Source organism: Rhinopithecus roxellana, chromosome 2 (assembly GCF_007565055.1).
Source record: "Rhinopithecus roxellana isolate Shanxi Qingling chromosome 2, ASM756505v1, whole genome shotgun sequence".
NCBI lineage: Eukaryota > Metazoa > Chordata > Mammalia > Primates > Cercopithecidae > Rhinopithecus > Rhinopithecus roxellana.
Window position 1 is genome coordinate 169,597,970 of NC_044550.1, and position 72,089 is coordinate 169,670,058.

At 43.8% G+C, this 72,089-nt stretch overlaps 1 long non-coding RNA gene across 1 annotated transcript; it reads left to right on the plus strand.

The window, feature by feature from the left end:
• The first annotated feature begins 9,040 nt into the window (after window positions 1–9,040).
• LOC115892524 lies at window positions 9,041–47,559 on the plus strand. The gene is made up of 4 exons (XR_004052401.1): window positions 9,041–9,287; window positions 22,626–22,715; window positions 43,667–43,760; window positions 47,419–47,559. It is a non-coding gene; the product is annotated as an uncharacterized LOC115892524 (long non-coding RNA).
• Window positions 47,560–72,089: the final 24,530 nt, after the last annotated feature.

A 72,089-nucleotide genomic window follows, 5' to 3' on the forward strand; every position in this document is an offset into this window, starting at 1 on the left:
ATTGCAGAATGAGCACTGAATTTGGAGGACAGCCCTCAGCTATATACTCCAAATTCCAAGTCAGCCTCACTCCCACCCTAATTTGACCTCATGCAAGTGCCCTAACCTAAGTTGTTGTTGTTTTTATTTTGTTTTTTTTGTGTTTTTGGAGACAGATTCTCCTCGATCTGTCACCTAAGCTAAGTGTGGTGGCGCATTCTCAGCTTACTGTAACCTCTGCCTCCTGGGTCCAAGCGATTCTCCTGCCTCAGTCTCCTGAGTAGCTGAGACTGCAGGTGTGCACCACCACCCTAGCTAATTTTTGTACTTTTGGTAGAGATAGGGTTTCGTCATGTTTGCCAGGCTGGTCTCGAACTCCTGGCCTCATGTGATCCACCCACCTCAGCCTCCTAAAGTGTTGTTATTACAGGAATGAGCCACTGCGCCTGGCCACAGATTCATGTTCTTAACTTAAAACACGGTTCATAGAATTGTAAGGTGGGAAAGATATTTAAATATTTACTGAAAGCACAATGTTGCACACCTGTAGTCCCAACTACTTAGGATTTGAAGCTGGAGGATCACTTGAACACAGGAGTTCGAGGCCAGCTTGGGCAGGCAACATAGTGAGACCCTGTCTCTAAAAAATAAAACAAAATATTTCCTGAGCACCAGGCCCTGTTTTAGGCAATGGGGACATACAGTAAACAAAACAAAGGTCTGCCTTCATGGAGCTTATAACTGAGATGGCAAAATGAACACTAAACACACACAGAAGTCAATGCAGAGTGTATCAGATGGCGTTAAGAAGGGAGTGGGGAGAGTCTGGGAGGCTGCTGTTTTATTTAGGGCGATCTGGGGAGGCTCATGTTAAGAAGACTTGAGGCAGGGCTGGGCGCAGTGGCTCACACCTGTAATTCCAGCAGTTTGGGAGGTGGATCACGAGGTCAAGAAATCCAAACCATCCTGGCCAACATGGTAAAACCCCATCTCTACTAAAAATACAAAAATTAGCTGGGCATGGAGGCGCGGGCCTGTAGTCCCAGCTACTCAGGAGACTGAGGCAAGAGAATCGCTTGAACCCAGGAGGTGGAGGTTGCAGTGAGCCGAGATCGCACCACTCCACTCCAGCCTGGCAACACGGTGAGACTCCGTCTCAAAAAAGAAAAAAAAAGGCCGAACGTGGTGGCTCATGCCTGTAGTCCCAGCACTTTGGGAGGCCAAGGCAGACAGAACTCCTGAGATCAGGAGTTCGAGCCCAGCCTGGCCTGCATGGTAAAACCCTGTCTGTAGTAAAAAATACAAAAAATAAAAAATAAAAAAGACATGAGGCAGTCATGTAAATATCTGGGGAAAAAGGATTCCTGGCAGAAGGAACAGCAAAGGCAGATACCCTGAGGCAGGGACTTTTTGTGGAGTTCATGTAACGAGGAGACCAGTGTGGCAAGCAGGGGTGAAGAGGTGTTCAAATAGGAGGATGCAGGAAATACCTGGTTTTCACCCGGAGTGAGCTGGAAAGCCATGGAAAGTTGGCTACTATTTGAAAGGTTTGCTTAGTCTGCTGTGAGAAAGAGAGGTTGGAAGGATCAAGGACCTGAAAAGAGAGACCAATTAGAGGCTACTGAAATAGTCCAGGCAGGAGATGATGGCTGTTTCAAAGTGACAATGGGGGTAGGAGGACTGAGATGTGAATGGGAAAGGGGTACGTTTTGAAGGTAGGTCTAGCAGGATTTGTTGGAGTCTTAGCTGTGGGTATGAGAGAAAAGAGTCATTGATAACTCTAGTGTATTTGGCCTGAGCACCTAGAAGAATGGAGCTGCCACTGACTGAAATGAGCAAAACCACAGGAAGACTAGGTTGGCAGAGAAGAAAACAAGAGTTCAGTTTGGGCTAAGTTTGAGAAGTCTGTTGGATATATTGGTCTATTGGTTTGGATGTGCTCACCCAGGGACTAGGTACAGAGGGAGAAGAGAAGAGTTCAAGAACTCTGGGTTTAGACATCAAGGAGATGAGGAGAAGCAAAGAAGACCAGAAGGAGTGGTCAGTGGGGTAGGAGAAAACACCAGGTCCCCAGTGAGTCTGTGCCACGGGTTGGCAAGTTGGCCCATAAAGGGCCACATAGTAAATATTTTTGGCTTTGTGGACCATGTGGTCTCTGTTGCCACCTCTCAACGCTGCCGTTGTAGTGCAAAAGCAGTCATAGACAATATGGAAGTGAATGGATATGATTGTTCCAGTAAAGCTTTACTGGATTTGGGCTGCAGGCTGTGGTTTGTCAAACCTTGGTGAACCCACGTAGCGCCCATGAGTTGTGCAATGAGGAGAAAGAACGGCAGCCACGGTGCTCTGGAAGCCAGTAGGACAAAGTGTCGCAAAGGGGAGCGATCAGTGGTATCAAAAGTGGCTGACAGTTTGAGTCAGATGAAGAAAGAGAAGCAGCCATTGACTACGGGAACACAGAGATCACGATGGCCTCAGCGGGAGCTCTTTGCCTGGAGTGGTAAGAGCAAAAGCCTGGTGAGAGTGAGCTCTAAATTGCAAGCATGGGCATGAGCAGAAACAACTCTTTCGAAGGGTTTTTTTAGGACTCATTCACTGGTGGAAACTGAGCATTTTTCCGTTGTTTCAAGTAACTTGTGCTCTTTGGAATTGCAAGAAAAACAGCCTTAAGATCTAGAGTTAAGTCAGAAGCCATCAAAATACGGTTAAGAGGCTAGGCGCGGTGGTTCACGCCTGTAATCCCAGCACTTTGGGAGGCCAAGGCAGGCGGATCTCACTTGAGGTCAGCAGCTCAAGACCAGCCTGGTCAACATGGTAAAATCCCTGTCTCTACCAAAATTACAAAAATTAGCTGGGCATGGTGGCGGGTGCCCATAATCTCAGCTACTTGGGAGGCTGAGACAGGAGAATCTTTTGAACCTGGGAGGCGGAGGTTGCAGTGAGCCGAGATCGTACCACTGCACTCCAGCCTGGGTGACAGAGTGAGATTCCTTCTCTTTTTGTTTTTTAACTTTTTTTTTTTTTTCCAGACAGAGTCTTGCTCTGTTGCGTAGGCTGGTGTGCAGTAGCATGATCTTGGCTTACTGCAGCCTCGAGATTCCTTCTCTAAAACAATAAAATAAAATAAATATAAGGTTAAGATTTGATGGTGTGGTCCCAGGCATTATTTATTTTATTGCACACTTTATTGCAAATCCCAAACACCCAGTGCTTATTTATCTGTATGTTGCCCTGTGATAAAAAGTCTTTTTTTTTTTTTTTTTTTTTTTTTTTGAGACAAGATCTCAGTCTGTCACCCAGACTGGAGTACAGTGGCACGATCTTGACTTACTGCAACCTCTGCCTCCCAGGTTCAAATGATCCTGCTGCCTCAGCCTCCCAAATAGCTGGGATTTGCAGGCACGCACCACGCCTGGCTAATTTTTGTATTTTTAATAATTTTTTGTAATTTTGTAATTTTGTACTTTAAAGATGGGTTTTCACCATGTTGTCCAGGCTGGTCTCCAACTCCTGACCTCAAGGTGATCTGCCTGCCTTGGCCTCCCCAGTTGCTGGGATTATAGGCGTGAACCACTGCACCCGGCCCGAGAAAGTCTTGAGACAACTGTCCACATCTTGGTTAGAGGAAGTCCATGCCTGACCAAAATATTCCATTCTGAACTCAGACAGCAGCCTACACATTCCTGCTGTCTATACAGCCAGGCAAGTTTTTCATCAACTGGGGTGAGTTGTTGGCATGAGGATCCATCCAGTGAAAAAGCCAAAATTTATGCCATACTTTGTTTCCCAGAGAGCCCAAACTATTTCATATAAATTACCTCATTGATCTCCAAAGCCCTTGTGTGAGATTTAGAATTATTCCTTTTTTTTCATCTTGACACCCAGTCTGTAGGGGGGCAATAAATATTACATTCTGCTGTCCATGATGCAGGACTGAGGACCAAGCCAGTGAACTTCGAATTGTGGCTTTCACCTCTGAGCAGAGCCCTGGTGCGGGGAGCTGAGTAGCAGAGGACTGGTCTCACAGACTGCCCTGGGCATGTGTCCTGGGCACACTCAACCTCAGATCTTGCTTGCTTGCGGGACCACATGTGGCATCCTATGATCTTGCTTTCTTCTGTACACCCCTTGCCAACCACAAATGGATTGGTAATGGAGCCCATCCCCAGTAGCCCGTGTCTATGTCTGGCATAGCATGATGAGCTGGGGCCAATCCTCTGCTTCTCTCGGGAAAGAGTTCCCCATCAGACACAAGGAGATGAGAGGAGCAGACACCCAGAGAGCCCCCATCATATTGATGGTGCAACTCTAAGGTGAAAATCCATGAATTTCTGGATACAAGAGGTCCCTGGTGCTAGCTTGGATGCAGACGGCCTACAGCTATGCTTTCAGGAAGTCTGCGTCCTCTTGTACTTCCTGCTGCTAGCTTTCCATTAGATTCTGTCCTTATGATCGCCACACACACAGTTCTGGGACGAGCATTCTTTCTTTTTGAGGGAATTCCAGGAGAACTTTATTACTTGTAACCAAGCACTTAGCTCCAACTCTGATGAAGCTGACCCACATCCACCAAGGTTTGGGAGAACCAAATAGCAAACTATTCAAGCAGCCTCTTGCTCCTGAAGTTCTGTCTGCTTAAAAACTGACAGTAGTTGGAAGGGGTGAAAGAGTGCCACAGCAAGGTGGGTATTTTGGTGAGCAGGCACACAGGGGCCTTCCTCTCTGGTTTTCCTTTTCTTTCTTTCTTTCTTTCTTTCTTTCTTTCTTTCTTTCTTTCTTTCTTTCTTTCTTTTTTTTTTTTTTTTTTTTTTTGAGAAAGGGCTGGCAGGTGCTGTGGCTCACACCTATAATCCCAATACTTTGGGAGGCCAACGTAGGAGGATTGCTTGAGCTCAGGAGTTCGAGGGTGAGCATGGGTGGCTTATGCCTGTAATCCCAGCACTTTGGGAGTTTGAGGTGGGAGGATCACTTGAGGTCAGGAGTTTGAGACCAGCCTGGCCAACAACGTGGTGAAACCCCATCTCTACTAAAAAAAAATATATGTATACATATATATATACACACACACACACACACAAATTAGCTGAGCGTGGTATTGGGCACCTGTAATCCCAGCTATTTGTGAGGCTGAGGCAGGAGAATCACTTGAACGTGGGAGGCGGAAGTTGCGGTAAGCCAAGATCCCACCACTACACTCCAACCTGGGCAACAGAAGGAGATTCCATCTTAAAAACAAACAAACAAGGGCCGAATGTAGTGGCTCACGCCTGTAATCCCAGCACTTCGGGAGGCTGAAGCAGGTGGATCACCTGAGGTCAGGAGTTTGAGACTAGCCTGGCCAACATGGCAAAAACCCGTCTCTACTAAAAACACACAAAAAATTAGCCAGGCATGGTGGAGGGCACCTGTAATCTCAGCTCCTTGGGAGTCTGAGGCAGGAAAATCTCTTGAACCTGGGAGGCAGAGGTTGCAGGGAGCCGAGATTGTGACATTGTACTCCAGCCTGGGCGACAAGAGCAAAACTCCGTCTCAGAAAAACAAAAACAAACAAACCAAAAAAACCTCTGATTAAAGGAGTTTGAGGCCAGCCTGGGCAACATAGTGAGACCCCACCTCTACAAAAAAATAAAATTAGCTGGATGTGCGGTGCATGCCTGTAGGCCCAGTTACTCCAGAGGCTGAGGTGGGAGGATCATTTGAGCCCAGGAGGTTGAGGCTGCAGTGAGAAACGGTGGTGCCACTATGCTCCAGCCTGCATGGCAAAGCGCAATGTTGTCGAGGCTGGAGTGCAGTGGTACCGTCATGGCTCACTGTAGCCTCAAACTCCTGGGCTTAAGCAATCCTCACACCTCCGCCTCTCAAGTAACTGGGACCACAGGCACATGCCACCACGCCTTGCTCCTGGCTTGTTTTCCTTCTTCCAAAAGTTCTGTATTATTCTAGATCATCTCTATTGTGTAGACTCAAAGACCCACCCTGCCCTAGATCTCAATTTGTTAATTTATTCAACATTCACTGGACACCTTCTATCAGCCCAACACCCTAGGCACTGAGGCTACGGGAGTGAATAAATCAGACCCAATCTCTGCCCTTCAGGGCTACAGTCTAAAGAGAAACAGACAATTAAACAAGCAAGTGCATTATGATGTCCTGTGGCCTAAGAGAGGAAACGGGGTAGAGGAAACCCCAGAGCAGGCAAAGCAACTTCTTGTCATAAGGAAGTCATGGGGGCTTCCCGGAGAAAGTGGCCCCTAAGTCGAGGCTTGACAGGGAGTTGGGATTACTCAAGGAGGAGGCAGAAGGGCGTTGGAGGCAATGGAAGCTACACAACTGAGCAAAGGCCAGACCAGGTCAAGGTCCCTGGAGCAATCGCATTAAAATGAGACACAATTCAGAGTCCAAAAACGCCCCAGTGGGAGACGGGACAGCACACGTTCCCAAGTCCCTGTCTTACTCATAAAATGTTTTATTTTAAATGAAGCTTAGAATCCAGTCAGTACACCTCAGAGCAGACCTACATTTCCATCCTGAGCCCAGAGAATCTTCTGGCTGGAAACCAAAGCAAATTGAGAGCGGCCCATTCATGGGACCCCAGTCGACCACATCCACAGCAGAGAAAAGGGGCTTGCGGCCCATAGACTCGGGGCTATGCCTGCTGGCAGCACAGGAGAAAACACACCAGGGGCTGGAGACCCCAGGGGTCCCCCAGAAGAGGGGTGACAGTGTATTTCCCGAAGAGTTTTTTCTCCACCGAGTTTCCTGGATGTATCTCTGGGGTTGATTCCACACATCTCGCCAGTCCAAAATGGGGAGACGCAAGATCTAGCCTTTATGTGTCAAAGGATCTATGTAGCAATGGGGTTCAGCTTCTGCTATGCATGGCTTTAGGGATTGCCAGCACATGCTCCCCTTTTTCCTCCCATCACGGTCAGCTGCGATTATGTTTGGTGCAAGCCAAAAAAAATTGTATTGCAGCCTGGGCAACAGAGTGAGACCCTGTCTTCAAAACAAACAACCAACCAAAAAATAGAGGGAGAGAGGGTCTTACTATGCTGGCCAGGCTGGTCTGGAAGTCTTAAGCTCATGCCTTGGCCTCCCGAAGTGTTGGGATTACAGGCGTGAGCCACTATGCCTGGCCCCGTCTCTGTTAAAACAACAAAAAAAGAAGAGTGAAGCAGGCTGGGTCTGCATTAGAAACGTCTGAAGTTCATACCATAGGTTAGTGAGGGGAAGACAGACCAGGTTCCATCCTAGGCTATAGGCCACAGAACTCAACTTACGTCCGATAAATGATCACTGTGTGCCAGGTAGTTACTATCATTATTATCCCCTTTTACAGATGAGGAAACAAAGGCCCAGAGAGGTCTAGTGACCTGCCCAAAGTCTCACAGCTAGGAAATATACAAGCTGAGATACGGATTCTGGTAATCTGCTACTAGAAGTCAAGGGTTAGAGGTCAGAACTGCAGCTGTTTAAGTCCAGCTGGGAAATCTGATACACACACCTGGTAAATGGGTTTTAAGGATGACATGCATCTTAAATAGTGCTTCATGGCTGAGCTGAGGCAGCTGAGGTTCTGAAGAAAACTTAACAGCTGGAATTGTAAATGTTTGTTGAATGAATTAATGACTGAACCAGGGTTATTTGGGGCCTCATCTTCCTTTCCACATTCTTCCCTTGGCTTCTCTCTTCAAGGATTTTGTCCTCCAATACACTTCTTACATCACTTGTCCACTTCGATAGCCAGTTCTTTCCCTCTCTGACTTCTCCTGTAATTCCCAGCCTCACTGGGACTCTGGGTTAAAAAGTTGTGGCTCTGCCACTCACTAGTTCTGTGACTTGGTGCAGTTTCTTTCTTTTTTTTTTTTTTTTTTTTTGAGATGGAGTTTTGGTTTTGTTGACCAGGCTAGAGTGCAACGGCACGATCTCGGCTCACTGCAACCTCTGCCCCCCAGCTACAAGCAATTCTCCTGGCTCAGGCTCCCAAGTAGCTGGTATTACAGGTGTGTGCCACAATGCCTGGCTACTTTTTCTTTTTTTTGAGACGGAGTCTTGCTCTGTTGCCCTGTTGCCCAGGCTGGAGTACAATGGTGCGACCTCGGCTCACTGCAACCTCTGCCTCCTGGGTTCAAGTGATTCTCCTGCCGCGGCCTCCTGAGCAGCTGGGATTACAGGTGCCCACCACCACGCCCAGCTAATTTTTGTATTTGTAGTAGAGACAGGGTTTCACCATGTTTATCAGGATGGTCTCGAACTCTTGACCTCAGGTGATCCACCTGCCTTGGCCTCCCAAAATGCTGGGATTATAGGCATGAGCCACCATGCCCAGCCAGAGTTGGTGCAGTTTCTTAACTCCTCTGAGTCTCTACTTTCTGAACTGCTAAAAAGAAGTCAATGACCCTACCCTCTTAGACCAGTGGATCAAATAGAATAACGCAGAGCATCACTTGACAGCATGCCTGTGCCCAGCTCATAGGAGGTATTTGCTCCCCTCCTCTTTAGCTTTCAAGCATAATAAACCTTTGGACTTTCCCTCTATCACTCCACCCATTCAAAGATAATTTCTTGTTTCAATATATCCTGAAGGCACATGTTTCTTTGGTCTCAGCTGAGAACCAATTTTTTTTCCTTTTTTTGAGACAGAGTCTCACTCTGTCGCCCAGGCTGGAGTGTAGTGACATGATCTTGGCTCACTGCAACCTCTGCCTCCTGCATTCAAGCAATTCTCCTGCCTCAGCCTCTTGAGTAGCTGGGATTACAGGCAAGTGCCACCATATCCAGCTAATTTTTGTATTTTTAGTAGAGACGGGGTTTCATCATGTTGGCCAGGCTGGTCTTGAACTCCTGACTTCATGATCCACCCGCCTCGGCCTCCCAAAGTGCTGGGATTACAGGCATGAGCCACCACTCCCGGCCTGGCTGAGAACCAATTGTAAGCCACCACACAGAGTTGCAAAACCATAAAACAATTAGCAATAACTCTGCTATCAAACAATTAATTACCAGGGTGTGTAAATATGTCCCCAAGGCTCCAACTTACAGATTAGTAAGAGTTTTGAAGCTTGCCATTTTTCAAAGGCTTATACAGAATAGTTTCCTGCAAACTCAAGTGGCTGGGAAGCCCAACTGAAGGTTACTTCTACCCGAAGGCCACGTCAGCAGAAAGTGGCCAATAGGTCTTAGGCCTGAAAAAGCTCAGACTGAATTTCAGGAATGACATCTGAAACTGCTGGTTTCTCACAAGGAATAAAAGCTATCTGGGAAGCTGGAGAAGCAGCTTACTGTCTGGGGCAGGGACTTGCAAATGGGTAAGTAGATATCTGGGGAGATTAAGAGCCCAGTGCCGGCCGGGCACGGTGGCTCACTCCTGTAATCCCAGCACTTTGGGAGGCAGAGGTAGCAGATCACTTGAGGTCAGGAGTTTGAGACCAGCCTGGCTAACCTGGTGAAACCCTGTCCCTAGTAAAAACACAAAAAGATTAGCTGGGCATGGTGGCATGTGACTATAATTCCAGCTTTACGAGAGGCTGAGGCAGGAGAATTGCTTGAACCCAGAAGGGGGATGCAATGAGCCGAGCCTGTGTCACTACACTCTAGCCTGGACAACAGAGTGATACTGTGTCTCAAAAAAAAAAAAAAAAAAAAAAAAGAGTGAGTACAATATTGATTGGGATGGTCTTCAGGCATGGAGCTCAGGTGTTCTGTTTTTCAGACTTTGGCCCAACACATGACCACAGTAGAAGTCAACAAGTCTGAGCTCTTGGAACTGTCTGAAGTTGCTTACTGGTTGGATTGCAGGGCCTTCAGTTCTTTCTTCATTTCTCTGCCAGCTAAGATTTTCCAGATCAGCAGTAGGAATATCAGAAGGTCCCTCTTTCCTGTTTTGACTGAGATAACTCACCAAGGAATCTTTGGATTTCCCCAACATGAAACATTTCAATCAAACCTGAAGAGAAATTGAGATGTTTGAGAGATTAAAAGAGGACTTAAGATGTCTTGGTTCCGTTCAATTTCTCTTAAGGGTCAACTCTTAATCATAAAGCAAATATGTTAGTATTTTGTAATATATTAGTATTACGTCATTTCTCCACACTTACAACCTTTAAGAAGAAGGACTGAAGATAAGTTAAATGGTTTCTATTTACTCTAACTCAATAATACAGAGTCTGACTAGAAAGTAATCAAAGTGACTTTTAGAATAAACACTCCAGGCAGGTCGCAGTGGCTCACGCCTATAATCCCAGCACTTTGGGAGGCTGAGGCAGGCAGATCACCTGAGGTCAGGAGTTTGAGACCAGCCTGGCCAACATGGTGAAACCCTGTCTCTATTAAAAATACAAAAATTAGCCAAGTGTGGTGGCACATGCCTGTAATCCCAGCTACTCGGGAGGCTGAGGCAGGAGAATCACTTGAACCCAGGAGGCAGAGGTTGCAGTGAGCCGAGATGGTGCCGTTGCACTCCAACCTGGGTGACAGAGTGAGACTCCATCTCCAAAAAAAAAAAAAAAAGAGAATAAACACTCCCAAACTCTCATAATAGAGCAAGTAATGGCTTTGGAGTGGATGCCTTCAGAGCACATGTACCAATCTGGAAAGTTGTTTTAGCTCAAAACACATTCTGCAGCCCCCTCCGTCAAGATCGCCTTCAAGGCTAATTTACAACACACAAGTGAAAATCTACTTTTGATTCCACATAGAGTTATATGGCTTGTCTACTCCATATTAATCCCTAGATTTGGCCACAGGTGGTTTGTGTCTGTTTCTGAAAATCAAATCTACCTCCAAAGGACGAAAATTTATCATTCCCCCAAAGACATATGGAAATTTAAAAATGCAATGCAGGCTCTGAAGGTAATTCTCAAGCACCGCTGCTAAAGTGTGAACAATAGAAGCATTGTTTGAAAGTCAAGGTTTCCCAGGTGGTGACTTTGAAGACCACACACTTCATGTGTATGCACTGGGTCACAAAATGCCAGACCTAGAAGAGGCCTTGAAGACAGGAGCAGGGACTAGGTGGACAGGATCCTTAGACTTTATGTCCCAGGTCCCTCACTCTCCTCATCCTCATCCCAGCCTTGCATCAACATTTTCTAGCGCACATTTAAGCCGCCTCCCTCCACCCCATCCCATTCATGGCTTTGTTAAGAGCATCAATCATGTTATTTTATATCACATCTCATGAATGTGGTTCTAAACAATGATAATAGGAGTTGAAAGAGAAAACCAGCTTGCAGGTTTATGTTGGATTTAGTGCCTTCCACAGCCTAGTAAGATGCTCAATAATGTTGACAAAATGAACTTGAGATGTGATACTAAGAAATATATTTTAGCTATGGAATATATCATCACTGTTATCAGTGCCAGTGCTCACCACTGCATTGCAGACTGTGGTGGGAATTACAAATGCCATGCTATTAAACCACCTCAGATAGATGTCTGGTGAATTTTTTTAAAGCTTCAACTATTTCTGGTATTGATTTTCCCGAATAAGGGGCTATTACCAAGAACTGTAAAGTACTCTGCTCAGTAGATAACCATTAAAATCTAATCCCTGCCAAGTCACAGAGAGAAGAGATGGGAAAATGTGCTTTGTCAGAGGCTGGTGGAAGTCAGCTGCAGGAATAATTTGGGGGCAAACCTTAGGAAGAGTTCGAGTTACCAAAAGCAAAATCATCAGCCGCATGCAACAGTGAATTGGCCATCCTAGAAGTATTCCAATAGAGGTCAGATGACCCCTTTTTGGGAGATAGTGTCTATAGAGGGGCTTCTACAATAAGCTACAGAGCTCCTTGGTCCCCCTCAGAGGCTGAGTTTTTAGGATTCTATAACATGGATTACAAGATAAGGATCTATATGATACAGACATCAACACATTCCTTGACTAAATCATTATCCTCTTTTATTCTGTTTTGATAGAACAATTTTTCTTTAGCTTCTTTCTTTCCTTCCTTCCTTCCTTTTTTTTTGAGACAGGGTCTTGCTCTGTTGTCCAGGCTGGCATGCAGTGGTACAATCTTGGTTCACTGCAACCTCTGCCTCCCAGGTTCAAGCAATTCTCATGCCTCAGTCTCCCAAGTAGCTAAGACTGCAGACACGCACCACCATGCCTGGCTAATTTTTGAATATTTTGTAGAGATTGGGTTTCACTAATTGGCCAGGCTGGTCTTGAACTCCTGACCTCAGGTAATCTGCCTGCCTTGGCCTCCCAGAGTGTTGGAATTACAGGTGTGAGCCACTGCACCCAGCAGCTTTTTTTTTTTTCAATCAAAGCTCTAATCCCGTTCACTAAAAGGAGTCCTTCTGATTAACCAAGTGAGGTATTGACTTCATACCCACTTCCCAACTCAATCAGAACAGTCTTTGCCTTTTCTTCAGGATTTCTAAACAGCAATAGACATTCACAGGGAAGGAAATGAGCATCTTGTTAAATCTTCACAAATACTCCGATAAGCAAAAATTCAAGTCCATGTTATGCAAACAAGGAAACTGTGGATGAAGGAGGTCTCAAGATCTCATAGCTAGCAAAAGCTAGAGTGGGCACTCCTATGCAGGCCAGCATGGTTTCCAAGTACCTGCTCTTTCCATTATACCAGGATGTCCCCTGTGTCCACTGTGTGTATAAACACTGCACTGAGTCATCCAATCCACATATTGTTATTTCAGTTTTTATCGATGCATAGACACTCTTCACAATATGATTCTTTTGTATTTTTTATTTTTCTGAGACAGAATTTCGCCCCTGTTGCCCAGGCTGGAGTGCAATGGCGTGATCTCAGCTCACTGCAACCTCCTCTTCTCAGGTTCAAGCGATTCTCCTGCCTCAGCCTCCTGAGTAGCTGGGATTACAGGCATGCGCCACCACGCCCAGTTAATTTTTGTACTTTTAGTAGAGACGGGGTTTCACCTTGTTGGTCAGGGTGGTCTGAAACTGCTGACCCCATGTGACCCACCCATCTCAGTCTCCCAAAGTGGTGGGATTACAGGCATGAGCCACTGCGCCCGGCACACAATACAATTCTATGCTAGCCATGAAAGGTCATCTAGTGGTAGCATTATGCCGAGCAAGGCTCTGGGAGCTTACTTTAACAAACTCGTGGTTCACTAGCAGTAAGTACTGTTGTCATCTCCATTTCTAAAATACGAAAAATTAGCCAGGCGTGCCAGCATGCACCTGTAATCCCAGCTGCTTGGAGGCTGAGACAGGAGAATCGCTTGAACCTGGGAGGCAGACATTGCTGTGAGCCGAGATCGTGCCATTGCACTCCAGCCTGGGCGACAGAGCAAGATTCCATCTAAAAAAACAAAAACAACAACAACAAAAAACTGAGGCTTAGGGAGTTTAGGTGACTTGCACAAGTCACATGGCTAGTGAGTAGTAAAAAGAGGGTTTGAGCCAGGTGTAATGGCTCACACCTGTAATCCCAACACCTTGGGAGACCAAGGCGGGAGAGTGCTTGAGCCCAGGCTGTGTTAGTGCCACTGCACTCCAGGCTGGGTGACAGAGCAAGAGCCTGTCTCAAACAAAACAAAACAAAACAAAACAAAAACAAAAAGAGGGTTTGAACCCAGACGTTCTGTCATCCGTATCCTTCTCTGCCTTAACCACTAAACGATACTGCCTCTACCCTACTTGAGGAGGAAGAGTCACTTTGCATTTTAATAAAGCATCCACATTATTAACATAGTGTCATATTCATAACAGAAAATTAATAAATATGCTATGAATTGTTAACGGGGGGAGACGATCATGGAAAGGAGGAAATAACTAATTACTAGGTGGGCAGGTAGTCAGAATGGTCTGGTGGACTGTCAGAGATCAAAGATGTTTGGCTGGGCAAAGTGGCTCACACCTGTAATCCCAGCACTTTGGGAGGCTGAGGCAGGCAGATCACCTGAGGTCAGGAGTTCAAGACCAGCCTGGCCAACATAGTGAAACCCTGTACTACTAAAAACACAAAAATTAACCGGGTGTGGTAGCACACACCTGTAATCCAAGCTACTGGGGAGGCTGAAGCAAAAGAATTGCTTGAACCTGGGAAGCCAAGGTTGCAGTGAGCTGATATCACGCCCTTGTACTCCAGCCTGGGTGATAAGAGCCAAATGCCGTTTCAAAACAAACAAACAAACAGACAAACAAAAAACCAACTGCAGAGTCAAAAGCCTTTGAGAGAAAGCTGTGGTTATCCAAATGCAGTGTTGCCTTCTTGTTCCAGAAAACTGAACTGAGGGGCTGGAAAGAGGGAAGAACTCCTGGGCACCCTCTCAGATCTGAAAAACTGGCCCTGCCTGTTTGATCTAACGCCTTTGACAGGTTAAATCAGCTCCTTTGGCTCTCCAAGCATTCATTCAACAACAATTAAAAAAAAGATTTTGAGACAAGTTCCAGCTCTGACTCTCAGGCTGGAGTTTAGTGGCACCGTCATGGCTCACTGCAGCCTCAACCGACTGGGCTCAAATGATCCTCCCACCTCAGCCTCCCAAAGTGCTAGAATTACAGGCATGCGCCACCACGTCCGGACATTCAACAAATATTTGCTGAGAGATAACTCCATGCCAGGCACTGGGAACAAGCAAAGGCCCAAATACAGCCCCTGCCTCATGGAGCTTACATCAGAGGAGTCATGAGTAGAATATGATACCTCAGGTGAGGCTAATTGCTATGAAGGTAAACAAAGCCATACTGAGAGTAACAGGAGAGGAGTGCGTTTTAAATAGAGTACTCAGGTCAGGTGCAGTGGCTCGTGCTTGTAATCCCAGCACCTTGGGAGGCCGAGGCGTGCAGATCACTTGAGGTCAAAAGTTCGAGACCGGCCTGGACAACATGGCAAAATCACGGTGGCACGTGCCTGTAGTTCCAGCTACTAAAGAGGCTGAGGTGAGACAATCGCTTGAGGCCAGGCACAGTGGCTAACGCCTGCAATCCCAGCACTTTCGGAGGCTGAGGCAGGCGAATCACGAGGTCAGGAGTTTGAGACCAGCCTGGCCAACATGGTGAAACCCCGTCTCTACTAAAAATACAAAAATTAGCCGGGTGTGATGGTGCATGCCTGTAATCCCAGCTATTCAGGACACTGAGGCAGGAGAATCACTTGAACCCGGGAGGCGGAGGTTACAGTGAGCCAAGATCGCGCCATTGCACTCCAGCCCAGCTGACAGAGTGAGACTCTGTCTCAAAAAAAAAAAAAAAAAAAAAGAGAGAGAGAGAAACACATCATTAGGCAATTTCGTCATTGTGTGATCATCCTAGAGTGTACTTTCACAAACCTAGATGGCGTAGCCTGCTACACACCTAGGATATATGGTACAGCTACAAACCCATACAGCACGTGACTGTACTGAATACTGTAGGCAACTGTAACACAATCAGAAGTATTTATGTATCTAAACAAAGGCAGTCGTAACACAATGGGAAGTATTTGTGTATCTAAACATAGAAAAGGTACTGTGAAAATACAGTATTATAATCTTATGGGACCACAATCATATATGCAGTCCATTGTTGACATGACTATATATATTTCACTTACTTGGAAAATTGTAATATATATATTTTTTCACTGAACTTAAAAAATATATATTTTATTAAAATACATATTTTATATATACTTTCATATGAAAAAAGGTGTATATTTCACTTACTTGAAAAGACATCAAACGAAGCAATTAAGAATTTTTTTTAATTTAATTTTTATTTTATTTATTTATTTATTTATTTTTTTTGAGACGGAGTCTCGCTCTGTTGCCCGGGCTGGAGTGCAGTGGCGCGATCTCAGTTCACTGCAAGCTCCGCCTCCCAGGTTCCCGCCATTCTCCTGCCTCAGCCTCCCGAGTAGCTGGGACTACAGGCGCCCGCCACCTTGCCCGGCTAGTTTTTTATGTTTTTAGTAGAGACGGGGTTTCACTGTGTTAGCCAGGATGGTCTCAATCTCCTGACCTCGTGATCCACCCGTCTCGGCCTCCCAAAGTGCTGGGATTACAGGCTTGAGCCACCGCGCCCGGCCAGCAATTAAGAATTTAAGGCCAGGTGTGGTGGCTCATACCTGTAATCCCAGCACTTGGGAGGCCGAGGCAGGTGGATCACCTGAGGTCAGAAGTTCAAGACCAGTCTAGCCAACATAGTGAAATCCTGTTACTACTAAAAACACAAAATTAGCCTGGCATGGTGGCACACGCCTGTAGTCCCAGCTACTTGGGAGGCTGAGGCAAGAGAATCGCTTGAACCTGGAAGGTGGAGGTTGCAGTGAGCTGAGATCACGCCACTGCACTCCAGCCTGGGCAACAGAGCAAGACTCTGTCTCAAAAAATAAATTTAAAAAGAAAAAGAATTTAAGAACTGGGTTCTTGAGTCAGGCAGCCAACCTTTCGCCTGAATCTTTCCTACTGTCTCTCTGTGTGGCTTAGGTAGAAATATATTCCTTTATTTTTATTTTATCTTTTTTTTTCCTGCCACCCATTCTTTGCAGAAACATATTCCTTTAACACTCCATTTTTGAGTTTGTAAAATGGAACTAACAAGAGTGCTAGCCAGGCACGGTGCCTCCACCTGTAATCCCAGCACTTTGGGAGGCCAAGGCAGGAGGATCACTTGAGGTCAGGAGTTTCAGACCAGCCCGGCCAACATGGTGAGACCCCGTCTCTACTAAAAATACAAAATTTAGCCAGGTGTGGTGGCAGGCACCTGTAATCCCAGCTACTCGGGAGGCTGAGGCAGGAGAATCACTTGAACCTGGGAGGCAGAGGCTACAGTGAGCCGAAATCATGCCACTGCACTCTAGCCTGGGTGATAGAGCCAGACTGTCTTAAAAAAAAAAAAAAAGAAAGAAAGAAAGAAAAGAAAAGTGCCTATGGAATGAGGTTATCAGGTTGCTGTAAGCATGCACAGAACAGCTGCTCAATAAATGGTAGCTACTATATTATTATCACTATTATTAATATTAAATACCTACTCTCTGTCCAACATTTTGCATATATTACCTCTATTCATTACCAAGAACCATGAAAGATAAAATTATTATCCTGAAATACAGATGGAAAAAAATCCCTCAGCTGGAGAGGTTGAGGAATTTGCCCAAGGGGAAGGGACAGCTCTCAGGAAAATCCTTCAATGGCCCTAGGTTCCCATGACCACACCCACTGAGACTGCCTTCTCCAGGGAGCATATGTGAGTAACAGCCTGTGGCTTCCGTTGTCTTTTCTTGCCGGCACACGCTGCATTACGACTCTCTCTTTGTTTAGAAATCAGTCTCCTTGATTTGCACTTGGTATCAGGGTTCTTTCTTTGTTTAGAAATCACTGTGCTTTGATTAGTTTGTTTCTATTAAAGAACAAGAAATCCTTCGTCCTCGAGGTCCAAATGACATAAGAGTTGTGACTGCATGGCCCCAGGCACCACAATTTCTGCCCCATGATGGTAATAAAAGGAGTTGGGACCTCTGCCCTGTCAGAGCAGTAACCCACTGGGTCTTGGCAGGAGGGCCAGGCCCCACTCTGTCTTCATCCCAGACATTGAGAGTAGTGGCAGGTGGAAGGTGCCTCAATAGGAAGGATGAAAGCAGCAAAACTGCTATTTGCATATGAGAAGGAATAAAAGACAAGGGAAACCCCTTTTCTTTTCTTTTTGTTTTTTTTTTGAGATAGCGTCTTGCTCTGTCGCCTAGGCTGGAGTGAAGTGGCATGATCTCAGCTTACTGCAGCCTCCACCTCCTGGGTTCAAGTGATTCTCCTGGCTCAGCCTCCCGAGTAGCTCGGATTACAGGTGCAGCCACCACTCCTGGCTAATCTTTGTATTTTTGTAGAGACAGGGTTTCACCATGTTGGCCAGGCTGGTCTCGAACTCCTCACCTCAACTGATCCGCCCACCTCAGGTTCCCAAAGTGCTGGGATTACAGGGGCGAGCCACCACACCTGGTGGGAAACCCTTTCTCTATCTTTTGGGGCCATCTCCTTGAAATGAAACGAATTAAGGGAGGGTGTGGCCCCAAGGGGAGAGAACCCCAGTTTGACAGAGCCTGGAGTGTCAAGGTTCCACCATTATGACACATGGAGTCAGGACACCAGGCCAGGGTTCTTGGGCCTCTTAGTACCATACTTCACTGCCACCTAATCTTGAGATTCTGGAATAGTGTCCTGTAAAAGATGAGCCACATTCAAACAACAATCTGAACCCAACCCAAGCTCTTGTATACTCTTAACTACTACGAGATCAATAACTTTCACAATTCTCTCATTCTAAACATGAAATAATTTTCTCACTGGACAAACAGCCATTCACCTGTTCCTTTGTTCACTCAGTAAATATGCATAGGATCGTATGATGTGTCAGGCATGGTTCTCAGTGCAGGGACTATAACAGTGGACACCACAGACAGAAATCCCTGCCCCATGGGGCCCATGTGCCGTCAGGAAGAGACCAACGATAATAAATACACAAATAAGTAAGTTATATTGGATATTGGAGATAACAAGAGATAAGAATTGAAAAGGAGAGAGAGAAAAAAAAGGTGGAATGAATCCAGGCTTGGTGGCACATGCCTGTCGTCCCAGCAACTACTAGAAAGGCTGACGTGGGAGAATTGCTGGAGGCCAAGAGTTCAAGACAAGCCTGGGCAAGTAGCAAGATCCCATCTCTACTTTTTTTTTTTTTTTTTTTTTTTGAGAAAGAGTCTCACTCTATAGCCCAGGCTGGAGTAAAGTGGTGTGATCATGGCTCACTGCAACCTCCGCCCCCCGAGTTCAAGCGATTCTCCTGCCTCAGCCTCCTGAGTAGCTGGGATTATAGGTATGCACCACCACGCCCGGCTAATTTTTGTACTTTTAGTAGAGATAGGGTTTCAGCATGTTGGCAAGGCTGGTCTTGAACTCCTGACCTCAGGTGATCCACCCACCTCGGCCTCCCAAAGTGCTAGGATTATAGGTGTAAGCCACCATGCCCAGTCCCCTGTCTCTATTTTTTAGGATATGGGGGATGAAAGGGATTGAGGATACAGTGGTAGCTGATGTTTTCAGGAGAGAAGTTGGTATTGGCCACTTGGAGAGGGAACATTTAGATCTGGAGACTGTAAGGGAGTCAGCCATGTGCACACCAGGGAAAAGACTCAAGTAGACTTACGAAAACTGGGCGTGTGACTCACATTTTGTAAGTCTGATCCTACTTTTCCACCGTGTTACATAATAACTGAAGAGATATATTCCCAAAGAGGGAGAAATGATTCAAAGAGTAATAAAATAGAAATCATCATTGATGCAGGGAATATGGGAACATATGTTTTAAAGCTAAGTGACAGCATTTAACTAAAATCTAAACCATAATTCTTAATCAGTCCCTCCTGAAAATGCCTTGCTAAAGAGATGTGCACACAGTAGCAACTGAGGAGACATTCAAAGCTAAATGCTCTTCTTTCAGGAAGAACTTGGGGCTTGTTTTTCTTTTGCAAAAGGAACTTTTCAGAAATGTCTTGCAGGTGCCTCTCCCAAACAATGAAAAGGACACAACCTCTCACCCGTGGTTCCCTTGGCTGAGTCTAAACCACGGGCACACAGTTAGGCAAATCCAAACTAAGGAACACTGTGAAAAACAACTGGCCTGAACTCTTAAAAAATGTTCATGTCATAAAAGATATAGATAGATAGATAGATAGATAGATAGATAGATAGATAGATAGGCTGGGAGAACTGTTCAAGAATAAAGGAAGCTAAAATGACATAAATCACACAACAAAATACAATGCCTGATCCTTCATTGGATATGCTGAATTAACGTTTTTCTTGAAAAACCTAAACAGCTATAAAAGACATCATTGAAACAACTGGAGAAAAGTGATTATGGACTATATGTTATTTTTATTTATTTATTTATTTTTTGAGACAGAGTCTCGCTCTGTCTCCAGGCTGGAGTGCAGAGGCATGATCTCAGCTCACTGCAGCCACCACCTCCCAGGTTTAAGTGATCTCAAGCCTCAGCCTCCCAAGTAGCTGGAATTACAGGTGTTCACCACCATGCCCGGCTAAATTTTGTATTTTTAATAGAGACAGCATTTCACCATGTTGGCCAGGCTGGTCTTCAACTCCTGGCCTCAAGTGCTCTGCCCACCTCGGCTTCCCAAAGTGCCACTATATGTTAAATAATAGCATCTAATGATTACCAAATTTACTGAGTAACAATTTATCGTGTTTCTGAGGGAGAATGCCTCTGTTGTTAGGAGATGCATGCTGAAGTGTTTAGGGAGATAGTCTTATGATTTCTGTAGGTTATTCTCAAAAGGCTCAGCAAAACCAAACAAACATAAATAAACAAGAGTGTATACATGTACAAAGAGAGAGAGAGAAGAAACCTGGCAAAAAATGTTAAATGGTAAATTTAGGAGAAGAGTATAGAGGCATTCATCATCCTATTCTTGCAATTTATTTGAAGATGTAAACTTCTCATTAAAATTTTTTGAGACAGGATCTGTCTTTGTTGCCTGTGGCTGAAGTGCAGCGGCACTATTTGTAACTCACTGCAGCCTCAAACTCCTGAGCTCAAGCCATCCTCCTGCCTCAGCCTCCTGAGTAGCTGGGACCAAAGGCACATGCCATTTTTCTTTTAAAGTTGGGGAGAAGGAATCCTTCAACCAGTCTTCACTCTGTCTAGACTTCCTTGCAGTGGTTTTTCTCACTGTATGACTTTATTGCTGCCTTATATCCATTTTTTTTTTTTTTTTCCTTTTTGAGATGGAGTTTCACTCTGTCACCCAGGCTGGAGTGCAATGGCATAATCTCTGCTCACTACAACTTCTGCCTCCCAGGTTCTAGCGATTCTCTCACCTCAGCCTCCTGCGTAGCTGGGATCACAGGCACACACCACCATACCTGGCTAATTTTTGAATTTTTTTTTATTAGAGATGGGGTTTCACCATGTTGGCCAGGCTGGTCTTGAACTCCTGGCCTCAAGTGATCCATCCGCTCATCTCGGCCTTCCAAATTGCTGGGATTATAGGTGTGAGTCATAGCACCTGGCCTGCCTTACATCCTTTTTGCAATAAGGATTGTGGGGCATAAATAATTTAAAAATAGCAGCTTCTTTCCAGACATTTATTTATTTATTTTATTTTATTTGGTCTTTCCAGACATTTTTAGTAGCGAACATGTGATTTAAAAAAAAAAAAAAATTAGCCGCCTTGCCATTTAAAGTAAAAATACCTACTATAAAAAAGACACAGCTATAGGACAGGCACAGTGGCTAACGCCTGTAATCCCAGCACTTTGAGAGGCTGTGGCGAGTGGATCCCTTGAAGTCAGGAGTTCAAGACCAGACTGGCCAACATGGCGAAACCTCGTCTCTACTAAAAATACAAAATTAGCTGGGCGTGGTGGCGCATGCCTGTAATCCCAGCTACTCGGGAGGTTGAGGCAGGAGAATCGCTTGAACCCGGGAGGTGGAGGCTGCAGTGAGCCAAGATTGTGCCACTTCATCCAGCCTGGGTGACAGACTGAGACTCTGCCAAAAAAAAAGGATACAGCTACAGAGGCAAACACCAGGACAGTGGCTGCCAAGGATTGGGATGGGGAAGAGATTGACTACAAAGGGGCGTGAGGGAACTTTAGGGGGAATGATGAAATATTATCTATCTATTATCTATCGCAATTGTGGTGATAGTGGTACAGCTTACATTTGTTAAAACTTTAGACGTGTTTAAAACTAAGAAATGCAAATTTTACTGTGGCAAATTATGCCTCAGTAAACCCGACTTCAACATACACACACACACACACACACACACAACAACAACAACAACCACTGTTTCTCAACAGATTGAGAAGAGTCTGTATTAGAAACTTGTTCTAGGCCGGGTATAGTGGCTCACATCTGTAATCTCAGAACTTTGGGAGATCAAGTTGGGAGCACTGCTTGAGGCTAGGAGTTGGAGACCAGACCGGGAAACATAGTGAGACCCCGTCTCTAAAAAAATTAAGAAATTAGCCAGGCATGGTTCTAGCTACTCAAGAGGCTGGGATCACTTCAGCCCAAGAAGTCTAAGGCTTCAGTGAGCTGTGATTGTGCCACTACACTCCATCCTGGGTAACAGAGTGAGATTCCGTTGCTTAAGGAAAAAACAGAAACAAAAACAAACAAAAAAGTTGTTCTCAACGAAGCCTTACAATTGGTACTCTCCTTAAAAGGCAGAGGAAAGAAGATAGAAGTTTTTAACAGCAAAAGCATTTTCTGAATGTTTGAAAAATGCACACAGCATAAGCTCTTCATTGTCTGGGGCTGTTTGGAAGTCTAAATTAGTAGATTAAATCTCAACTCTCTGCAGCAGACAGGAGGCACTTTCAGGTCCCTATCGTAAGCTCAACTGGACTCCATTGATCGGGTTAAGACCCTTTAGGGATCTGCTGTATGGAAGAAATGGAACAGTTTTATTTACCAAATCAATATGTTGGTATGCAAATGAGGGTCTCTGGGGTGGTGAAAAACAGATTACTCTCAGAAAGATCAAAAACTTCATCTGCAACATCTTCTGGACCATTAGGCATTGCACACTTATAAAACAGGCTGGATTCAAGTCCACGCCTCTCCCCCAGGGCTAGGCATGTAGAATACTCAAGCCAGTAACTTATAGTCAATGTCTTTGTTCAAAGCCGGAACGCTTGGTTCTGCATTGCAGGAACAGTGAAGACAGCATCTCCTTCCTCTGAAGATTCTGTTCGGAATGGATAAAGTTTCAGCATTCTCCCTGGATGGGGCAGCTTAGCAGGTGAGTTCCTGACATTTCTGAGTAGACATGGGACTCCTCCTTCCTCCAGTCCTAAACTGCACACCAACTTCACTGGTCAGAGAAGCAGGCACCACACCCCACACCTTTGCATCCAGGTGACAAACAGCCAGCACTTCTTCTAGGTGAGTTGAAGTGTTTCCAAGAGTGTGGAAGGTGAACAGCACCAGGGATTAGTGTCTAGGCTCCGGACTCAGTGTCTGAATTTGATTCCACCACCTTGGGCCCTTAAGCAAGTCAATATCCCTATACTTGCCTGCATTTTGCCATCTGTAAAATGGCAATGATAATACTAACAGCAAATGCTTGCATGTATCTTCTTCCAATCAGACACGGTTCTGAGCACTTTACATATACCAGCCAGAGAATCCTCACATAGCAATAGTTGAAGTCAGTAGTATTATTCTCCTCCCGCTCCCCTCCTCTCAGTGAGGAATAAATAAATTCTTACCATGAAGGGCTTGGAAATAGTTCAGGGCCCAAAACACTGAATAAGTTTCAGCTATTATTACTTGAGATGGTTTCAAAGGTCACATGGATAAGCATTTTTAGGTCCAGAGATGTGCATTTATAAAAATAAATGCAGGCCAGGCATGGTGGCTCATGCCTGTAACCACAGCATTTTGGGAGGCTGAGGTGGGCGGATCATCTGAGGTTGGTCGGGAATTCAAGACCAGCCTGGCCAACGTGGCAAAACCCCGTCTCTGCTAAAAATACAAAAAATTAGTCAGGTGTGGTGGGCACACCTGTAATTCCAGCTACTTGGGAGGCCGAGGCATGAGAATCGCTTGAACCTGGGAGACCAAGGTTGCAGTGAGCCGAGATCATGCAACTGTGCTCCAGCCTGGGTGACAGAGCAAGACTGTCTCAAAAAAGAAAAAATTAAAATAAAATAAAGAGATTCTGCAAAAATTACAAAGGTGGAATGCAAATGCCCAAACACTGGAAAATACTGCTCTAGATCCAAAACAGCCAAAATGGTGCCTGCTTTTATTTATGTATTTATTATTTATTTATTTATTTTAGAGATAGGGTCTCTCTCTGTTACCCAGGCTGGGGTGCAGTGGTGTCATGATAGTTCACTGCAGCCTCAATTCCTGGGCTGAAGTGATCCTTCCACCTTGGCCTCCCAAAATACTGGGATTACAGGTATGAGTAGCCACCCTGCCCAGCCAGTGCCTGCTTTTAGTGGCTGTCTTCCCTTCTCTCCTCCCTTACAAATGTCCACCTCTCTGTGGTCCAGCAGGCAAGAAAGAAGTCAACTGAATTTCTTCTAGAGAAATTATAGAAAGAAAGAGAGAGAGAGAGAGGCTGGGCGTGGTGACTCACACCTATAATCCCAGCACTTTGGGAGGCCGAGATGGGTGAACAGGTGGATGACTTGAGGCCAGGAGTTCAAGAGACCAGCCTGGCCAATATGGTGAAACCCTGTCTCTAAAAAAAAATACAAAAATTAGCACAGCATGGTGGCACACGCCTATAGTCCCCACTACTTGGGAGGCTGAGGCAGGAGAATCAATTCAACCTGGGAAGCGGAGGTTGCAGTGAGCTGAGATCACACCATGGCACTTCAACCTGGACAACGGAGCAAGATACTGTCTCAAATGAATAAATAAATGATAATAAGAGGAAGGAAGGAAGGAAGGAAGGAAGGAAGGAAGGAAGGAAGGAAGGAAGGAAGGAAGGAAGGGAGGGAGGGAGGGAGGGAGGGAGGGAGGGAGGGAAGAAAAGAAAGAAAGAAAGAAAGAAAGAAAGAAAGAAAGAAAGAAAGAAAGAAAGAAAGAAAGAAAGAAAGAAAGAAAGAAAGAAAGAAAGAAAGAAAGAAAGAAAGAAAGAAAGAAAGAAAGAAAGAAAGAGAAAGAAAGAGAGAGAGAGAGAGAAAGAAAGATAAGACAGAGAAAGAAAGAAAGAAGTTGACTGAGACATGGCCCATTCCCTCCCTGGAACCAGCCTCTTCTTTCCAGCTCAAGGGTCAAGACTGTGTCCCCAGGAAGAAGCCAAGGCTGTGTTTTCCACACCCTTATCTAGAGGTGAGCCGGCAGAAGCTCCTCCCAGACCGCATCTATCAGACAGACTGCTTGGGTGAGGAACCAAGGGAGGAGACACCACCTGTCCCCACTAATGACAGAAGACCTGGCAGCCTGAAGCCCTAATATTGGCTCTGGCCCTTTAAGATCCCACCCCACTTAACTGTAACACCCCCCTTCTCCAGGAAATTGGCAAGGACCCTTGGGCTGTTGGCCTTAGCTCTTGGAGACAGCGGGACAGAGTTGGCAGGACTGCCTCCGCTGCTTTGAAAATATTTAACAATAGGTAACTTTGGCATTTCGAACAGGTCTTGGATCACAGGAGTTGTGGAGGCCCTGGGAGATGTGGAAAAGGCATGGTGAAAGGTTTTGTTTTGCCCAGAAGGAAAGCATGTGGATGTCTCAGTCAGCTCAGACTTCTACTCGGGCTGAGGAGGAAATCAGGAAGCGCTTCTGAGTGTTCACAGAACGCGGCCTCTACCTTGTAGCTGCCCACGCGGAATCGTTCAATCTCTCATCTGACATCACCTTCACAGAGTCAGTTTCATTCGCAAGGAAAACACTGACCAAAATAAATAAATAAATAAAACACACACACACAACAACAACAACAACCAGAAGTAACTTTCTTTTAAAGGGCTCCAAACCTCCTGCTACCAAAAACTAGAATTCCCTGTCTCTCTGGTTTCCTGTCCCCCCGACCCAAGCTTTGTTGTGGTTTTCACTTCTTCCAGCGACACTGAAGGCAGCCCCAGGAGTAATTTTCTTGCCTTAACCTCTGCAGACACAAGCTTCAGGCTCATATTTTGGCTCTGTGAAGTGCTTTTCACGCATCCTCTCATGCAAACCTCACAACAAGCTTGTGAGTTTGGGTCTCTAGTTTTTGCCCTGTGTTACAAATGAGGAAACGGAAGTGCAAAGGGCTTGAGCAACTCGCCACAAATCGTGATGCCATTTAAAAGAAGGAGTGGGATTTGAACTCAAGACTGTGCCCCAAAAACTGTTCCTGCCATGCCAGATGGCATCTCTAGGGGTGGGATAAGTGGATAAGGATGACAGAAATATGACAGCTCAGCCTTCAGGACATGGGCAGTATCCTCAGCCTGCTGAATCACACTTAGAGCCCAGATGCAGGGAGGGCTTGGACTGGGAACTAGGGGCCAGTTAAGGGCTCCTAGTTATTTTTGTTTTTATTTTTTTAATTTTTTTTAACTTTTTTTTTGAGATAAGGTCTCACTGTGTCACCCACGTTGGCGCAATCACCGCTTACTGCAGCCTTGATCTCCCAGGCTCGAGTGATCCTCCCACCTCAGCCTCCTGAGTAGCTGGGACTACAGGCGGTGCCACCATGCCTGGCTAATTTTTTAAAGTTTTTTTGTAGAGATGAGGTTTCATCATATAGCCCAGGCTGGTCTTGAACTCCTGAGCTCAAGTGACCTGCCTGCCTCTGCCTGGGATTACAGCAGTGAGCCACCGCACCCGGCCTAGTTTTATTATTTAGTTTAATTTTTTTTTTAAGAATACGGATTTGCTGTGTTGCCCAACCTGGTCTCTATAACTCCTGGCTTCAAGTGATTCTTCTGACTTGGCCTTCCAAAGTGCTGAGATTATAGGCATGAGCCCCCACACCTGGCCCCAGTTAAATTTGAATTTCACATACACAGGAAATGATATTTTATTTTATTTTATTTTTAATTTGTTTTATTTTGAGACAGTCTCACTCTGTCGCCCAAGCTGGAGTGCAGTGGCGCAGTCTCGGCTCACTGACTGCAGTCTCCACCTCCTGGGTTTAAGCAATTCACCTGCCTCAGTCTCCAGAGTACCTGGGACTACAGGCATGCTCCACCAACCCCGGCTAATTTTTGTATTTTTTGTAGAGACAGGGTTTTACCACGTTGGCCAGGCTGGTCTTGAATTCCTGACCTCAAGTGATCCACCCACCTCAGTCTGCCAAAGTGCTGGGAGTACAGGTGTGAGCCACCGCTCCCAGCCAAGGAATGATATTTTAGTATAAATGTGTACATCCATTCAAGGGAATAACAGGCAGGTTAGCAAAGATGAGTCATAAAATAATATTATTAGAGTTTTGTGACCTCTCAGGAAACAAATGATATAAGCATATAATATTATGACTTTACTATTATTATTTTATTTTTATTGATATTAATTGAATCTTAGTAGACTAAAATGACATAGGTATTAACCAAAGACATGAATAAACATAGAGTGTGAGATGTTAGAGACTGCAACACAGATAGGTTATGTTGCAGTGCAGCACTAAGAATGAATGTCTGTGTATAGTATATATTAATTCTTTTCCCCATATGATTTTCTAGAGCTGGAGGGATTAAAAATAGATCTATGAGGCTGGGCGTGGTGGCTCATACCTGTAATCCCAGCACTTTGGGAGCCCAAGGCAGGCAGATCACTTGAGGTCAGGAGTTCAAGACCAGCCTGGCCAACATGGTGAAACCCTGTCTCTATTAACAATACAAAAAATTAGCCAGACGTGGTGGCACCAGCCTGTAGTCCCAGCTACTCAGGAGGCTGAGGCAGGAGAACCATTTAAACCTGGGAGGCGGAGGTTGCAATAAGCTGAGATTGCACCACTGCACTCCAGCCTGGGCAACAGAGTGAGATGCCATCTCAAAAAGAAAAAAAAGAAATTTGCCTTTTCTGTCTGAACACTTTCAGAATTTTCTTTTTCAACACCAACAACAAAAATAGCATACCAAGGATATGAATAATTGAAGCAATGTGCAAGCTGCATGCAAAGAACATTGTAAAATCTTACTGAAGGTCACCAAAGACTTGAACTTGTATTTTCTCTCAATCCTCATCACAGTGCTTTGAGGTGGATATCATTTTATCTTTCTGCACCCCGAAAGATTAAATAAATTGCTCAAGTCCAGAGAGTGGCAGAGCTGCAGTTTAAACCAGATGCTCACATTTGCGCTCTGTATGGTAACTAATGCTAGCCCCAAGGAACTGATACAAATTAATGAAATAACCAAATGTGACTTCAGTTATTACTTTAGGTCAAGATTATTCCTACGTGCACCATGCACATGCTGGCTCACAAAATATAGGTTTCTCCTTGGTTGTAAACATAGCATGAGTCATATTTGTGGCAAGAACCATGTAACAGTGAAAGGAAATTTTGAGATTTTTGGAGTAGATATTCCTCAGATTCTGAAATGCTCAGGTGAGATAAAGCTGTGCCTCCAGGCCCTCGCACTTGCTGTTCCCTCTATCTGGAAAGCACTTCCCCAGATACTGGCACAACTACCTTCCTCATTCCTTAAAATCTTTGCTTAGATATTGCCATCACAAGGAGTTCTTTCCTGGCCACCCTACTTATAATTACAATCTCTCCTGGCTTTATTTTTTCCCACAGTACTTATCACTATCTACTGTATATATAATTTACATTTTTATTTTGTTTACTATCTCCCCCTCATCCTCTACCCACCCCCTGCCCCCCAAAAAATGTTAGCTCCAGGATAGAAGCAGAATTTTGTCTTTTTGTTTTGCCATCAGCACTAAAAACAGTGCCGTATGCAGAGTTGGTTCTCAGTACTTGTTGAATGAATGTATGAGCAAATGAAACCAGAGGAACAAAGTATATACACCCCTCAAAGGAAGCCCTGCACTAGCAAATTACGAGTTTGACTCCAAGGTCATCTCAAGATGGCAGGAGAGAGGGACAGAAACAGAGAGGAACATAGAACTGACTGGCTGTGACTATAGGTTCATTCTACTGTATCTGTTTTTGCATTTTCTATAGAGAATTCATGATTTAGATGTCCTTTTGTGACTTGCTTCTGTTATTTATATTCTGACTGCAGGATTTATCCATGTTTTCGTGTGCAGCTGTAAAATTTTGTTATTACTCTAGCTGTATGGGATACCATTTCAGGAATAATATGCAATTTATTTATCCATTCTACTATTTTGGGCATTTGGGTTGATTCTTCTTTGGGGCTATTTTGATCCCTGCTCATGTGACCACTTTGTCAAGCTTCAGGTGCACATGAGTAAGAATTTCTCTAGAAGGACAGGAATTTCTTCTATTTTTGCCAAATAATAGCAAACTGTTGCCTAAAATGGTTGGGCTAATTAACACTCCCAACAGCAATGTGTGGGAATCACCATTGCTCCACATCTTAGCCAACACTTGTTATTATCTGACTTTTTTTTTTTTTTTTTTTTGGAGATAGAGTCTTGCTCTGTGGCCCAGGCTGAAGTGCAGTGATATAATCTTGGCTCACTGAAACCTCCACCTCCCGGGTTCAAGCGATTCTCCTTGTCTCCCAAGTAGCTTGGATTACAGGTGCCCACCACCATGTCCAGCTAATTTTAGTATTTCCTTTTTTTTTTTTTTTTTTTTTTTTGAGTCACAGTTTTGCTCTTGTTGCCCAGGCTGGAGTACAATGTGTGATCTTGCCTCACTGTAACTGCCACCACCCAGGTTCAAGTGATTCTCCTGCTTCAACCCTCCCAAGTAACTTGGATTACAAGTATGCACCATCATGCCTGGCTAATTTTTGTATGTTTAGTAGAGATGGGGTTTCATCATGTTGGCCAGGCTGGTCTCGAACTCCTGACCTCAAGTGATCTGCCTTCCTCAGCCTCCCAAAGTGCTGAGATTACAGGTGTGAGCCACTGTACCTGGCCTATAAGATTCTTTAATTTTGCCCTTCTGGTGAGAATAAAATGGTGTCTCCCGGTGGTTTTATTTTTATTTTCCCTGATTATAAATGAGATTGACAGCCTTTTTATAAGATCAATTTGTGCTTTTTACATTTATGTATTTATTTATTTTGAGACGGAGTTTCACTCTTGTCGCTCAAGGCTGGAGTGCAGTGGCGCGATCTTGGCTCACTGCAACCTCCACCTCCCGGTTCAAGTGATTCTCCTACCTCAGCCTCCTGAGTAACTGGGATTACAGGTGCCCACAGCCATGTGTGACTAATTTTTGTATTTTTAATAGAGAAGGGGTTTCACCATGTTGGCCAGGCTGGTCTCAAACTCCAGATCTCAGGTGATCACCTCGGCCTCCTGAAGTGCTGGGATTACAGGCAAGAGCCACAGCACCCAGACTGCTTTCTTTTTTTTTGAGATAGAGCCTCACTCCGTTGCCCAGGCTGGAGTGCAGTGGCATGATCTCAGCTCACTGCAACCTCCTTCTCCCAGATTCAAGTGATTCTCCTGCCTCAGCTTCCCAAGTAGCTGGGCATGTGCCACCATGCTTGACTAATTTTTGTATTTTCAGTAGAGACGGGGTTTCATCATGCTGGCCACGCTGGTCTCGAACTCCCGACCTCAGACAGTCTGCCCGCCTCGGCCTCCCAAAGTGCTGGGATTATAGGCATGAGCCACCATGCCCAGCCTTCTTTCTTTTTTTAAATTTAATATTATCGTACACTGTTTGCATGCAGCCATCTGTATTTTCTTTATTCATATGCATTAGTAAAGGAATAAGAATGTAAGTAAATACAAAATAATTTTATTTCTAGTCGGGCACCGTGCTCTATATTAATAATACAAAAAGTTAGCCGGCCGTGGTGGCACATGTTTGTAATCCCAGCTACTCAGGAGGCTGAGGCAGGAGAATCGTTTGAACTCGGGAGGCAGACGTTGCAGTGAGCTGAGATTGCACCACTGCACTCCAGCCTGGGTAACAGAGTGAGACTCCATCTCAAAAAATAATAATAACAATTTTAATTCAACTTTGGAATGATTGCTGTTTTGCCTCCATACTTCCCTTTTGAAATCAATTCAGCTTAATCAGTCATTAAATCTAATTTAGAATCAAAGACTTGGCCAAGCATGGTGGCTCATGCCTGTAATTCCAGCACTTTGAGAGGCCGAGGTGGGCGGATCGCTTGAGCCCAGGAGTTCGAGACCGGCCTGGGCAACGTGGCAAAACCCCATCTCTACAAAAATTACAAAACATAGCTGGGCATGGTGACACATGCCTATGGTCCCAGGTACTCGAGAGGCTGAAGTAGGAGGATGACTTGGACCCGGCAGGCAGAGGTTAGTTACAGTGAGCAAAAGTCATGCCACTGCACTCCAGCCCAGGTGACAGAGCAAGACTTTGTCTGAAAAAATATATAAATGAGAGAAAGAGAGAAAGAAGGAAGGAAGGAAGGAAGGAAGGAAGGAAGGAAGGAAGGAAGGAAGGAAGGAAGGAAGGAAGGAAGGAAGGAAGGAAGGAAGGAAGGAAGGAAGGAAGGGAAGAAAGGAAAGAACAAGAGAAAGAAAGAATCACAGACTTTAGAAGTGGAAATCATGATATCGTTATAGCTTAACATTTGTTGAGTGTTTATTTTGTGCTAGTTATTGTGCTTTACATACAAAGGAATGAAAGACTTGCTATTTAAAATAGCAACTTCCTTCTAAGGACAGGGAGTCTCTTATCTGGAAAGTTCACTGAGCACCTTGGCTCAATTACACAAAGTGAGTGCGGAAGGAAATTTGGTGCTCAAAGCTAGAGAAAGCCAAACTACTCTGCCTCATGAAATGAGAAGAATGTGGAGTTCTAGGGTAAACACAGAGAGAAGGAATGAGGAGGATAGACGAGATGAAACATGGGAGGTGGGGGTAGGGCGTTTCAGTCAATATGTGGTAGATGGATCTCAAGGTGCTAAAATGATCAAGGGATCCTTCAATTTTCGGTATAACGTCTTGCATTGTATCTGTAACAATGCACAGAGAGGGTGGCTTATGTTTTGGTGATTTTTTTTTTTTTTTGTAACATTTTTCCACATGGGCTGGACGCAGTGGCTCATGCGTGTAATCATAGCACTTTGAGAGGCCGAGGCAGGAGGATCACCTGAGGTCAAGAGTTTGAGATTAGTCTGGCCAACATGGTGAAACCCCGTCTCTACTAAAAATACAAAAATTAGTCGGGTGTGGTGGTTCATGCCTATAATCTCAGCTACTCAACCAAGATCGCACCACTGAACTCCAGCCTGGGCGACAGAGTGAGACTCCGTCTCAAAAAAAAAAAAAAGAAATTCCCACATAGGGAAACACATTATGGAAGAGGACCAGCATGTTGTTTTGTGTGTTTTGTTTTTGTTTTTTGTTTTTCGTTATTTGTTTTTGAGACAGAGTTTTGCTCTTGTCTCCCTGGGCCGATCTCGGCCCACTGCAACCTCCGCCTCCTGGGTTCAAGCGATTCTCCTGCCTCAGGCTCCAGAGTAGCTGGGATTACAAGCGGGCACCACCATACCCAGCTAAATTTTTTTTGGTATTTTTAGTAGAGATGAGGTTTCACCATGTTGGCCAGGCTGGTCTCCAACTCCTGATTTCAGGTGATCTGCTGACCTCGGTCTCCCTAAGTGCTGGGATTACAGGCGTGAGCCATTGTGCCCGGCCCAGCATGTTTAAGACATAGAGGCAATATTTAAACAGAATTAATTCACCACATGCAGAAACTCAAAAGCCAAGATGAGCAGAAGAAGGTAAGCCCCACCACCTCCCCATTCACTGCATGAGGGCTGGGGTTTAAGAACATTTTATCTAAAAATAAGGGAGTAGCAAGACCCTAGCTGATCTCTAGGTAACACTTCCATTATCTGCTTTCTTTAATCTTCACAACAATCCTATTAGGTAGATATTAACATTATTCCCAAACACAGTTAAGGATCTTGAGGCTCAAAAGGGGCAAGTAATATCCTATACACAAAAATGGAATCACTGATTACTGAACTTCTCATTAATTTTGCAGATGGGGAGACTCTTCCATTCTCATCACATAGAAATGCTGGGTAAAATTTAACCCCTTTGTCCCAGTTTTTAAATACCTGGCCAATTCTGAAAATAAAAGAATATCCCCCAGACTTCAGAGCAGGGAGCAGGAACTAAAAAGAAATAGTCCATGAGGGTATTTGGAGCTAGATGAACACTGCAGAGACTGGTGATGAAACACATCCTCAGAACCTGTCCCCCTATGAGAGGTGGGGAGCTGGAACTGACCACCCCCTCACCCCAGCGTAAAGCTGAGCACCAAGAAACAGGCAACAGAAGTCCTTTTATTAGCCAGAAACACAGAAAGAAAGTTGACCATCTTCCAGGGCCATAGAAAGTAAGAGAATCAAGCTGGGCACGGTGACTCATGCCTGTAATCCCAACACTTCGGGAGGCCGAGACAGGAGGATTACTGAAGTCCAGTTGTTCGAGACCAGCCTGGGCAAAATAGTAAGACCACATCTCTACTAAAACTTTAAGAAATGAGTCCAGCATGGTAGTTCATGCTGGTAGTCCCAGCTACTCAGGAGGCTGACGTGGGAGGATCACTTGAGTCTGGGAGGTTGAGACTGCAGTGAGCTATGATCACACCACTGCACTCCAGCCTGGGTGACACAGTCACCTGTGAAACCCTGTGTTAAGGAAAAAAAAAGAATCACTCGAAAGAGAGCAGAACGTCCACCTGCATCATATACAAACCTGTGGTCTTAATCCATGCTACTAATCAGTCAAAAGAACCCATTCTAAGGAACAAACATAAAGCTGGTTGGGCAGGTAGCTCCCACTTGTGACCCCAGCACTTTGGGAGACAGAGGCAGGAGGATCAATTGAGCCCAGGAGGTCCAGGCTGCAGTGAGCCGTGACAGCACCACTGCATTCCAACTTGGGCAAAAAAAGCAAGACTGTCTCAAAAACAAAAAAACAAAACAAAACAAAAACCCAACAAAACAAAACAAAAAACTGGTCCGGAATCGATAAGGTCTGGAACAAGCACATGCGTTTCACAGAAAACCACTCCCCACAAAGATAAGCTCATGGTAAATAAATAAATAAATAAAAATAAAAATAAATAAAAATAAATAAATAAATAAATTACTAAGTTCATGAAGTAAATAACTGCTGTAAGAGAAAATTAGTAGGTGCAACAAATGCAACAGAATTTAGAACCAAGAACTGTACATATAAAGCAATCTCAAAGAGATGTTAAAATCATATATTCAAACAGGCAATAATATACAGGAATAAAACACATGAAAGAAAGAAACAAAAGAAAATGAAAGAATACAACACAAAGCTAGGAGTGGGGGGAACTGTGAAATTAAAAAAAAAATTCAACTGAACTAGAAATAAAATGAGAGTCATTAAAAATAAAACTTCAATGAACACGTTATACCATATACTAAAGAGAGAACTAATAAACTAAAAGGTAGATTTGAGGAAACCACCCAAAATGCAGCTCATAAAGAGGTGAAAAGTATGAAAGAAGTCAGGGAACAGTTCATACAGAAGGAACAGATTCAGCATATATTTACTAGGAGTCCTAGAGGGCTGAGACAAGAGGAGGGAGGTAGTATCAGGCATACATGCCAAATCACCATGCAAGAGTGAGCAGAAAAAGATATTTCAGACACAAAAGTTTAGGGAATCTTACTGCAAACAATTCATTATTAAGAGAAATAACAAATGTGATATCTCAGCAAGTAAGAAACCAAACCTATAAGGAAGGTATATAACGCAAAAAGCCAATGATGAGTCAGGAATTGATTAAAAAGTTGATAAATCTAAATAATATTCGCTGTAAAATTATGGTAACTAACAATAATGAAGAACAACTGGGAGGATTTATTTTTATTTTGTAAGTGAAACTAAAATATTGCCCAACAATATTACAGAAGATGGGAGAAGGTTTTAGGAGTAAAAGCATGCAAAGTTCCTTGTATTGTTTGAGGAAATAATAGAGGTTTTCGTTAGCTCTACACCTGCAATCATGCATGCTAATAATTAACCACCAATGAAAATAAATCAAATGTTTAACTTCTAAACAAGGAAAGGGCAAAGAGTGGATGAAGAAGCAAAGAAAAAGCATGGTACACATTACAGGCAGTGACTCACGCCTGTAATTCCAACACTTTGGGAGGCCGAGGCAGGCGGATCACATGAGGCTAGGAGTTTGAGACCAGCCTGGCCAACATAGTAAAACCCCGTCTCTACTGAAAATACAAAAATTAGCCCAGCATGGTGGCAGGCGCCTGTAATCCCAGCTACTCGGGAGGCTGAGGCAGGAGAATTGCTTGAACCCAAAGGGGAGTTTGCAGTGAGCCGAGATCACACCATTGCACTCTAGCCTGGGCGACAGAGTAAGACTCTGTTTCAAAAAAAAAAAAAAAAACTATAAAAAAAAGCTAAATAAGTAAAAACAAGCCCAAACATATCAGGAATCATAAGAAATATGAATGACTATAGAGAAATTCTCACACATATTCCCCCCAAAAAATATGCCAAGATGTGCATTACAGCTTTATTTTTAAAGGGAAAAAATTGGAAACAATCCAAACTTATCAGCCTTAGGGCACTAGATAAATACATTGTGGCATATTTATAATTTGAAACTCTCTAGAGGGGTTAAAAGTGAATAAAACTTATTTAGATACAAAATTTGGGGGTTTTGTTTGTTTAAGACAGGGTGTCACTCTGTCATCCAGGATGGAGAATATGCAATCATGGCTCACTGCTGCCTGGACCTCCTGGGCTCAAGGGATGCTCCTGCCTCAGCCTCCTGAGTAACTGGAACCGCAGGTGTGCACCGCCACAGCCGGCTAATGTTTTATTTACCGTAGAGACAGGGTCTCACTACGTTGCCCAGGCTGGTATTGAACTCCTGGGCTCAAGCAATCCTCCTGCCTCAGCCTCTCAAAGTGCTGAGATTATAGGTGCCAGCCACTGTGTCCAGTCTGACATTTGTTTTTATATATCGAACCTGGGAGGTTTGATAAATATATGTATATATATAGATAGGGCCCAAAATTATAACAACTGAAAAAAAACAAGTTGCAGAGTTTTGTATATATATGTAGTATTATATATATAACATATACTATATATTATATATTAAGAATATAGTATATATTATGTTATATAGTTGTATTACATATAATGTAGTATAATATAATATAGTATATATTCTATATTTATATTATATAATATAAAATTGTGTTATAGTATATATTTTACATATTATATTGTATATTCATGTTTTTATAGTTTATGAGCAATATATAGCTTTTTTGAATATGTAAACAAATGGCATATTATATATAATATAGTATATATTTATATTAATAATATATTAGTATAATATATTAATAATATCTATAGTATACAGCATTATACTATATGTAATATAGTATTCTATTAGTAATTATATTACTAATATGTTAAATTAGTATAATAATATATTTAATTATTATACTGTAATCCCTGACGCCTGTAATTCCAGCACTTTGGGAGGTCGAGGCGGGCAGATTACCCGAAGTCAGCAGTTTGAGACCAGCCTGGCCAACATGGCTAAACCCCATCTCTACTAACAATACAAAAAAATTAGCCAGGCATGGTGGTGTGCTCCTGTAATCCCAGCTACTCGGGAGGTTGCAGCAGGAGAATCGCTTGAACCCAGGAGAGGGAGGTTGCGGTCAGCTGAGATAGCACCACTGCACTCCAGCCTGGGGGACAGGGTGAAACTCCACCTAAAAAAAAAAAAAAATTATATATTATAATATAATTATATTAGTACTATTATATTCCTAATATATTCTACTACATTAATACTATATTATATATAGTATAATGCCGTATACTATACATATTAATATTAATATGTTAATAATTATATATAGCATAATGCAATTTGTTTAAATATTCAAAGAATGCTACATATTGTTCATAAATAAACTATAAAGACATGGATGAGAAGGATACAGAAGCTTCTGGAATGGGGAAAGAGAGGTTTTCAGTTGTATCTTTTTTTTTTCTTTTTTGAGACAGAGTCTCGTTCTTTCACCCAGACTGGAGTACAGTGGTACCATCTTGGCTCACTGCAACCTCCGACTCCCAGGTTCAAACAATTCCCCTGCCTCAGGCTCCTGAGTAGCTGGGATTACAGGCACTTACCACCATGCCCAGCTAATTTTTATATTTTTAGTAGAGACGGGGTTTCGCCATGTTGCACCAGGCTGGTCTCGAACTTCTGACCCCAGTTGATCCCCCTGCCTTGGCCTCCCAAGGTGCTGGGATTACAGATGTGATCCACTGCACCCGGCCATTCAATTTTATCTTTAATGCATTACTTCTTTAAAAATATCTGAAACAAAGACATCAAAAAATTACCAATGTGTTCATTTCCGTTGGTGGTTTATCATACTCTGTACTTTTCTGGATGTTTATAATATGTCATAATAAAAATGCATTCATGACTCAAAATATTATTAAGCTGGAATGTTTAATACATTTACATTATCATTTCAATTAAATTAAAATTTTAGTTTCAAAGTGGCTCTAGCCACTTTTCTTTTTTTTTTTTTTTTTTTTTTTGAGACGGAGTCTGGCTCGGTCGCCCAGGCTGGAGTGCAGTGGCCGGATCTCAGCTCACTCCAAGCTCCGCCTCCCAGGTTCACGCCATTCTCCTGCCTCCGCCTCCCAAGTAGCTGGGACTACAGGCGCCCGCCTCGTCGACCGGCTAGTTTTTTGTATTCTTTAGTAGAGACGGGGTTTCACCGTATTAGCCAGGATGGTCTCGATCTCCTGACCTTGTGATCCGCCCGTCTCGGCCTCCCAAAGTGCTGGGATTACAGGCTTGAGCCACCGCGCCCGGCCTCTAGCCACTTTTCTTTGCTTTTCTTTCTTTCTTTCTCTCTTCCTTTCTTTTTCTTCTTCTTTTTTTTAAAATAGATACAGGGTCTCGCCATGAGCCACAGCACCTGGCCACTTCTCATTTTTAATACTGTAGGTAGATATTAGTGATAGCAATAAGCAAAATATAGACCAAATGAGTCCTGAGCATACAACACGGATATAGACCCCTACGGGAAATTGGTTAAATGATGTCATTCTGTCGTGTTATGTTTTATCAAATTACTTGCAATTCCTGGAAGGCTCATGTCCAACTAATTGAGATTTTCCTATAGCATTTCAGCTGATAACAGCCACAGTAATTTAAAACTGGTAATAATGATAGGGTTGTTCCAGTTACTATGTATTTGATTCCCAAACTGTTCCAATTCCTCCCAGTGACTTGCCAAGGTATAAATCTGGTAAAATTAACACAAAGGAAGACATTTCTCAGATTTTCTCATTTACTAAAGTAAGGGCTATAAACAGTTGTCTGAATGGCCAGTATTTCACTAGGAATTTCAACATTAACAACAACAACAACAACAACAATGCATTACAAAAGCATTGAGAAGGTTGGAAAACCCAGCACTGGCTTTAGGGAGGGAGAGATTTGAGACTTTGCCCTCAGACCACAGAATTACTGCAGGCCATTAATTTCTTTCCATTCGGGCTTTAATTGGCTTTCTCCCTGGCACAAATTCTCCTGAATCTCCTCTAACTGTCTAATCAAGGCTGAGCTGTGAAGTACAGCAAAGCAAAGTGAACTTTGTTCTGTACTTAGATAGCTCCCAAAATATAGCTGTTTTATCAGTCATCATCAGGTTAGCACATGGAAAATTCCTTGGGCTACAGAAAGCTTTGGGGGATATTAAACTATTGATCATATCCTCCTAAGTAGCAAGTCAATTTCAATACCATGATTCCATGAATGGGTGAGATATATTCATTCGTTTGGCAGTTATATTTTTGAACACCTACTAGGTATCAGGCACTGTCCTAAGAGATACAGTGATGTAGACAGACACGGCCCCTGGCCTTATGTTGCTGACAATCCACATGGAAGAGCTGTCATTCTGGCCTGGGGAACAAGGTATTATATAAGTGAATCCTGGACAACCAAAAATGCTAAGTGCTTTGCAGCTTGATGAATGGTGGAGTCTGGTTCTCTTTGTAAATAGAATTGGGGTCTTTGTAAAAGGTAAAGCTGAATTTTTTCCAAAATTCCAGTCACTGGAAGTCTTAATGAAGAAAATCTCACTCTTTGAGCCATACCTATATTTTTCTTTTTTAATTCTTGAACTATTCTTCTTTTTTTTTTTTTTTTTTTTTTTTTTTTTTTTTTTTTTTTGAGACAGAGTTTCCTCTGTCACCTAGGTTGGAGTACCGTGGTGCCATCACAGTTCACTGCAGCCTCATTCTCTCTGGCACAAGAAATCCTCCTACCTTAGCCTCTTGAGTAGTTAAGACTACAGGGGCACACCACCACACCTGGCTAATTCTTTTATTTTTTTGTAGAGACAGGAGTCTCTGCTATGTTGCCCAGGGTGGTCTCAAACTCCTGGGTGCAAGCGATCCTCCCAGCTCAGCCTCCCAAAGTGCTAGGGTTACAGGTATGAGCAACCATACCTGGCCATCCATGGTTTTTATTAAACACCCAAATCTCCCTAATTCTACTGGAATAAATATGCAGTCACCACCTTACAGACTTTCTGAGGAAGACCCAAATTCTAACAGAGAGATTGAATTAAAAGAGGAAATGAGATGTTCCAGTGTGGTTTAAGGCCAAAGATAATGTGTAAGGAGTAGAAGAGAGGAAACCACAGTGATTGTGCGTCCCTTTGGAGAGGAAGCTAACCTTCATTGAGCATTTCCTTGGTTTCACGGGCCGTTTATCCATCGTTCATTCATTTCTCCCAACAACCCTGCAAAGTAGACACTCTCACCCCTATTTTACCATTGAAGTAAACAAAGTTCAGGTTGGGAGCGGTGACTCACACCTGTAATCCCAACACTTTGGGAGACTGAAGCCAGAGAATGCCCCCAGCCCAGGAGTTTAAGACCAGGGCAACATAGGGAGACCCTGCTTCTGTTAAATTTAATAAAAAGAAGGAAAGAAAAGGAAGTTCTGACAGGGGGTGCCTCTCCAAGGCCTCAAACTAAGGAGTCAAGAGCAGAATCCACTCATGCAGCTTCACCTTGGTAACTTTGAATCCACCTGGTCTGACTTACAGGTACGGATGACCTCTAAGACTCCTGCCAGTGTCTCTGGGTCAATGAGTGCACAGTGTCGCTCAGCCTGAAGTCAGATAGAAATCAGGAGAGGCAGTTAAGCTGCTGATAATTAAGGGGTTAGAAGTATGAATCAAAATGAGCATTGTTTTATGAGTCTCTTTTTATTACTTTCAAGTTTTATTCACCTGATAAAGTAAAAAGAGAATAAAAACAATCAAGAAGGCGAGTCCTTCAATACCCAGATTGCTGCAGCATCTTTTTTCTCATTGTGTTTTATGGACAGATTAAGTATTAAATTATAAAATTAATCTGTTCAGATACCAGGAATAATGTCAACTTTGATAAAGGTTCACTCGCTCTGAAGATGACTTTCAAAATGACCTGATCTGGCTCAATGAATAATTTAACAATTGATTTTCTGGCAGAAACACTAAAGAATGAAAGACAAGGCCTCCTAAGATCATCTTGGAAGGAAAAATTTCCTTTTACCCAAGACCTTTATTTCACCTTAGTTTGCCTGTGATTGGCTTTGACGGGAAGATTCCACCATTAGTTCCTGATGGACCAGAGTTATTGTTTTTCAAATAGATGTTATCTCTCTTAATGTGAAGATATATATCGAGGGAAGCACTGCTTATCATGTGCCTCACCGTGGGTCAGGCACTAGGGATGCAGAAGCCAGCAGTGTGCATGGGTCCTTACCCTGGCAGAACTCAAGGTCTGGTGGCAGAGGCAGCAGACAGACAGAGACTAAGATGCAGTGTGAGCAATACTCTGGAATCCTAGAGGAGGGACTCTTCCTTCATACTCAGGGGTACTCCTCAGAGAAATGCAGGAAGCACCGGAAGTGCAAAGGCCAGGGGGAAAGAGAACGATGGCGCCTGCAGGGAGTTGCATGCATCTGAGCAGTATTTGGGTGGAAGTTTACTGGAAGCCACAAAGGGGGAGTCAGATGTTCTCACTGTAAGTGCAACAGCCACAGATACCAACCAATACAGGAATGTGTTATTGCATTAATGGTGAAAATACTACAGCAGCCATTGTCATCAGAAAATTTCATAATTTTCTAAATTATTGAACAACCCTCAGGTAAGTTCTCAATCTGTGAAAGTATAATCAACATTCAATTTGTGAGGTATTTGCTTTTCTAGGAAATGCAGTATATAGTGTGTATAAAAACTGTAAAAGGCAGGGCACAGTCGCTTATGTCTGTAATCCCAGCACCATGGGAGGCTGAGGCAGGTGGATCACTTGAAGTCAGGAGTTTGAGACCAGCCTGGCCAACATGGCGAAACCCCATCTCTACTAAAAATACAAAAATTAGCCAGATGTGTTGGCTTGCACCTGTGATCCCAGCTGCTCAGGAGGCTGAGGTGCCGGAATCACTTGAACTCGAGAGGCAGAGGTTGCAGTGTGAGCTGAGATTGCGCCACTACACTCCAGCCTGGGCAACAGAGTAACACTCTATCTCAAAAAGAAAAAAGAGAAAAGAAAAGAAAAAGAAAACTGTGCAAAAAGTTATTTCAGTATATAAAATGGAGTAATGTTCTAGAAACAGATAAATTTTTTTTTTTTGGATGGAGTCTCACTCTGTCGCCTAGGCTGGAGTGCAGTGGCACGATTTCAGCTCATTGAAACCTCTGCCTCCCAGGCTCAAGTGATTCTCCTGCCTCAGACTCCTGAGTAGCTGAGACTGCAGTCGTGCACCACCACACCCAGATACAGATAATTTTATCCTCATTCACCTTTGTATGGAATGTCCGATGGGATGTTCAAAGGTCATGCAAGATTCAGGAGAATTCTTTTCTTTTTTTTTTTTTTTTAGATGGAGTCTCACTCTAGCCTAGGCTGCAGTGTAATGGTGCGATCTTGGCTCAAACCTCTGCCTCCTGGGTTCAAGTGATTCTCCTGCCTCAGCCTCCTGAGTAGCTGGGATTACAGACACCTGCCATCCTGCCTGGCTAATTTTCATAGTTTTGTAGAGATGGGGTTTCACCATGTTGGCCAGGCTGGTCTTGAACTCCTGACCTCAGGTGATCCACCTGCCTTGGCCTCCCAAAGTGCTGGGATTACAGGTGTGAGCCACCGCACCCGGCTGATTCTTTCATGTGTTGAGTTGTTCTATGTGTTTGAGGATGCCTGGTATCACGGTTCCCTGTACACTAAATGCCTCAGTGCCTCACAAACCACAAGACACCCCCAGGGAGTGAGCCATCTTTGTTGGCTGAGGTTAGTGTTCCTGGTCTCTGTGCCCACTCTTCCCCATGGGAGAAGGAGTGACTTTTGATTGGTGAGTTTGGGAGAAATTCATACCTTCTCTTCTGTATAAATGCCTGGGAATTCCCGTTCTGCCCAGGACTGATGGGAGAGTTAACTCTAGGAAAGATAGCAAACCCATTAGGCTAATGATTTAAAGACATTCTCTGTGCAGCTTTGTCAGTAATAAAGCTGACACTTTTCACTCTCCATCTGCCTCCTAAGTCTCGTTTTTCAAATGCTTGAAAGAAGCATTGAAGAAAGAAAAGAGCATTTGTGTGCTCCACACACAGCCCATTTGGAGGAAAGGATAGTCATTGTTATGCCAGGAGGGTTGGGGCCATCCAGGACGCATGAGTGGAGTGAGGCGTGAAGACCCCCATAGAACCTCATCACATAGGCTGTGGCTTCTCAGAGGCCCAGGATTCTGGAGGGGAGCTCTTGGGGATTCTGCGAGAGGAGATAAGAGGAGGGAAAGTGCCACCCACTATTTCAACCATAGCAACTGTGGTTTTCTGTGTTTTATATTGGGTTCAAATATACGTAAAATCTCATTTTTTAAAAAAAAAAAAAAAAAAAGGTTCCACTGCAAAAAGAAAAAAAGGAAGTGTTTGGCAACATCTGAGCTGAAGAGTTGGCAGAGAAAAGAACAGCCCAGGAAGAGTGATAAGGAGGTGCCAAAAATGCAAGAGGAAGGAGGAATATTTGCAGACCAGGAAGTTGAGGAATGGAACTTTTCAAGAGGCAGAAAGTGGCTGAAGGTTGGGTAACACCATAGGGAGGTCAGAGAAGAGGAGAACAGAAGAGTGACCACGGCGTTTATTGACATTGTGATCTTGGCAGGAACAGGCTCAGGGCAGTGTCAAGGGCCAATCCTAAATGGTAGGGGATTAAGAGGTAAGTAAAGAAGTGAGGAAGTTGAGACCATTTGGACTCCACTGTAAAGAACATGATGGAGACCTGGCACAGTGGCTCATGCCTGTAATCCCAGCACTTTAGGAGGCTGAGGCACGTGGATCACCTGAGGTCAGGAGTTGGAGACCAGACTGGCCAACATGGAGAAACCCTGTCTCTACTAAAAATACGAAAATTAGCTGGGCATGGTGGTGGGCACCTGTAATCCCAGCTACTCAGGAGGCTGAGGCAGGAGAATTGCTAAACTGGGGCAGGTAGGGGTGACAGAGTTTGCAGGGAGCTGAGATTGCACCACTTCACTCCAGCCTGGGTGAAAGAGCGAAACTCCATCTTGGAAAAAAAGAAGAAGAAGATTATGGACCCTAGATAGTATCAGTTTCCGCAGTGCCTACTGGTTGTCAAAAAGGTTCATGCACAAAAGAAATTAAGTCGCTGCAATGTGCTGGACAATAGAGTACTATTTGTGGCAGACACAGAGAAATCCTTTTTCAGATGTGGTCAAAATAGGAGAAGCAGGGGGTCTGGAAGGAGTACAACAGCAAATCCTTGCCGCCTTTTCTGAAAGGACTGGTTGTAACCATTTTGTTGTTGTTGCATATTGAAGAGAGCATTAATCTTTCTAGGAAGTCCGTAGCTCAGATGGGAGCTGCAGTTAATAATGCCTCCTCTGTTGCTAACACGTTAATGAATGTTGAATCAGCAGGAGAGGAATGACTTCTCCTCCACCATATTCCATACCCTGCTGATAGCAAGGACATAAATGCTGCTGACTGGCTGCCTAATAGTCCATGGAAGTCACTGAGGTGACATGGTTAGTGCTGCAGACCTCAAAAGGGCTTCTTCCTTCATTCTTAGACCCAGAGAAAAGCACTGGGAGGAATAAGAAAGTAGCAACTAGACAAAAATGAAAACTCTTTAAGAAGCATTGCTGAAGTTACAGGGGAAAAAGGTAAGAGTCTTAATGATCATTTTCCTAAGTGCAGCTCTGAAATTGAAATGATGTTTGACCACTCCCACATAAAGACATGGTGCAGAGTGAGATATGCTTGCATGGCCTTCTGAACTCCACTGGGCAGAAGACCTACAGGAGACATGTTAGACCACTGGAAGGAACAAAGACCCATGTTCTTCTTCTGGCTCTAGTTCTGAGCCCATAAGCCACTCTGTTTTCTACCAGTTGCATTCTCTGTGTCTTCATCTACTCATCAACAAAACCAAATTACAGGCCATTATGTGGATAATTCATTCAAGCCTGCCGTGTTGCTCAACCAACAGAAGAGAGGAGATTCAAAGGTCAGATGGGAAAGGTGCTTCATGCACTTAAGTTTAATCTCTTAACAACCTGGACAGGCATTATTATCCATTTTACAGATGGTAAAACAGGCCAAGAGAAACAAGTCACTGGCATAAAGTCCCTCAGCTGGTAAGTGAGAGTTGAGTCAAAAGCCCAGATATGTCTAGCTGTAAATAATATAAAATGAATGAGTGATAATTGAGTGAATGATAAGAATAAGGAATTAAACTTGTAATATGTTTTAGACATTTTAAGTCTAATTAGGGACTTTTTTTGTGTTTTCTTTTTTGAGATGGAATCTCACGCTGCCACCAGGCTGGAATGTAGTGGTGCAGTATCTCCACTCACTGCAATCTCCACTTCCTGGGTTTAAGCAATTCTCCTGCCTCAGCCTCTGGAGTAGCTGGGATTACAGGCTCATGCAACCATTCCCAGCTAATTTTTTTTTTTTTTTAAACAGAATCTTGCTCTGTTGCCCAGGCTGGAGTGCAGTGGTGCGATCTTGGCTCACTGCAACCTCTGCCTCCCTGCTTCAGCCTCCCAACTAGCTGGGACTACAGGCGTGTGCCATCACGCCCGGCTAATTTTTTGTATTTTTAGTAGAGATGGGGTTTTGCCATGTTGGCCAGGATGGTCTTGAACCCCTGGCCTCAAGTGATCCGCTCGCCTCAGCCTCCCAAAGTGCTAGGATTATAGGCATAAGCCACTGCGCCTGGCCTAATTAGGGACTTTTGTTTCTTTCCCTGTTTACTTTCAGAATCACTTCTTTGCCCGTAAACAGCTAGGAGCCAGGCAGTACTATCAGTGGTCAGAGATTCAGTGCTCAACAAATGATAAGTAGGCAAGTTCTGGCATCTCCTTCCTGTGGCACAAAAATCTGTGCAAGATTTATGAATCTTAAATGTCCACAAACCATGGGAAATATGAAGTGGAAAGCAGATAAAGAACACTATTTTGTTGTTAAATACATTTTGATATATCCACAAAATGGAATGCAACCATTAAAAAACATGATGTTAAAGAGCTATGAATGGTTTATTATAATGTAAAGTGGGAAAAATGTGTGTGGACATTATTAATAATAATTGACATCGGGAGATGAGATCATGAACAATGATTTTCTTCTTTTCTGTACTTTCTTGTGTTTCCAAAATTTTATTTAATTAGTATTCACGGTTTTTATAATTGAAAAATATGGGCTGAGCATGGCGGCTCATGCCTATAATCCAAGCACTTTGAGAGGCCAAGAGGGGCGGATCACTTAGTCCAAACCTAATGACAACTCAACTTTTCAGGGAAATGCAAAATAAAATTGTTCTGAGATCATCACTACACATTCACCAGAATGGCTAAAATTTTAGAGCCCAACAGTAGCAAGTAGGAGCAAGGAAGTGGAGCCAGGGAACATTCAAGCACTGCAGATGGCAAGGGTCCAGTGGGTGATTGGTAAAACCATTTAGCATTATCTTCTGAAAACAAATGCCTGTCCAACACCTGGCAAATCCACTCCTAGGTATAAACTCAAGAGAAATGAACACATATATCTACAAAAATACGTGTACATGAATGATTATAAGCAGCTTTAAAATTGAAAGTAATTAGTAGCCAAAACCAGGAAGCAGCCCAATGGCCATCAACAGGAGAATGAATATTGTGGTCTGTCCATACAATAGAACACCACACACCAACAACAAAAGAACAAATGACTGTTACACAGAATGACAGGAATGGGCCAGCATGGTGGCTCATGCCTGTAATTTTAGCACCTTGGGAGGCCAAGGTCAGAGGATTGCTTAAGGCCGGGAGTTCAATACCAGCCTGGGCAACATGGTGAAACCCCATCTCTACAAAAAATACAAAAATTAGCCCAATATGACTGCAGGCACCTGTGGTCCCTGCTAGTTGGGAGGCTGAGGTGGGAGGTTCACCTGAGCCCAGGAAGTTGAGGCTGTAGTGAGCCTTGATTATACTACTGCTCTCCAGCCTGGGCAACCGAGCAAGATTCTGACTCAAAAAAAGAATGACAATAATGAATCACACAGAGTGTTGAGTGAACTAAGCCCACAGAAGAGAATAATACAGTGTGCATGATTTGGGAGTGTGATAAAGATAGCTCATACTAGCTCATGAGAACAAATTATTCCATACATTTTTAGGAATTTTGCAATCCAATCATTAAATACATGCTTTATTTAAAATTAAATTATATAAACTTACAACTAAACAAATTGCATAAAAAATAAATGTAGCAAATACTCAAAACTCTTCACTTCCTAATTATTTTACCACATTTTTACTCTTCTCTATGCAATTGAGATTATTTGCATCTATTGTATCCATTTGGTGGATATAATGTATATAATTGTGTTCTACTGTACCTTGATAGCTTCAAATCGGCAGTGGCGATTGCTAGAAAAATTGACAAAGGTACAGATCAAGGCTCCTCCTCTTCCTCCTCCTCCTCCTGTTCCTTCCCCTCCCCTCCTCCTCTTCCTCTTCCTCCTCTTCCTCCTCCTCCTCCACCTCTTCTTCTTTCTTCTCATTCTTCTTCTGCTGCTGCTTCTGCTGCTTCTTTTTGTTTTGAGAGCTGGTTGTCAGACATTTATCAGTACACCACTGCTATGATTACATTTGTATGAAACTCACGTATGGGGGTTAGAAGGCAGAAAGGAGATTACCTGGGGTGGTGCTGGGGAGCTCCTTCCCAGGATAAGGCAGGCAGGAACCTTACAAGGTGATGGTAATATTATTCTACATTTTGATAATGGTGGCGATTCCATGGGTATAAACATCTGTATGCAATTTATCCAGGTGATACCTCAATTTTTAAAATAATCTTTTTAAAACATGGGGTCTTGCTATATTGTCCAGGCTGGTCCCTCAACTCCTGAGCTCAAGTGATCCTCCTGCCTTGGCCTCCCAAAGTGCTGAGATTACAAGCATGAGCCACTGTGGCAGGATAAAACAAATTTTAAAAAATTTTCAAAACAGTTACCCTGAAAAGAACTTCCTCTGTAGGAAGGTGGGAAGTCTGGCATCCCCACAAAATTTCATGTTCCATCTTCATGGAGCAGCTGATTTACAAGGGACCCTGGAAGGAGGAATAGTCCTTCGTAACTATTTCATGTGACTAGACCATAAGCTTGGAGGACAGGACCTGCATTGGCTTAAACTTTATAATCGGCCAATAGTCCCCCTCAGTGCAGATAATAATGATGGCTAATGCGTTTTATAGAGCACTGTTCTGAGTACTTTGCGTGAGTTAACGCAATCTCCACAAACTGTGAGAGGATTTTATGATTCTATTTTTCAGATAAGATAACTGAGGTTAAGGGCCTAACTCCATATCACACAGCAAGGGAGGTGGCAGAATCAAGATTTCAACCCAGGAAACCTGCCTCGCATGCCTATGTTAATCACTACACCCTTCCCACAATAAATAAACAAATAAGCTCTTAAGTTGTTAATTAATTTGCACTGGATAACATGGAGTGGCCCCCACTTCTGGGTCTTCTGACTTACATCTGTGAAAGATAGATGAAGGTTCAAACACATGGACTCAGTCACCTGCATTCCACCCTTTCCCACGTGGCAGGTGTATTGCAGGACTTACTGATCTGAAGTTAAACAAAGGGGCAGTAGACATAAGTGACTGTAAAAGACTCAAAGGAGGAGACTCAAATGGCAGTTCTGGGTGCAATTTGGTTGACTGTGCCAAGGGAGACCCTCCGTTCCATCAGGGAAGTGGAAGCCCAAAGAGAACACATCACAGCGCATTATCGCTGAACTCACCAATTGAGTCCAGCCCCAGCAAGGAAAATATCAAAGTCTAAATGTGTAGCCCCGTTGACCCTGGAAATTAATTAGCCTAAGCTCACCCTGTCTGCGCATGTGACTCTCCTCACACACAAATAAATCTGCAGCAGGACCCGGTCACCATGAAATCCACTCTGAAATCACCTCCTAATTAGTTTGGGATGATTGATGGAATCAGCCTTGGATTTGCTTTAGGATCACAGAGCCCTAGCTTTTATGAGTGAGAAGACTGACATGCAGAGAGGAATTGTCTAAAGGGGGGTCCTCATGAAATAGATCAGAGACCCACCCATTTAGCTGCCACACTGTCCGATGAGCATGGTGCCAAAAAGTGCTGCTCCAGTGCCTAACATCATGCCCTTGGAGTTATGACCATGGCCTCCACCAAAGCCCCGGGCCACCGTGACTGCTCCGTCTCAGCAATGGTATTTGTTGAGTGCCAACAAAATCTGGGAAAGCAAACCAGAGCCAGTCTCAGGGTGCAGGTGGTGGCAGGGCTATGCAGTGTGCTGAGGGAAGGTTGCAGCGGTCCACTCCTGGAGCTGGGGCCAGGGCTCAAGGGAGGATAAGGCAGAGCCCATTTGGATCCTGACAGGGTGAAAGTTCCATATCCCCTTAGCCTTCCTCCAAACCTGCATGCCACTTCTTCTCTTTTGGAGGCTGTCTCCTCTCTCCTCCCCTCCCTTCTCCTTCCCTCTCCTTTCCTCCCCTCCCTTCCCCTCCCTTCTTCTCTCCTCTCATTCTTTTCTTCTTGCTGTTATTTTCCCTGTTTCCTCATGAGACAGCAGAAATAAATCAGAATGCTACAGTGCAAACAGGTTCTGGAGTTACATATATCTGCCTGAGTCCCTGACCAACCTACTCAGAGGTCCTAAGTGTTCCTTATCTATCAAATGGGGAGGCTCATGGGATTATTAAAGGGCTTGAAAGAGACAAACGTATATATACACCCATGCTTTGCTTTTTTAAAAATGTGATGGACTCACCAAGAAAAATAATAACAAAGTCTCCCTTATCATCTCCATCCTCGTCCTTCTCCCACCCCCAGAAAGAGAGGTTATGCTTTCAATTCAGGAATGTTGCCCCTGGACCCAATTCAAGGACTCTGGATTTTCAGGGCCCTTGATCTCTCAGTCTTTACATAAGACGGTCCCTCGGCCTGGAACTATTTTCTCCTTCCCCTTCTTTATCTGGCTAATTCCTACTGCCACATTAAGACTCAAGTGTCTTTTCTTCCTGGAAGCCATCCATTCTCAAGAAATCCTCCCCATTCCAGAGTCCCTGAGCTGATCTCTTTCTAATCACACCTGTAAGCCTGGGGACACAGACACATCATTGAGAGTTTCTGTTTGGTGGTCCCTTTCTCAACTGTCATTTGATGGAGGACACGAGACCTTCATTAACCACAGTAGCCACAGGTCTAGGAGGGCACTGGTGCAGAGTGGGTGCTGTGGATGAATATCCTAGAGCTCAAAACAGGCCTATGAAATGTTAGAATTCACCCTGAAGTGTTAGTGCTTAAGATTGCCTTTTCCTAGTGACCGTGATTACAGCAGGGTGAAGGAAAGGCAATACCGAAAGATAATCTGCTAGTGGTAAAATCTGTGGTACTAGTGGAAGATAGATAAGCACAAGGATGGGGTCTTTGCTAAGGCCCCTGAGATAAGAGACACAACTTCTCCACCTGGAAGGAAACTAAGCAGCCATCAGATTTATTTATTTATTTATTTATTGAATCTCAATAAATAAATTCAATAAATATATTTTGTTTATTCATTTATTTATTGAGGCGGAGCCTTGCTCTGTCACCCAGGCTGGAGTACAGTGCAGCAATCTTGGTTCACTGAAACCTCTGCCTCCAGGGTTCAATCGATTCTCCAGCCTCAGCCTCCCGAGTAGCTGGAATTACAGACACACACCACCACACCTGGCTAATTTTTGTATTTTTAGTAGAGACGGGGTTTCGCCATGTTGGCCAGGCTGGTCTCCATCTCCTGACTTCAGGTGAACCTCCCGCCTCGCCCTCCCTAAGTGCTGGGGTTACAGGTGTGAGCCACCACGCCCGGCCAGATTTCAGTTATTTTTCAGCTGTGCTCTGTGGATTTCTTAGATTTCTGGAAAGCATGGGGAGTGGGAAGGGCAGTTTGAGATTCCCCTCCCCCAAGTCTAGAAAGGAAACTCTGCTACTGTCTGAGCTTGTGTGCAAGATTTTGTTTGAAGAAAGAGTTCTGTTAATGGAAAAACCAAACTCTGTAAAATATTTTAAAGAGGTTTGTTCTGAGCCAATAGGAATGACCAAAGCCTGGTTAAAACACAAACCCAAGAAGGCTTGAAAGAGTGGTCCCGAGGCAGTTAGGACACAGTTCTGTTTTACACATTTTAGGGAAGTATAAGTTATAGAAAAAGTCATAAAAAATCAATACATAGAAATTAGGTTGGGCACAGTGGCTCACGCCTGTAATCCCAACACTTCAGGAGGCCAAGGCAGGAGGATGACTCGAGCCCAGGAGTCTGAGACCGGCCTGGGCAACATAGTAAGACTTGTCTCTACAAAAAATTTAAAAACAATCAGGTGTGCTGACATGAATCTATAGTTCCACCTGCTCAAGAGGCCGAGGCAGGAGGATTGCTTGAGCCCAGAAGGTAGAGGCTGCAGTGATCCATGATCACACCACTGCACTCCATCCTGGGCAATAGAGCAAGACCCTATCTCAAAAAAGAAAAAAAGAAAAGGAAAAAAAAAAAAAAAAAAAACATGGGGGTTATACACTGGTTTGGCCCAAAAAGTCAGAATATATCGGGACTTACAGGTTATATAGTTTTTTTGTGTGTGTGTGTTTTTAATAGAGGCAAGGTCTCACTGTTGCCCAGGCTGGTCTCAAACTCCTGAGATTAAATGATCCTCCTGCCTTGGCCTCCCAAAGTGCTGGGATTACAGACATGAACCACTGCACCCAGCCTAGAAATTCCTTTTTTTTTTTTTTTTTTTTGAGTTGGAGTCTTGCTCTGTCGCCCAGACTGGAGTGCAGTGGTGCGATCTTGACTCACTGCAAGCTCCGCCTCCCAGGATCACGCCGTTCTTCTGCCTCAGCCTCTGGAGTAGCTGGGACTACAGGCGCCTGCCACCATGCCTGGCTAATTTTTTGTATTTTTAGTAGAGATGGGGTTTCACCGTGTTAGCCAGGATGGTCTCCAACTCCTGACCTCGTGATCTACCTGCCTCGGCCTCTCAAAGCACTGGGATTACAGATGTGAACCACCGCGCCGGGCTGAGAAATTCTTTAATGTGCAATTGGTTAAAACTTTGTCTAAAAAATTGGTGTCTGTAGAAAGGAATGTTTTAAGTGAAGATAAAGAAGTCTCCCGCCTAATACAGTGTGTCAGAATGACCTGTAGGCATGGTAAGAGTGTATGACTTCACTTTTGCCTGGCATGGCCTTAGGTCCTGTTTATAATTTGGTATTTTATCATCATACTCTGTTTTGTTAATCATATGATCTCTATTTTAACATAATGTTGATTAATTGCCTACACTCCAAAAGGGAGGGGATGTAACAAAGGCTTGTTTGATCTGCCTTCCTTTCATGACTGGGAATTAAGTTTTTAAGATTTTTAAATTTTTTTTCTTTTTTTTTTTTTTTTGAGACAGAGTCTTGCTCTTTTGCCCAGGCTGGAGTGCACGTGATGTCACCTCGGCTCACTGCAACCTCCACCTCCCAGGTTCAAGCAATCCTCCCGCCTCAGCCTCCCGAGTAGCTGGGACTATAGGGTGTATGCCACCATGCCCAGCTAACTTTTGTATTTTTAGTAGAGACAGGGTTTCACCGTGTTGGTCAGGCTGGCCTAGAACTCCTGACCTCAGGTGATCTGCTCACCTTGGCCTCCTAAAGTGCTGGGATTACAGGCGTGAGCCACTGAGCCTGGCTGGGTTTTTAAGATTTTCTAAACATTTTTAGAAATATGTTAGTAGAGGCCAGGCGCGGTGGCTCATGGCTGTAATCCCAGCACTTTGGGAGGCCAAGGTGGGTGGATCACGAGGTCAGGAGATCGAGACCATCCTGGCTAACACGGTGAAACCCCATCTCTACTAAAAACACAAAAAATTAGCCAGGGGTAGTGGCACGCGCCTGTAATCCCAGCTACTTGGGAGACCAAGGCAGAAGATTCGCTTGAACCCGGGAGGTGGAGGTTGCGGTGAGCCGAGATCGCACCACTGCACTCCAGCCTGGGCAACAGAGTGAGACTCTGTCTCAAAAAAAAAAAAAAAAAGAATAGAAAAGAAAAAAAAGATTTTTCTAGAGTCCTCTTGGCTAAGAGGGGGTCCATTCAATTGGTGAGGGCTTAGGATTTTATTTCGAGTTTACAGTTCTATTGCAAAAACAAAACATCAACCTTGTCCAACTCACCCATTTTATAGATGAGTATGCCAATAGCCCAAAATGACACAGTAGATGCCCGGATCTTTCCATTTTCCCACCAGTGCTTATTTCACTACCTGCATTGGTCTCTAAAGCACGCTGCACTCAGCAGGCCGCCCATGGGCAGGATGGACTCCTAGCATACTCCACACCTCCAGACCAGTCTTCCAGTCATAGGCCTCCCCGCTCCCTTTCCAAAGTCATCCTCCCTTAAAGAAGAGGGGCAAGTTGATAGGGCAAAACCATCTGATCTTACTATTCTCTTGTTTATTTATGTATTTGAGACGAAGTGTCGCTCTGTTGCCCAGGCTGGCGTGCAGCTCACCGAGTAGCTGGGATTATAGGCGCCTGCCATCACACTCAGCTAATTTTTGTAATTTTTAGTTAGAGATGGGATTTCACCATGTTGGCCAGGCTGGTCTCCAAGATCCCGACCTCAAGTCATCTGCCCTCCGTGGCCTCCCAAAGTGCTGGGATTACAGGCGAGAGCCCATCACGCCTGGCACTGTTCTCTTTTTTAGATGACGAAACTGGAGCACAGGTTCTGTAGCTCATCCTTAGTGAAACCCGGGTCTTCCTGACTCCACTGTCACACAGGCTGAGTGTTCACCGGATAATGTGGACACTGTGTGTTGAAGGAGCTCAGAGAAGGCTGTCTGGGCTGGAGCTGAGGAGGAGAGAGGGAGGGCCAGATGAGGGTTGGGGAGCAGATTCCCAGGCCCATTAAAAGTGAGAGAAAACACCATGGCCTGCCGGGCGCAGTGGCTCACGCCTGTAATCCCAGCACTTTGGGAGGCCGAGGCCGGCGGATCATTTGAGGTCAGGAATTCGAGACCAGCTCTCTGACCCACATGGTGAAACCTCGACTCTACCGAAAATACAAAAAATTAGCTGGGCGTGGTGGCGGGCACCTATAATCCCAGCTACTCAGAGGCTGAGGCACGAGAATTGCTTGAACCCGGGAGGCAGAGGTTGCAGTGAGCTGAGATCATGCCACTGCACTCCAGCCTGGGCGACAAAGCGAGACTCCGTCTCAAAACAAACAAAAAAACACCATGGTCAAGGGTGAGCTTCAGAATTACAGCTGCTGCTTCCTAAGCCTCTGGGGGAAAAAAAAGTTTCAGTCATCACTGTTTCACTGTTCCTCCCGCTAAGACCATTTGGAATAATTCTCTCTGTAAATGTTAAGGTCCTTCCGGGTGCTGCTATCAAATTAAATATTGCCTACTGACTCAGGCCTGCCTGCAACAGAGCCAAAGAAGCAACGCAAATAAAAGGCACACAGGGCTCTATCATCCTGGGGGATGTTTTCTTTATTTGTGTCTTCTGGAAACCAGCTGACCGAAGACAATAGTCCTTTAAGGATTTACCAGCAACTGGGGCTGTAAATTACCATAGGTGCCTCCTGAAAGCCCAAGACAAAACCGTCCCCAGGGAGAAAATAAACAAGAGCTATTTCTTTTTATGTGAATCCTGACTCTTAAAGTGCCCTTTCCGTCTAATAAGTTTTTTTGCATTTTTCTCCAGGCCTCCAGTTTGTCTGCATTATTGTTAAATGTGGGAAATACAGTCCTGTGAACTGAGCTCAAGTCAGGAGCCAACAGAGTTGTGTGAGATGCGCTCAAAAGAAATAATAGTAACAGCTAGAGCTCCCCTAAATACTTTACCTGAGAGAATGTATTTAATGCACAGGAGAACTCCGTGGGGTGGATGCTGTCCTCATAATCCTCATTTTAGGGTGAAGGAGACGGAGGCACAGAGAGGTTGAGCCACTTTGTTCAAAGGCAGAAAGTGTGTGAGAGGCAGAGCAAGCTTCAAACTCAGGCAGTCAGGATCTCAAGCCACAACCTAAACTACCGTGCTCCACAGTCTTTTTTATTATTATTATTATTTTGAGACACGGTCTCACTCTGTCACCCAGGCTAGAGTGCAGTGGTGCGACCATGGCTCACTGCAGCCTCGACCTCCTGGGCTCAAGCCATCCTCCCACCTCATTTTTGTTGTTGCTGTTGTTGTTGTTGTTGTTGTTTCTTGAGGTCTCACTATGTCACCCAGGCTGGTCTCAAACTCCTGGGCTCAAGTAATCCGCCTACCTTGGCCTCCCAAAGTGCTAGGATTACAGGCATGAGCCACCGTGCCCGGTCCGCCCCAGGCTTTTTTTTTTTTTTTTTCTTTTGAGACAGAGCCTTGCTGTGTCACCCACGCTGAAGTACAGTGGTGAGATCTCAGCTCCCTGCAACCTCCGCCTCCTGGGTTCAAGGGATCCTCCCAAGTAAGTAGCTGGGGTTTCAAGAGGTGCCCCACCACACCCGGCTAATTTTTGTATTTTTAGTACAGACGGAGTTTCACCACGTTGGTGAACAGGCTGGTCTCAAACTCCTGACCTCAAGTGATCCGGCCACCTTAGCCTCCCAAAGTGCTGGGATTATAAGTGTGAGCTACTGTGCCCAGTCCACCCCACAGTGTTTAGTATAACTGCAGGTCCCGGTGCTCCTGCTGGAGCAAAACAGAATCCACAAGAAGTGAGATGACTGGGCCTCGGGACCTTGGCCAATTTCATTGAGAAGGGTGAGTAATCATTCCTTTGGACTGGGACCAGTATCGACTGGAAGGCTGACTCTGACATTTACTAAAGGTGTGACCTTGAGCAAGCAGCTTCCTCTCGGAGACTTCCTTTCCTAATGAGTGAAATGGAGGTGTTAGTATCCCCATGTGTGGGGCCCTTGCTGAGGATGAAAGCATGAGCACACTGTAAGCAGTCAGCTGCTGTGGATTCCTCCCCTGTCCTCTTGTGCCCACCCCACTCCTAGCCTTTATTAAAAGCTGCTTCCTTGAAATCTTCACCTTTTGACACTGCTTAGATCCTATATTCGTTTGCTAGGACTGCTGTGACAAAGGACAACAAAGTGGGTGGCTTAAACAACAGAAATGCATCGTCTCAGTTCTGGAGGCTAGAAGTTCAAAATCAAAGTGGTAGCAGGGCCGGTTCCTTCTGAGGACTGTGAAGGAGAATCTGTTCCAGGCCTTTCTCCCAGTTTCTGGTAACCTCAGACACTCTTTGTAGATGACATTCCTTTTCCCTGTGGCTTTGTAGCATCTTCCCTCTATCTTGACTGCCTCATCTGTCTCAGTGTCTGAATTTCCCCCCTTTATGAGGGCACCAGTCATTAGATTAGGACCCCCTTTAGTGACCTCATCTTAATCATCTGCAAAGACCTTATTTCAAATTAGATCACATTTACAGGCAGTGGGGAGTTAGGACTTCAATATCTCTCTCTGTCTCTCTCTTTTTTTTTTTTTTTTTTTTTTTTTCTGAGACAGGGTTTCATTCTGTTACTCACGCTGGAGTGCAGTGGCACGATCTTGACTCACTGCAACCACGGACCGACTTCTGGGCTCAAGGGATCCTCCACCTTGGTCTCCTGAGTAGCTGGGACCACAGGCATGTGCCACCACACCTGGCTAATTTTTTGTATTTTTGGTGGAGATGGTGTTTCACTATGTTGCTCAGGCTGGTCTCCTGACCTCAAGTGATCCACCTGCCTTGGGCTTCCAAAGTGCTGGGATTTTAGGCATGAGCCACTGCACCCAGCTTGGGACTTCAACATCTTGTTGGGGGACACAATTTGATCCACAGCATGCCTTAAGAATTATGCCCAAGAAGTTGCCTTCCTGGTCCAAATCTCAGTACTTGGAACACCTGGACATAGCCATTATGTCTCATGTTAGTCTCCCCATCCCGTTTCTGGAGATATCTTTCTTATGGTTAGATCTCTATAGGATCTCTTTTTAATCGCCAGTCCCAGGGCACAACAGGTTTCCCCATAGGCAGCCCATCCACCAGGCAACACGAGGAATCTACCACTTCCCAGGAAAGAAAAACTTTTGTTCAATTAATGCAGGCAATCAAGCTGGTTTCCCCAGCCTATCCATGCAGTTGAAGTTTTGAACTTGGGTGCAAGAGTTTACATTTAAGGATAGGTGCAGTGGCTCATGCCTGTAATCCCAGCACTTTGGGAGGCCGAGGCAGGCAGATCACTTGAGGCCAGCAGTTTGAGACCAGCCTGGCCAACATGGTGAAACCCCATCTCTACTAAAAATACAAAAATTAGCTGAGTGTGGTGGCTATGCCTGTAATCCCAGCCATGCAGGAGGCTGAGGCAGGAGAATCACTTGAATCCGGGAGGTGGAGGTTGCAGTGAGCCAAGATCGCGCCACTGCACTCCAGCCTGGGCAGCAGAGCGAGACCTTGTCTCAAAAAAGAAAGAAAGAAAGAAAGAAAGAGTTTACATTTAAAATTGGTTGGTTAGAATAGAATCTAATGATCCCAAAAAGGGTTTGCTTTGTTTTGGCTTTGTTATTGTTTCTGTTTTTTAATTGAGACAGAGTCTCGCTCTGTTGCCCAGGTTGGAATGCAATGGCGCGAACTTGGCTTCCCAGATCCTCCGCTCCTGGGTTCAAGCGATTCTTGTGCCTCAGCTTCCCAAGTAGCTGAGATTACAGGAGCCTGCCACCATGCCCAGCTAATTTTTTGTATTTTCAGTAGAGACCGGGTTTTGCCATGTTGGCCAGGCTGGTCTCGAACTCTTGACCTCAGGTGATCCACCCGCCTCGGCCTCCCAAAGTGCTGGAATTATAGGCGTGAGCCAGCACACCCAGCCCCAAAGAGTTTTGAATCTGCATTTCATCATCTGCTATGTCCCCCATCCCTCTCAATGTTGTTTCATCTGAGGGTGGCATCAATATAACTTTCCTGCCCTCCTCTTGTTGTGACCAAGCGAGTTACAGAGAAATGTCACACTTTGAGACAAATTAAAGAGGCCTTTGTTAGCCGGCAACCAAGAGGCAGCTAATGCTCAAACTTTTCTCGGCCCTGAGGAAGGGGCTAGTTTTGTTTTTATACTGTGGTCTAAATAGAGGAGGGGGGATTTTAGCTGAAGTAATTTTTACAGAAGCAGAACTGGCAAAAAGTTAAAAAATTAATTGGTTACAAATGCAGTTACAAAAAAATAAACAGTTCCAGGTGCAGGGGCTTAAACTATCACAAAGAGATAAATGCAGGGGTTTTGGGTGCCATCCACCATGCGCGTCCCCAGGAGCAGATGGTGCAGCTTGCCTCAATATCTTATCAGTTGGTGCATTCCTGAATGTGCTTTGAGTCAGTTTACACTAGTTATGCCACAAGGGAGAGAGGTGAAAGGGGGCTGCAAATAAAAAAACTAAAATGGAGTCTGTTCGGCTCTCTCTCTGCTAGGAGAGAGTCACTCAGTTTAAAACAAGGTAGGCTATCACACTCTTTAAGTCATCAAGAAGAATATTGGGAGTATGCAACCCCTCAAAGAGGGTGACATCTCTCCAAGGGGACAAAAACCTTTTATTCTTTTTATATAGAAAGCACAGATATGCATACAGTCCATAAACAGATTGATGGTATATCATCTGTGGTGTTAAAATTTCATAAGGGAGGTGGGTATTCAGGAAAAACAATAAGGGTCCTCAGGGGAATGATAATTTTTTAAAGTTTGAGAAACAGTAATCTAGAGGATAAATCTCTGGACAAAAATCACGTGAGTCTGCTGGACATCTCCCCAGAGCTGCCGAACCCCTCAAATGACATGGCTCTAGCTGCAGCAGGGCCTTCTGGCTCCATCAGGGCCAGCTGACCATTTTCAGATAGGTAGGGATGCAGGAATGTTTTCTTTTGTTTTGTTTTGTTTTCTTTTGTTTTGTTTTGCTTCTTTTTGTTTTGTTTTGTTTTGTTTTCTTTTTTTGAGATGGAGTCTTACTCTGTCGCCCAGGCTGGAATGTGGTGGCACAATCTTGGTTCACTGCAACCTGTGCTTCCTGGGTTTAAGCAATTATTGTGCCTCAGCCTCCCAGGTAGCTGGGACTACAGGTGCACACCACCCACACCTGGCTAATTTTTGTATTTTTAGTAGAAACGAGGTTTCACCATGTTGGCCAGGCTGGCAGAAATGTTTTCATATACACTAAGACATTGTGTAACAATGCCTTCAACAACCAAGAGAGCACAGAGATCAACGATCAATTCACTCGAGCTCTAAATGGGCATTAAATCATTATCAATTCATTCATGCATTCGTTGATTCAACAAATTTGACTGTTCTAGGAGCTGGGGGTACAACAATGAACAAAATAGATATTTTTTAAAAGGTCTCCACTTTCATGGAGCTTACAGTCTAGAAAAGGTTGAGATTTGGGGAAGACAGACAATAAACAAAAACTAAATTGTATTGTCAGATGGAGATGAAGTGCCAGTAAGGAAAAAAAAAGCCTTTTAAAAGCTGTGGTCTGAGGGGTTTTTAGGGAGGTAAAACCATTCTGTATGACACAGTAGTGACGGATACATGTCATATTGCATTTGTCAAGACCCACAGAGCCAAGCAACATAAAAAGTGAAACCTCATGTAAACTATGAGCTGTAGTTAATAATGTATCAGTATTGGTTCATTAAGTGTAACAAATGTACCACATTAATGGAAGATGTTAATAATGGAAGAAACTGTTAGGAGCTGCAGGGGAGATGGGGAGTGTATGTTGAACTCTGTACTATCTGCTCAATTATTCTGTAAATCTAATACTGTACTACATAAATAAAGCCTAGTAATTTTTTTAATGCTATAATCTGAGCCCATGCAAAAAAAAAAAAAAAAAAAACAGAAAAGAAAGGGCACTACTGGTATGTTTGGAATCAGAAAATTTGGCAAGAAGAGAGTTGAAAGGGGTATGTGTATGAGTGAAACTGACTTTGGCCAGGTGAAATGAATCCGTGTGCCAATAGGAGTCAGGTAAAATAGTGCAACTAGGAAGAAACAAGAGGAAACTGATTCCAAGAGATGCTGTGGAACAATGAGAGCAGAAGAGCTCACAGAAGCAGCGCATAGCAGTTTTGAAAAGAGCTTTAATGATAAAATATAGAAGCCACAACTACACAAGGAGGATAAAAGAAAGAAGTCAAGCTGTGATCAATTTTAAAGGGAAGTTCTGTGCTAGAAACAGAGGCGATGGTAATCAATGCACATAGCAGAATTTAGGAATTAGGAGTGGAGAGGAAATTACATGCAATTCTTACCCTTCTCCCAGACACGATTTCCAGCTTATAATTAATTAGAATTAGTTTTCTGAGTTTTCCCAGCTATACCAAACTGTGAGAAATAATAATGAAGAAAAGGAACATTTCATTATACCTAGATTAATTCATCACAGGAGTCTAAACAGCTGACAAATTTTTCATTGCAGGGACTTGAAAGGCCACACGCTTGCAATAACAGAAGACTTGTGAGGAAAGGAATCAGACCTATGGGTAAGCTAAAGGCGGGAGTGACTTCATCAATCCATAAGCAGCACAAGTGAACATTAAGTCTCTATGCCCTATGTATCCCAGAAAAGCCCTAAGGACTGTCAGTTACACAAGAGGGGCACAACCCTGCCCCTGCCCTCAGGGGGATTATAGTCTTATTGGAAAGACTAGACTTGATCACCTGAAATACAGAGAATAAAGGTGAATAAAGTAGTGTTTCACTGAACAGATAGAAGAGAGTGAGCGCTATGGACTGCAGGTGTGTGTCCCCTGAAAATTTGTATGTTAAAGCCCTAGTCCCCACTGTGTTCTGTATTTGGAGCTGAGGTCTTTGGGAGGTAATTAATGTCAGGTGAGGGAAGAGGGTGAGTGCCTTCATGATGGGATTAGTGCCTTTGTAAGGAGATGAAGGGACTAGTGTATGCTCTTTCTCTCTCTGTCTCTCTCTCTCTCTGCCATGTTAGGATACAGCAAGATGTCTTTCTGCAAACTAAGAAGAGAAACCTCTCCAGGAACCCCAACAGTTGGCACCTTGATCTTGGACTTTTCAGTCTTCAGAACTGTGAGGAAATGTCTGTTGCTAAAACCACCCAGTCCATGTGTTTTTGCTGCAGCAGCCCAAACTGTAGCTCAAAATAAAAAGGGAGGTCAGATTATGTGGGCTAAACTATGCTTCTACTTTCTCTCCAACAAGAGAAAGTGAACAAAGAATGGAGACTTCAGGAGGTGAGGACTACTGCAGCGACTATGGTCCTTTGGTCGAGGAACCCAAGGACAACATTGAGATAGAGACACCAACCAGATCAGCAGTTCTCAAATGAGAGAGGCAACCTTACATCACCCCCAACCCCAATATACTTCTCCTCTCCCTGCCGTTAGCCAAGTCTTCCCTTCTGCCCAGAGAGCCCTCAGCCTTCTCTGTGCTCTACACAACCTTTGAAACCAAGTTCAAGTTCCAACTCTTTGGCAAAGCCTAACATTGATCTCATCTTTCTCAGAATTCCATCAATACACATGATGTATACCATTTGCTTGCTATCCTCATATGAAACGTGGTGTGACAGGCAGCAATGAATTTGCAGTAGTATCTGGATTCCACTGGAGAGTCACTTCTCACTAGCTATGTTAACCTGAGTAGATTATTTAGCATCCCCAAGCCTCAGTTTCCTGATTTACAAAATGGGAAAAATGAGAGGATTCAAAGCCTCTATCCTGAGGACACAGAACAATGGGAACTCGCATATATTAATAGTTGGGTGTAAATTGATCCAAGCCCTTTGAAAACCATTTGCTAGTGTCTCCTAAAGTTAAATCTATGCCTACTCTATGAGCTAGCAATTCCACTCCTAGATGTATAACCAATAGTAATAAGTGCTTAAGGCTGGGCACGGTGGCTCACACCTGTAATCCCAGCACTTTGGGAGGCCGAGGCAGGCGGATCATCTGAGGTCAGGAGTTCGAGACCAGCCTGGCCAACATGGAGAAACCCAATCTCTACTAAAAATACAAAATTAGCCAGGCATGGTGGCACATACCTGTAATTCCAGTTACTCAGGAGGCTGAAGCAGGAGAATCGCTTGAACTTGGGAGGTGGAGGTTGTGGTGAGCCGAAATTGCGCCACTGAACTTCAGCCTGGGCAACAAGAGCAAGACTACATCTCAAGAAAAAAAAGAAAAAAGAAAGAAATGAATGCTTAACAAAGGTGCCAAGAGCATACACTGGGGAAAGGACAGTCTCTTCAAGATATGGTGCTGAGAAAACTGGATATTCATATACAGAAGAATGAAACTAGACCCCTATCTCTCACCATACGCAAAAATCAAATCAAAATAGATTAAAATGGATCAAAGACTTAAACCTAAGACCTCAAACTATGAAACTACTACAAGAAAGCATTGGGCATATCAAGTTAAAAGCTTATGCCCAGTAAAGGAAACAATCAACAAAGTGAAGAGACAACCCACAAAATGGGAGAAAATATTTGCAAACTACCCATCTGACAAGGAACCAGAATATATAAGAAGCAATGCTATAGGAAAAAATCTAATTTAAAAAAATTTAAAAATTAAAAAATTTTTTAAAAATCTAATTTTAAAAATCTAATTTAAAAATGGGCAAAAGATCTGAATAGACATTTCTGAAAAGAAGTCATACAAATGGCAAACAGGCATATGCAAAAATGCTCAACATCATTGATCATCAGATAAATGCAAATCAAAACTACAATGAGATACCGTCTCCAGTTAAAATGGCTTTTATGCAAAAGACAGGCAGTAACAAATATTGGCGAGGATGTGGAGAAAAGGGAACCCTTGTACACTATTGGTGGGAATGTCAATTAGTACAACCACTATGGAGAACAGTTTGCAGGTTCCTCAAAAAACTAAAACTAGAACTACCTTATGATCCAGCAATCTCACTGCTAGGTATGTACCAAAGAGTAAGAAAATCAGTATATCGAAGAGATACCTGCACTCCCATGTTTATTGCAGCACTGTTCACAACAGGCAATATTTGGAAGCAATCTAAGTGTCCATCAATAAACAGGTGGATAAAGAAAATGTGGTATGTATACACAAATGAGTACTATTCAACCATATGAAAGAATGACGTCCTGTCATTTGCAACAACATGGATGGAACTGGAGGTCATTATGTTAAGTGAAATAAACCAGACAAAAAAGGGCAAATTTCACCTGTTCTCACTTATTTGTGGGAGCCAAAAATGAAAACAAGTGAGATAGAGAATAGAAGGATGGGTGCCAGAGGCTGGGAAGGGTAATGGGGGGTGAGGAGTGGGGATGGTTAATGGGTACAAAAATATAATTAGATAGAACGAATGAGGTCAAGTAGTTGATAGCACAACAGGGTGACAGAGTCAACAATTTACTGCATATTTTAAAATAACTACTTGGGTGCAGTGGCTTATGCCTGTAATTCCAGCACTTTGGGAGGTGGAGGTGGGCGGATCACTTGAGCTCAGGAGTTCGAGACCAGCCTGGTCAACATAGTGAGATCTCATCTCAGCTAATTTTTAAGTTTTTCTGTAGAGCTGAGGTCTCACCATGTTGTCCCGGCTGGTCTTGAGCTCCTGGGCTCAAGTGATCCTCCTACCTTGGCCTCCCAAAGTGCTAGGATTACATGTGTAAGTCACTGGGCCTGGCCTATTTCAACTTCAGAAAGTAAATTAAAAGGGAAAAGAGCATCTGGCCTTAGCTGGAATGTGCATCCTCAAAATATGTACCCATGATGGCAAACGGGAGGGGTGGCCAGTGGCCAGGGGTGGGAGAGGAGTGGGGAGCTGCCTGCCTGGCTTCTTCAAGTCCCAGCAGCATGGAGTCGGAAGCCACCCTCCCACCTCCACCCCTAACCTTGATATGGTGCTGGATCTCAGGAATGCAAAGATCCATATGACATGTTTCCTTCCCATGAGGAGCTCACAGTTGTCCACTGTGGCTGATTCAACCTTAGAAGGTCCATAGAATCCCAGTACTCCCCACTGCCTGACACCCATCGTCATTCTCCAGGTTTGTTCAGCAGCTTCCTACCTAACCTGCCACTCTTGGGGAGCCGCTGCACTGCCGCCACTGACTTGCTGCAAAATGCGTGTAACCACACTACCTCCCGCTTCAAGCCTCCTTTGCCTCCTCCCACTAAGTTCGAACTGCTCAGGATGGCACAGGATGGCTCCCAGCCACGGTGCCTGCCCCGTTTCCCTCTGCTCTCCTCCCAGCCCCAAGTAGCCCCTCTTTATCTCCACGCCTCTCTCCACAACGTTCAGCCCTTGCATCCCCCTCTTATCTTCCTGGGCCTTTGGCCTCTTTTTCAACCTCCCAAACACCCTGGGAGACATCTCCCTGACAAAGGGGTCTATCACTTGAGGTCTGGAATCACTGGAGGGAGGCCAGACACCATGGGATGCTCCTCTCAAGTTATTTAATAAACTTTCAGGCCAGGAGTGGTGGCTCATGTCTGTAATCCCAGCACTTTGGGAGGCCAAGGCAGGTGGATCACGAGGTCAGGAGTTCGAGACCAGCCTGGCCAACATGATGAAACCCCATCTCCACCAAAAATACAAAAATTAGCCGGGCGTGGTGGCATATGCCTATAATCTCTGCTACTCAAGAGGTTGAGGCAGGAGAATTGCTTGAACCCGGAGGCGGAGGTTGCAGTGAGCCGAGATCATGCCACTGCACTCTCGCCTGGGTGATAGAGCAAGACTATTCTCAGGAAAAAAAAGAAAAGAAAAACAAAACACAAACTTTCATTGTTTTTCTTCTGCTTTTTCTAAAATACACACACATATTTTAGATTATTCCGAGGCCAAAAGAAGAAATCAGAAGTCACATTTCATCATCCAGATATCACAACTGTTAACGTTTAGGTACCAGAATGGCAATGACAATGACCCAGGGTCACTGTCTCTTGGCTGTAGTTTCTTATGGCCACCTTAAGATGACAGTTGTCCACTCTTTTCTCTGTCTATGCTCTTTCAAAAAAGGGGATTATACTGAGCATTGTTTTTTGTAAACTGCTTTCTCTCCAAAAGTATACATAGTAGTTGTTTGGTTCAAGGGCAGAAGAGTGTGTAGCAGATGTTCAATCCAGTCAGATCTAGAAACTCAAGCCATTTAAAAAATACAGCTAACAGCAAATTATGCAAGAAAATATGTTTCAAGGACATTTCAAGAACAATGAGTACTTTCTCAAGACAGACAGACAGAGAGAGGAGGTCAAATTCATTTAGGTTTTCGGCTCAGGCTTGGTGGCACACACCTGTTGTCCCAGCAACTTGGGAGGCTAAGGCAAGAGAATAGAATCGTTTGAACCTGGGAGGTGGAGGTTGCAATGAGCTGAGATCCTGCCACTGCACTCCAGCCTGGTTGACAGAGCAAGACTCTGTCCCCCCCCCCAAAAAAAGAGAAAGAAAGAAAAAAGAAAATATGTGAATAACTATATTACACTGACACATAAGTATATTTAAAATTTTTGAACTGAAGTGATTCATTGACGTGTTAATGTGTAACATTAAGAATAATGTTTATGGCCGGGCGTGGTACCTCACACCTATATTCCCAGCACTCTGGGAGACCAAGATGGGCAGATCATTTGAGGCCAGGAGTTCAAGACCAGCCTGACCAACTGGTGAAACCCCGCCCCTACTAAAAATACAAAAATTAGACAGGTGTGGTGGCAGGTGCCTGTAATCCCAGCTACTCAGGCAGCTGAGGCAGCAGAACCGCCTGACCTGGGAGGCAGAGGTTGCAGTGGGCAGAGATCACGCCACTGCACACTGCATTGCAGCCTGAGCCACAGAGTGAGACTCTGTCTCCAAAGAAAAAAAACGAAAAAAAAAAGAAATTATGTTTTCGCCCTACATGTAAGCTACAATAATGATATCTTATGTAATGCAAAGATTAATGTGAAATGTAGTTTAGCAAAACAGTAAACTGTGTTCATAGAAAAATATTATAAATGCTTCATTTTTTAATTTAAAATTAAAAATTCAGGCCAGGTGTGGTGGCTCACACCTGTAATCCCAGCACTTTGGGAGGCTGAGGTGGGCGGCTCACGAGGTCAGGAGTTCGAGACCAGCCTGGCCAACATGGTGAAACCCCGTCTCTACTAAAAATACAAAAATTAGCAGGGCATGGTGGCATGCACCTGTAATCCCAGCTACTCAGGAGGCTGAGGCAGGAGAATTGCTTGAACCTGGGAGATGGAGGTTGCAGTGACCTGAGATCATGCCACTGCACTCCAGTCTGGGGGACAAAGCAAGACTCCATCTCAGAAAACAAAACAAAACAAAACAAAACAAAAAATTCAGTTCTGCAGTCTCACTAGCCTCATTTCTTTTCTTTTCTTTTCTTTTTTTTTTGAGACAGACTCTCACTTTGCCCACACTAGCCTCATTCCAAGTGTTCAGTACCCATCTGTGCCTCTAGTTCCTCTACTGACCAATTATAAATCTGGGTTATGCAGTGCTGTGAACATCAGGCTAAGAAATTTAAAAATTTTTTTTAATTTTTATTTTATAGAGACGGTGTTTTGCCATGTTGCCAGGCTAGTCGAGACAGGCTAAAGAATTTGACCTGCATCTTTGGCAAAGGAGGCAGTCACACAGGTCAGCAGAGGGTGCCAGAAGGAATTCCTGTTTGGGAAGGTTGAGTGGCATTAACTTAGCTGTCCACAGGGTCAGGGAGAGCCCAGAGACCAATCAGGAGCAGGCGCAGAAATCTGGACTTGGGTTTACAAGGGTTATACAGAAATGCAGGGAGCACAGAGGAGAAGATGCATTTAGAGGGCCAGAGAGGGAAGAATCAGCTGGTCTCGGGAGATTCGGTGGTAAAGGACAGAAAGAAAAGGGAGAGTCAGTTTTGCAGTGCGAGTCACTGGAGAAGAGCGAGGGTCCTGGACCTTCAGCTTGAAGTTCATTTTCATTTGGTGCTTTTCAACTCGATATTTGTTTTTCATGTCTGCTCCGTGCTGGCCCTGTGTTGGTTTGTGGGGTACAGGGTGGTGAACCTCAAGCACTCAGCTGGGAGAGAATGAGCACGATGGTTATCCTGACTCTAGGAACTCAGCTCTCGAAGTCAATCCTGAAGGAGTAAAGACTAAAGAGTAAAATCCTAATTTTTTTTTTTTTTCTCTTGAGACGGGTTCTTGCTCTACCACCCAGGCCGGAGTGCAGTGGCACAGTCTCGCCTCACTGCAGTCTCCGCCTCCCATGTTAAAGCCACCATGCCCAGCTAATTGTTTTGTACTTTTAGTAGAGATGGGGTTTCACCATGTTGGCCAGACTGGTTTCGAACTCCTGACCACAAGTGATCCGCCCGCCTCGGCCTCCCAAAGTGCCGGGACTACAGGCGTGAGCTACCACGCCCGGCCTATTCAAATATTTTCTGCAGGCCGAGCACGGTGGCTCACGCCTGTAATTCCAGCACTTTGGGAGGCTGAGGCGGGCAGATCAAGAGGTCAGGAGATCCAGACCATCCTGGCTAACATGGTGAAATCCCCTCTCTACTAAAAATACAAAAAATTAGCCGGGCGTGGTGGCTGGCGCCTGTAGTCCCAGCTACACCGGAGGCTGAGGCAGGAGACTGGCGTGAATCGAAGAGGCGGAGCTTGCAGTGAGCCGAGATCGCACCACTGCACTCCAGCCTGGGCGACAGAACGAGGCTCCGTCTCAAAAACAAACAAAACAAAACAAAACAAAACAAAACAAAAAAACAAATACTTTCTGCAGACAGTAAGAGGTAGATTGAAATACTGATTTTAATTATCATGCAATTAAATTTGTTTAGTTTTAAAAAAGTATGGGCAAATTTAAAAGTTTTAAGCAAAGGCATTCTACGGATGCAGAATTGAGTGGAGATGCAGAAACTAGTACCTGAAGAGTAAAGCCAAAAAAAAGATGACAAAAAGCAACTGCAATTTGCTGCAGCAATTTTTTTGTGAGAGAAAAAATAATCTTATTAAAATAATAAAGTGGCCAGGTGCAGTGGCTCATGCCTGTAATCCCAGCACTTTGGGAGGCTAAGGTGGGCAGATCACGAGGTCAGGAGTTTGAGACTAGCCTGACCAACATGGAGAAACCCCATCTCTACTAAAAATACAAAATTAGCTGGGCTTGGTGGCACATGCCTTTAATCCCAGCTACTCAGGAGGCTGAAGCAGGAGAATTGCTTGAACCCGGGAGGCAGAGGTTGCCGTGAGCTGAAGTCATGCCATTGCACTCCAGCCTGGGTAACAAGAGCAAAACTCCATCTCAAAAGAAATAAATTAATTAATTAAATAAAATAATAAAGTGGACAATATTAAGAGACATTTTCAGCATATGATAGTGGATTTGATAAGAAGTTTCTTCTCAATAGTAAAAAAAAAAGAATCAACAAAATCAGTTACCTAAAGACAGACTTAACATTAAACAAAAATTTGTTGAATGTTTTTGGGTAACTTAAACATTCGACAAAAATTTGTCGAATATTTAATTTTTTTTCCTATGTGAGAAGATATCAAGCAATAATGCTTATTTTATTTGACACAGGTTCTCATCCTGTCACCCAGGCTGGAGTACAGTGGTACAATCTTGGCTCACAGCAGCCTCTTCCTACATGGGCTCAGGTGAGCCTCCCAACTCAGCCTCAAGTATAATAGCTGGAAGTTTAGGCATGTGCCAACATACCCAGCTATTTTTTTTTTTTTTTCCTTTCCTTTCTTTTTGTTTTTAGACGTGAAGTCTCACCACGTTGCCCAGGCTGGTCTCAAACTCCTGAGGCAAGGTATCTGCCCGCCTCAACTTCCCAAAGTGCTGGGATTAGGGGAGTGAGCCACTGTGCCAGGCCATCAATAATGTTTAATTTTAAAATAATTGTTAAACAAATCTAAACAGGATCTGTGCTTATAAACTTGACCAGCTATAAAAAGACTGGAATTCTTTCACAAAAGAAAAACACTTTAAAATATATTTATTTACTTATTAGAGAGGGGGTCTCACTATGTTGCCCAGGCTGGACCCAAAGTTCCAGGCTCAAGTGATCCTCCCCATCTCAGTCTCTCAAGTAGCTGGGACGACAGGCACGTGCCACAGTACTCAGTTGAAAAACACTTTTAGGTGAAAAAATGGTAAAATACATTATTTTTTGACAATGAAAATATTGTTAGAAAATTCTGAGGAAAAGATTTAAAAAGATACTTCACAAGAAGAGAAAGCTCTTCAATTGAGCCCTCAAATAATTGTCCATAAAATATGAAGACTTTTCTAACAATAGCAAAGACCAATCAATAATCTTGAAAAATCACAAGTACTTTAGCTTCAGATGAGTCATTTGATATAATATACACTGTGCAATTAATACTTTGGTTATATTTTGTCTCAAAGGACTTCAAATTTATGAAGAAATGTCAATTCATAGCCTAAAAGAAACTAACACACGGCATGGATATTTTTAAATCTTTCATAACTGTCAAAGAAGAATTCTAGCCAGACAAGAAAAAAATTAGTCTCTTTCACCACAAATGGTAGTTCCATTATGCTGAATCAAAAATTTGGATGTATTAGAATTTTCAAATAAGAGACTAACATTTTCCTTATTGCTTATCCCATTAGGTGATATATTTTGAAAATAGTTGTGCTTAGTTTTCTGCAGCCGACTCTGTGAAAAGCATCATAGATTAACATTGTTCATTGTATTCATTCAAATGCTATGAATCATCTTCAGTTTAAGGAACAGTTGAAAGAAATAAAAGATGACAGATTTAATGATCTTGTGGTCTTTGTCAATGCTTTTTGAGTCACAGAAGAGCTTTACAAAGGGTTACTGTATTTTTAACTCCAATTCAAGATTTTCTTTAAACAAAGGGAATGCTTGGCAAATTATCCCATAATCAAAGACAAAAAATGGCAGCATGATTTATGTTTTCTCACCAAAATTACACTGCATATCTGGCTGGGTGCAGTGGCTCATGCCTGTAATTCCAACATTTTGGGAGGCTGAGGGAGGCAGATGGCTGGAGCTCAGGAGTTTGAGACCAGCCGGGACAACATAGTGAAACCCTGTTTCTACCAAAAATACAAAAAATTAGCCAGGTGTGGTGGCACATGCCTGTAATCCCAGCTCCTCAGGAGGCTGAGATGGGAGGATCACTTGAGCCTGGGAGGTGGAGAGTGCAATGAGCCCAGATCGTTCCACTGCACTGCCGCCTGGGTGACAGAGCAAGACCCTATCTCAAAAAAAAGAAAAAAAGAAAAGAAAAAAGAAAAAAATTACACTGCACATGGATGAACTAAACTTGAAACTCCAAGGTAAGGAAAAGTTTATTTGTTACATAGCTAGACATTTAATGAATGTTGAAACTGAAACTTTTTTTTTTTTTTTTCCTGAGACAGAGTTTCCCTCTTGTTGCCCAGGCTAGAGTGCAATGGCTCCATCTCAGCTCACCGAAACTTCCGCCTCCCAGGTTCAAGCGATTCTCCTGCCTTAGCCTCCCAAGTAGCTGGGATTCCAGGCATGTGCCACCATGCCCAGCTAATTTTGTATTTTTAGTAGAGACGGGGTTTCTCCATGTTGGTCAGGCTGGTCTCAAACTCCCGACCTCAGGTAATCCGCCCGTCTTGGCCTCCCAAAGTGCTGGGATTATAGGAGTGAGCCACCACGCCCGGCGAAACTGAAACTTAAAATACAAATCAATAACAATGATTTTATACTTTTTTCTAAATGAAATTAATAGGCAAGTTATTTTTATTTAATTGAGACATGTTATGTAAGTTAAGCTGCAAAGACAGAAAAAAATGTGAAGGACATGATTATCATTGATAAATTTTGAGTTATTTTTCAATTATGTAGTATGCTTCAGATTTGACTCAAGAGTTGGTTAATTTACTTAACTTGGACAGATATAGTTTTGAAACTGATAAACTTTTGCTCCAAAGTCAAATCCTTCTAGAAAGGATGAACAAGTTTTGTCAATGTGGATGCAAATATTAAGGAAAAATTGTTTTTGGTACTTTTTTTGGCTAGTGGAAAGTATTTAAGTATATCTGGAACCTCTTAGTGATGAATCTACTTTTTCAACCATAAATGTAACGAAATGTAATACACATGAAGTATTTCCAATAAAAATTTTGCATTGAATCGAGATGTACTGTAAGTAAAAACTAAACACTAAATTTCCAAGACTTAACATGAAACAAGTACATAAAACGTCTCATTAATCAATATTTATATTAAGCACATGTTGAAACGATAATATTCTGAATGTGTTAGGTTAATTTCACTTATTCTTTTAATATGGATACTAATTTCTTTTTTTTTTTTTTGAGACAGAGTCTCACTCTGTTGCCCAGGCTGGACTGCAGTGGTGTGATCTTGGCTCACTGCAACCTCTGCCTCCTGGGTTCAAGAAATTCTTCTGCCTCAGCCTCCTGAGTAGCTGGGATTACAGGCACCTGCCACCAAGCTCAGCTAATTTTTGTATTTTTAGTAGAGACAGGGTTTCGCCATTTGGCCAGGCCAGTCTCGAACTCCTGACCTCAGGTGATCCGCCCACCTCAGCCTCCCAAAGTGCTGGGATTACAGGCATGAGCCACCACACCCGGCCAGATACTAAAATGTTTAAAACACACATGTAACTCACATTCTGTTGGTATTGGATAGCTCTGATAGAGAATGTAACTGCCATGATAATAAGACAAAGGTGCAGGACCTTGGACTTGTTCATTGTTATATTTTCAGAGCCAAAAACTAGTGCCTGCTACATTCTAGGTACTCAGAAATAACAACTAAATAAATGAATCTACTTGTACCTCAGTAGTATAAGGAAGAGTCAGTTGCAGGAAATAGAAACCACTCCAATTATTTTAAGCAGAAAGGGATTTCAAATAGGAAATTAAGAATTTACAAACAGATGGGCATGGTGGCTTATGCCTGTAATCCCAGCACTTTGGGAGGCCAAGGCTAGTGGATCACTTGAGGCCAGGAGTTCCAGAACACCCTAGTCAACATGGTGAAACCCCATCTCTACTAAAAATACAAAAATTAGCCGGGCATAGTGCGGGCACCTGTAGTCCCAACTACTCAGGAGGCTGAGGCAGGAGAATCTCTTGAATTGGGGAGGCAGACATTGCAGTGAGCTGAGATTGCGCCACTGCACTGCAGCCTGGGCGACAGAATGAGACTCCATTTCCAAAAAAAAAAAGAATTTACAAATATCACCGGAAGGGCTGGAGCAATGGGCTCCAGACCAGGCCCCAGGACCAGCCTACCAGGGACACTGCAACCGCTAGGAAGGCAGGACTACTGAAGCTGCTGGCTTCAGAAACACACCTCTTCAGCTGTTAGCACTCTGAGTATTAGATTTAGAGCCACACCACACCTGAGAGATCCAAGCCAACAAAAAATAGATGAGCCTCACCCTGCCTCTCATACCCAAGAAGCTGGTACCCAGACAATGAAATATGTTCCAGAAAAACCAGCAATGATATACTACTCATGGCACCATGCATGTGCCTTCCAATTCTCATGCAAGTGTATCTGATTTATAAAACCAAAATCACACCCAAAAGCAACTACAAATAAACCTCTCCCACCTTCACATTTCCCTCACTGGATAAACTTTTTCAGATTAAACATCCCTTCCTCCAGGAAGCCTTCTCTGACTTCTCCAAGACTATGTTAAGTTGGCATTCCATGTGCTTTATCTACATTCTTTATCAAATTTATTATTCTAATGATAGGCTATTAGCTGCATGAGATGGGGCTGTGTCTGCTTATTCACCATTGCATCCTCCCTACCTAGTGGTAGATGATAAATTCACATGTGTTGAATGAATTAATGAACATGAGCGTAAAGATTTTTTTTTTTTTTTTGAGACAGAGTCTTGCTCTGTTGCCCAGGCTGGAGTGCAGTGGCATGATCTCGGTTCACTGC